General features: G+C 44.5%; 3 protein-coding genes across 4 annotated transcripts; 1 reads left to right on the top strand and 2 right to left on the bottom strand.

Moving 5' to 3' along the window:
• Positions 1–399: 399 nt before the first annotated feature.
• Positions 400–22,700, bottom strand: DHX33 (DEAH-box helicase 33). The gene is made up of 12 exons (XM_024207634.3): positions 22,459–22,700; positions 14,433–14,593; positions 12,622–12,849; positions 11,640–11,810; positions 10,203–10,388; positions 9,080–9,191; positions 8,182–8,341; positions 7,212–7,300; positions 6,441–6,568; positions 4,303–4,506; positions 3,384–3,470; positions 400–2,877 (listed from the first exon to the last, which is right to left on the bottom strand). The coding sequence occupies exons 1-12, from the start codon at positions 22,664–22,666 to the stop codon at positions 2,569–2,571; spliced, it is 2,043 nt and encodes a 680-aa protein (XP_024063402.2). The 5' UTR covers positions 22,667–22,700; the 3' UTR covers positions 400–2,568.
• Positions 22,701–28,981: 6,281 nt separating this feature from the next.
• Positions 28,982–39,948, bottom strand: DERL2 (derlin 2). Of its 2 annotated transcripts, XM_024207637.2 has the most exons (8): positions 39,856–39,948; positions 37,312–37,377; positions 37,169–37,192; positions 34,684–34,757; positions 34,062–34,155; positions 33,244–33,439; positions 31,641–31,731; positions 28,982–29,488 (listed from the first exon to the last, which is right to left on the bottom strand). In XM_024207637.2, the coding sequence occupies exons 1-8, from the start codon at positions 39,946–39,948 to the stop codon at positions 29,383–29,385; spliced, it is 744 nt and encodes a 247-aa protein (XP_024063405.1). In that variant the 3' UTR covers positions 28,982–29,382. The 2 variants fall into 2 exon arrangements, with proteins under 2 accessions (XP_024063405.1, XP_024063406.1); XM_024207638.2 differs by lacking the exon at positions 37,169–37,192.
• A 316-nt stretch (positions 39,949–40,264) lies between these two features.
• On the top strand, positions 40,265–44,883 carry MIS12 (MIS12 kinetochore complex component). Its single transcript, XM_024207709.3, has 2 exons — positions 40,265–40,335; positions 41,775–44,883. Exon 2 carries the CDS (start codon positions 41,813–41,815, stop codon positions 42,446–42,448), a length of 636 nt encoding a protein of 211 aa, XP_024063477.2. The 5' UTR covers positions 40,265–40,335; positions 41,775–41,812; the 3' UTR covers positions 42,449–44,883.
• The last annotated feature ends 19,267 nt before the right edge of the window (positions 44,884–64,150 follow it).

Genomic DNA, 64,150 nt, shown 5'->3' on the forward strand with positions numbered 1-64,150 from the left:
CTTCTTACAATTTTTCTCCATCCCCATTCAGACATAATAGAACAGTCCATTCCACTCATTCAAGACATTACTGGGCAAGTAATATTTGGACAATCAAGCAATGAGACTGGCTGAACCTGCCTTCGTCCCTGTATAAAACACAGGAGTAAAAAATAAGATTGGTTCTTATTGCATTTTCCTTCAGAGAAGAATCTGACCACTAGATGCTGGATGAAGCCCAAAATGCCGAAGACAGATGTAGCGTTCCTAGCCAACGTTGCCATGCTACAAATGTCTAATGAAGGACAAAAATAATCAAGAAAAGCAGAAAAATACTGGTGTAAAACTGTAATGGGGAAAATAAATATCTGATGATTAAAGAGCTTTTGAAGGAAGTCTGACTCCAAATTACATCTTCATTTTTTTTTTCTGGAAAGTTTGCCACGAAATAACCTGATGAGCTATTGCAAAGGATAAGACTTACAGTGATCTGCTATCTCCAAGCAGTGAACTTGGAAGTTTTAACCTGGCCAAGAAGGAAGGATGAACAAAGGTGTGGGGGGACAAGCATGGTGGAGGGCAATTTCTTTGCTGCCAGAGTTCTGGGTTGAGTCTGAAACAAAGTCTTTGCTTCTGCTTTGAAACCTTTGGCTGCCATGACAAAGAAAATCTCTTCAGGCAAAGACTGGCGCAAAAATTTCAGAGGGCAAAATACAGAAGTTAACAGTCCGAATTCCACCCCTCACACACATACTGAATAATAATAATAATAATGTGTCTTAATAGCAAAGCAGAGGAAAAGACTGTACTCAGAAGACAGCTGGTTATAAAGTCAAGTGGCATTTGGAGAGAGGGGATGCATAATAGACCACTGCCAAACTCAACAGTCTGATTGGATTCCTAAGTAAGAAGCAGAGATTTCTTTAAAGATCTGTGCTTTGTGGGAATGCTAAAAAACAAGTATGGAAGATATCAGTTTTTGCTAATTCGTTAGACTGTCTGCCATGTAAAGAGCCTGGGATCTTTATACTTAACTTCTTTTGCCATCTCAGTTGTAAATATCTGTTTTACCATCTGCACTTTTATGATTCTTCTATGGATTACATGGTTATAAATTGCTAGCAAAATATAACTAGCCACGCCTGCCCAAGCAAAACTTAGATCTCACAGACGATAGCTTGTTGCCAATTAACAGAAGCATCCAACTCACTGGGGAAATGTTACCCAACTTTAACAATACATACTACCTATAAGAGCTCTGCAGTGGCTGATCCTTTCCTTAGATTTAACTCTTTGGTGGTGGTGAGCCCAGCATTCCCTTATTTCTGCAGCATGTGTGCACGTTACATATTAATATCAGGTGACCACAACCACCAGGCAACGAACATCAACTTCTCTTGCTTGAGAGACAATGATTTTCAGCACTAGCTCTCGAATCCAGAGCCACAGATCACTGCTGTGAACAACGGAGAGCTACAGATAAACATAGACTTAGGAGGACCAAGTGCCAATCCATTGCTTTCCCTAGTTTGGCTTTGCAATGGCCAACTGGCTTAAGATTCTGCATCCGTATGCAAGAAAAACTGTGTGTACAAGGTTCAGAGACTGGCCTCCTACCAGCCTAGAACTAACCTCTTCAGTGCTGACATCGACTTCTGTGGTGAAGTGCCAGCGTTCCATAGGAATACTGGCACTTTGGTGTGGCCATACAGGGGCAGCCCTGGAAGCGTTTTACTTGCATGGCACCCGGTTCACTACACAGCTACATGAAAACCAACTGGATAATGGAGACGAATTTTGTTTAAAAAGACACAGCTGGGCTGGTGATGCAGCAATGAGAACTAACAAAGCATTTGAAAGACATGCCTGCAGTCTCTCTGCTAGCAGACGACATGGGTTAACTGATCATCGTCTCTTAATGGCACTTCACCTCTATCAGCCCCGCAAGGTTTGTCTAACAAACAGGCACAGGTGACGAAGAGCTGTCAATTCAGATAACTCTTTACTGGCTTTCAAATGGGTCAAACAAGGTGGTGAAAGTGACATCAGGCAGAAAGATGTCTGATGAGGTAAAATACATTAGCACCTCCCTCCGAAAAATGTACATTTAAAAAAGGTATTTTTGTCCTGTTAATATAATTATACATAAAGATTTAAAACTTTTTGCCGATAAAACCTGCAAGGGATACAAGGGCAATTGTCAAAAAATACCAGGTCTGCTCAGAAGAGTCCCCTTGGGACTCTCATTTCTTCATACACAACTCCATTATACTTCTGTTTTAAAAACTGGAATCCAAGACCATCACCTCCCGCCCCCAAACATATACATATATATATATATATATTTACAAACATACTATATACATGTATAATATTTCCCTCTTATCTATTAACTGTCATAAAAGATGATTGTTCTAAGCCAGTGCAGCAACAGTGCATGAAGTATGGCTCTTGTGGAGAAGCCATTTCCTGTACAGTCCTACCAGATTGGCAAGGCAAAGCTCTATTGTTCCTGTACATTTGTTACAAAAATCTGATCCCATGACCCTAGGAATCCCCCACAGTTAGCCTGGTGACACCAAGGGTGGGTCAGTTCTTGGCTGCTCTTAGCTTCCTGCGGAAGTAGTCGGGTGCAGCATCATACAGCCAATCTGCATCCACTACACACAGGTCCCTCATGTAGCACTTGTTGGTGTGAAGCAGCTCGTTGTACGTTACGCAGGCTGGCTTGCAGTGGAAGAGGACCGAGGAGGGATGGATTGCCACCAGCTGGTGGGAGTCTACGGTGGCATAGGTGCCATCCGGCTGCAACTCTGCAGTGTTCATGAAGAGGCTGTGAGCCAGGCAGCGGCGGATATTCCCCGTGTCCGATCGGGAGGACTCAATCGGTAATGATAGCTGGTTAGTAACGAGAGAGAAAGAGAGAGATGGCAATCCCTTGTGTTTGGTGCCCTGCAGCTCAAGATCAGACACCCTACTAACATTAAGTCTCATAAAACAAGCCTGGAAAAGTCTCACAATCACCACACGGTGGGAGTGAGACTGGAATCGGGGCTTCTAGCGCAACACAAAAGCCCACATCACCTATTGCTTTCTGGCATCCCTTCCAATAACTGTGGGTGCACATGTTTGAAAAGCAAATATGGTACAACCAAAAGCTCAAAAGGAATAGGAATTCCAATTCAAGCTTGGACAGCTGCCATTATTATGAGTTTGCGGGACGCTTGCCCAGAGACGGGTCCAAGCTGTCCGTTAGAGGAGTTAGTTTCAGTCCAACCATATTCAAACCAGGAACTGAAGGCACAGTGTTTCCCTCTGCTAGGATCTGGTACAGGGAAGCCATTCGGGAGTAGAGGGGAGGTAAAACAATAACAAGACAGAAGAATTTTACAGCAACTAGTTACCTTTAGGCAAATGTCCCTGAGCTGAGCTCTGACGTCTGACACCAGCATCATGTTCCTGTTGTTCACAAAGTTCTCTCTGCACCATTCCTGCAGCAGAGCAAGTGGAAGCCAGAACAATTCACTTCTTTATCAAGGATGTTAGGGACATTGTCTTTGGATCAGATGTAAACCAGAGTCCCTAAATCACATACCCATTCAACAGAGAGCTGCTACCCTTCTGGCCAGATTCGCAATATGGATAGTTACACTCAGTCTACCTAAATTCCCTCCTACAGTTCCAATTAGACACAGTATTCCTCACCCACAGTCCTAAACTGTTTTGTGGGTTTGCCATGTGCCATGAAACAGCTTCTGCGCTTCCTCCCCAGAGATGGTGAAAGCGATTCCTAGAAGCATCAAGTTTGTAAATCACACTGGGAGCCCTGAGGAAGAAAAACACGCTAGGAAGCCCAGGATGCGACTCTACATACTTAGAAATCAGACTGGAGAGTTTGATTTGTGGATTAAATCCAAATCACATCTACAAAACTTGCAGAAAGGCCCAATCTCTTTGTAAGGAGCTCTGAAATGATGAAGAGCATTGCCAGGCATTTCCTGGTGGTCAGCTGAAACACAATCCTACCCACCTGGAACAATACAAGGAGGAATGATGACCTTGAGGTTAAGGTGCTCACCAGGGCCTCGAAAGATGGGTTCGGTTCCCAGCTCTGCTGCAGAGTTCCTGTGTGACCTTCATTAAGTCACTTATTCAGCCTGTAAAATGAGGTTAGCCCTTTCCCATCTCACAGAAGCATAGTGAGGATAAATATATTGATTAGGAGGCACTCAGATGCAAAGCGAAGTGCAGGTACACGGAGAGAGGTCAGATCCCCAGCGGACGAGTTATTGTACCGTCTCCAGAGGCTCCATCCCCACCTACCTTATTACCGCTGACATTTTTAAAGGCTCTGTAGACGTTGAGCAGGGTGAGGTGATCCCCCTCGCTGGAAATGAACTTCTTCCGGACAGACTGCACTTCATCCCGCCGGGATGGGGGGTTGTAGAGAATGCTGTCCACCGAGAGCAGGGACACGATGGTCAGGATCTCCTCCGTGCAGTGGAACTTGGGGGACATGAGGATAGTCTGCAAAGCACAGAGCAAGAGCTGCTTTCATGGGTTTCACCAGCTAGAAAGCTGGCAGATTTCGACAGCACAGTAATCTTGGTGGGTAATGTAAACTTTAAAAGAGACCTTCTCTGTGTTAAACTAACTCCTGGCTCAATAGGATCAGATATAAAAGAGAGGGGAACTCTGGTTTATTCTTAAAATCATAGAAGACAGAGGGAAGAGACGTACTAGGGGACATAGCTTGTCCATCCTCATGCCAATGCAGTATCACGGAGGCACTGGTAATAATAACTATCATTAAGGATTATTCTTTTAAGTTGTCCTCATTTGAATGAGCTAAACTACTCACAAACCTTGAATTACACACTTTTGCTATTTAGGCACACAGATATACACATACACTCACACTATTGGGGAGAGCTGATCATTTTAAGGAAATTTCAACATAACACCGCTCATTCATATGAAAATTGTAAGTAAGACAAAGTCAGCTCTTTTGGAAACTTTGGTTTCAACTCTAACTTGCCTCATTAAAATCAACGAATGTGCTAGAGGAAAGGAGGGGAGCAAATGTCCTACCTATCAACAAGAGGCACTAAAGGTGAATTCCAAACCAGTGAGCCTCACTTCAGTACCAGAGGAAATGGCTGAAGTAAATAGGATTATAAAGCACCCATTAGATGAGCAGGGTATGACAGGACAAACCAGTACAGTTTCTGTAAAGGAAAACTGTGCCTCTCTAATCTACTAGGATTTTCAGCGCATGCGAGGCTACAGCTACTCAGGGCCAAGTTCCACATCTACTGAATAGCAGCAATGCTCACGGATATTAATAGGAACTGGATCCAAGCGTGGAGGGGCTTAGTATGGGGGGTCCAAGTGTGGGTTGACAGGGCTCTGTGTGGGGCAATCTGGGTGTGGGTGGCTCAGTGGGGGATCTGAGTGTGGGGGGGATCTTGATGCACAGGGACTTGTTGTGGGGTTCTGGGTGCAACAGTAATGGGACTCTGCAGGGAGGTCCAGGTGAAGGTGGTTGGGGCTTAGCAGGGGGGTCCAGATGCTGGGGGAGTGGGGCTCAGTGGGGTTGGGATCCAGGTGCAGCTGGTTGGGGCTCAGTAGGGTGGGGATCCAGGTATGGGTGGCTTGTTGGGGTGATCCAGGTGCAGGGGGAGTGTGGCTCATCATGGGGGTTCTGGGTGTGGGGGGGTGAGGCTCAGAAGGAGGGTCTGGGTATGAGGGGGTCTGGATGCACTGCGGTTGGGGGAAGGGGGAGCAGCTCCCTGAACAGGAACCCCTCCCCCTGCAGCTGAGGAGCGCTGGGTGCAAGAAGCACGGGGGGAGGGGGAAGTTTGCAGAGCTTCTTACAGCCAGGGGAGAAATCTGAGGGTGGGTCTGACACGGCTCTGGATGCCATGCATAGGAAGAGGAAGTCTCGTCCTCCCTAGCCCAGCCGGGACTAGCAGCTGAGCCCGGCACAGGGTAGGAGCCACCAGCCAGGTCTTCCCCAGTCCCACCTCCTGCCCCACCTCTCTGCCGGCTGCCTTGGGCACCTGAAACATGCTGCTGGGGAGGGTTGCATGACCGTTCTTGTGGTTTCCCTTTGCTTCCCCGTCAGAAAGTCATTTTTCTGCGGGGAAGCAAAGAAATCTGCGGGGGACATAAAGTCTGCGCATGTGCAGTGGTGCAGAATTCCCCCAGGAGTAACATGTGTATTGTTAGGAATGTATCATGGTAACAGCACCTGTATGGAAGGTACCTTGTCATTCTACCTTATGTGGACATCTTACATGGAATCAGAAGGTAAATGTGGGAAATTTTGTCAAAACAAACCTCTTAACTCATTATCAAGTCAAAAGGAAGTCGTTTAAGGAGCTTGAGAATAAGACACTGATAACTATGGAAAAATATATCCAGATAAAAATAAAAAGCTTATTGCCTATCATTTGTACTTTAGAAAATTTGGGTTCCAGAGGAAATGCTGCCATCTTCCTTCCCAGTGGGGTCAGAGTAACCTGATCCTCCTTCCGGTCCACAGCCCCCAGCAGATCCAGTTGCTCAATGGCTGCCTGAACGGCATCTATCAAGACAGAATGGTACAGCCAGTTGGCTTCATTGTTGGCAATATCAGCAGAGGTTAGGAGGACTCCCCCTGGCACCATCAGAGGCAGTGTCTCCGGATCAGAGTGAAAGACAACGACATGGCACTGCTGTGCCTAGTATGATTAAACTGCTCGAGCCTCCAGGGCTGTCCACCAGGCACGTTCCACTGACACAACACTCACAAATTATATTTTAAATAGAAGCAAAGGTAAGGTTGCCATGCCAAGCCTTTGGCAGCAGCCCTGTCAGGACCCCTGCAGGCTGCTCTCCTCTAGAAGCCTCCCACCAAGATTTCTTCAGATTCTTTGCACCTCCAGCCTACTTTTATCCCATGCTGCTCCTCACTCTGTTGAGCAGTTGTATTCCCCAGCTCCTGCTTTCACAACACTGACCACCATCAGTGAGCACTTAAGGGACTCCAGTCCACCCAGATGGCAGAAGATTCCGATGAGTTCACTTGTCAGCTGGGAGAGGTGGCAACAGTCCAGGAAGTGTTACGCTCCTTATGATACAGGCTCCCCCCGCTCTCCATTATCAGTTCAGCCAAAACATTTATTTTCAGATAAATTCTCAGTGACCGGTTACCCACTCCTTCCAACGCTGCCGTCACTCCCACTTACCTGGGGATGGCTTGGACATAAAGTCGAAGGTGAGAACGTTGGGAATTCTCAGAGCCAGGAGCTGTAGCATCACACTGGCCAGGTTACACCTACAAAGGGAAAGAAAAAAATAAGAACCACCTCCACCACCTGCCTCTGTTGAGGCAAGTCAGGCAGACCTGCCCGACTGGCACCTCTGAAATCCTGCACGCTGAGGAAGACCAGCCCAAGAGTGGCCTCCGCGCTCCCCTGGCTTCAGCACTCCTGCAGAGTGGCTGCTTCTTCCAGCAGCACCTCCAGTCACACAGCAGAGGGGAGGAAAGAGCAGCAGCAGCAGCAGAGGGATCCTTTACACACTCGTTTTGGTCAGGAATGGGGGAGAAGCATAATAAGGGAAAGGAGTATAATACAAAGGGCGGAGATCAAAGGGTAACAACCAAGGTGACACTGGAAGTTGGAATCTCCCCAGAACAGCTGATGGTATTTGGCACAGACCTTGTTGGATTCTGAGCCCCCTCCCTGAGGGCTGAGCAAGGACACAATGGGTAAACCAGTCACTTCAGCTATCCCTTGTAACCTCATCAGCCTGCTGCCAGTTATGTCACAGGAGATGGGACAGTACAAGCTTAAAAGGGATGGGGGAGAAAAAGCTACAAGTCCGAACGGATGGAGGAGGAGGAATAAAATACCCTGTTCTTCTCGTTTCTGACGCCTTTCTCCTGACAACGGGGCTGCTGGTGGAGATGGAGCCAAAGCCTGAGCTCTGACAGCTCCAGGCGCCCCCCGTCACAAAACACACCCAGGCTGTGAAAACGGAATTAACCACAACAGGAAGCCAGCAGAGACACCGTTCTGTCTCCAGGCTCTGAATGCCCATATCCATTCACAGCGCTCACAGGCCTCCCTTCAGAGTTGCAGATTCTGGCTACGTGGCAGGTCTGGCTAAGGGAAGGCAAGGCTGTGTGTTCGGGGAAGTGGATTCTGTTCTCACCTCTGTATCTCAGGTATTGTCATTTTATCAAACTTCTCGAACTCATCCTCTGTGTAGAGCCGGTAACAGATTCCACTGTCCTCTCGTCCCGCTCGCCCTGTACGCTGCCATGCCTGGGCCTTTGACACCCGCTGCACAGCCAACACTTCCAGGCCACTCTCTGGGAAAGGAAAAGAGTCCACATTCGTGAATATTCACATATGCGGGGCTTTGGAAACGCAGCTAGTGCAAATTCACACAGTGGCTGAGCACTGATCCTAGGGGAAGACAGAGCACCACCTACTGAAACACCACCACTTAAAGGTAGTCTCCCATCCAAACACTAACCAGGCCTATTCTTGCTTAGCATACAAGACCTGAAGACAGCTACATGGTGCTGCATCCACTGGGTGGCATTTCACAGCTCCAGGGGTATTTTTACACTGCACGTAGACACCCACGGCTGGCCCAGACCAACTGACTCGGGCTAAGAGGCTATTTAGGGTGTCCATGTTCTGGCTCAGGCTGCAGCCTGAACTCTGGGACCCTTCCACCTTGCTCGGACATCTACACTGCAATATACAGCCCCACAGCCTAAGTCAGCTGGCAGGGGCCAGCCACAGGTTTTTAATTGTAGTGTAGACATACCCCAGGAGGCCCGGTAGAATTCCACCCTTAGCTGACTCTCCCCACAAATGGACAGCCCTGTATACACCCTATCCCAGGATCAGATGAGCACTGGAGAAGAAAGCACATTCAGTTGACAGGACGAACACACACAAAAAACCCGCCTGAAATACGACGTGTTAAAGACTGGGGCAGAGGGGTGTTTTAAATCAGCTTCTATCAGGGTTTAGTGCCTCAACGTACGTATCAAGAATTAAAAATTATTTCCAAATCACTCATCTCAACTCCTCACCAGGGCTGAACTTCTTTGCTTTAACCATGCCTGTGTCCACAACGTATTTTATTCCCGCAATGGTGATGGAGGTTTCCGCAATGTTGGTTGAAAGGATCACTTTGCGATAGCCCTAGGAGGAAGAGCAAACAAAAGAATACCACCTAGCTCTTATCTAACACTTTGCAGCAATACAACTCAAAGAGCTTTACAAAGGAGGTCAGTATCATTATCCCCATTTGACAGATGGGGAAACTGAGGCAGCGGTGACTTTGCCCAAGGTCACCCAGCAGGCCAGCGGCAGAGCCAGGAATAGAACTCAGGCTCTCCCAAGTGCCAGTCCAGTAGGCCACACTTGCAGGAGTCCCAGCTCCCACTTTCCCACCTCAGAGTCCCAAGATTCACACATCCTTATTGGTGTACTTTGACTTGGTTACACTTTAGAGTATTGTATCAGTGTGACCAGTGTGTATGGCTACATTAAAACTCTAGCTACTGGACAGATTTCTAAAAGAAAGGAACTTTGCAATCAAAAACAATTAGTCAAATCAAATACAAGACCCCCAAAGGGCTGTTTGCAGTGTAGCCTTTAAATCTTTTTAGTTTTGCTTCTGGTGAAAGGCATGAGATTAGGATCCCTGAAGACCTGAGTTCCAATTTATCCACTGACTAGGAACAACACAGGCTGTAGCAATGTGCACATACACACAGTGCTGCCAAGTCTGCTACACCCTGGAGGTTAGTCTTCTTGGAATTTCAGTACGACCTGGAAACTGCCCAGTGAGGCTGGCCAGCTGGAATGGTGCTTTCTGTGACGAGGCTCTTCGTCCACAAGGATCCTTACAGAGCACGTTCCAAAGGCTCTGCATCTCATTACCAAGCCCTTGGGCCCTCATTCCGCTACCTTTTCTGTATCCAGGGCAATTATTCCCATATTGGGGCTAATGTTGAGGAGAGACTCATAGAGGTGACACCCCACATATCGCACTGAAAACATGTACCCTCCTGTCTCCAGACAGTAGTCAGCCAGAGTCATAAATGAGGATTGCTTTTAACTCACGAGACGTACAGCCCTTCCTGTGCAGGGAAATGGAGAGTGATGTGGATGCATCAGCTCCCCCAGGTGTCCCCCAGCCTGGCTTACCTTGGGTGCAGCCTGAAAGACTCGGAGCTGCTGTGTGTATGGTAGTGAAGCATAGAGGGGCATCACCACCATCTGGGGGCAGCCATCGGGAAGATGCTTGGCGATGTCTCGGCAGGTTTTGGTCATCGCTTCGATCTCTTCCTGACCAGTTAGAAACACCAGGATGTCCTGAGAAGAAGGTGCTTCCTTGGGGGTTGGGGAATTAGAAACGAGTGTAAGCTAGTGGGGGGAAGAAGACTCAAGCAGAAATAAAACAGCAGTTATCAGTGGCAGCAAATCTTCTGAGCTCTCCTACCAACAGCAGAAGAGATGGAGCCGCTGGGGAGCAAAGCTGAATGTGAGCATACGGAGCGAGGTGCTGCTCCCACTAGATTCACTGAGACGGAAGGGGGCTCAGCACTTTGTAGGACCACCAAGATGGAGAAAAAAAAAAAAACTAGAGAAACGGATGGTTCTGCTTTGTTCAACAACTTTCCAGTGCACCCGAACGAACAAGCTAGTCTGCCTTCCAGTGGCAGTACAGCTGGCCAGTAATCACATGAAAACCTGAAGAAGAATAGTTAGGAAAGCTAGGCTGCATACTTTGCTTAGCAGTCTCCTTTCACCTCCAGACTAGCGTTCAAGTCCTACAAGCACAGCAACAATAAGTATTTTAACAGCGGCAGATGCAGGATATTAATGGTTTATTTAACAGCTTTCCACCGGTCACTCCCCTTAAAAGCCACTGTATACATACAGCTCCGAAAGCACCATGTCACTGTATGCTCCAATGCAGAGGAGACGTGCTGGATATATTTCCAAAGACGAGAACCGCAGGCACCTCTTTCAAAAACTCAAGACTGGCAGTTTCTCGTTGAAACACTTAGTGCTAGTCATAAAATATTGATGAGCTTTTAATTCATTAGATTTCCATTTTCTCTATAGTTTCCCTTAACAACTACATCAGGGAGGCGATCTTAATGATAATCGAAGATTGGCATTTTTTCATTTTGGTGCTCTTTGTGGATTCCACAATTCTGTAAGTAATGGGGTGCAAATAAATTATTCCCTGGAGTGCAATATTTTCCAATATTTCCTCATCTAACTCAGTCACACCATCAGCATCATCTACCCGAGAAGTAGATTTTAAAAGAATATAGGGCCAGCTGGCCCACACTGAAGTATGAAAGCTAAAGATGAGACTACAACAGCATACAGAACAATCTCCGAGTTCTACTAACGATACAAGCTGCAATTTCAGGCCATGGGATATCTGAGATCATGAATCTAGCCAAAGTCTCTCATTAATATAGCTCATTCAGACTTCAGGAGTGACCCTAAAAGAATCCTCAATGCTTGTAACTACCACTTGGATCTGAACAGGCAGAATGATAACAGATGAAATATCCAACTGCAGCATCACGGGAGCAATGCTTGCTCTCAAAACGCCCATGGTACCTGATGGATTTGGAAGACCGACACCAGTGCTGCTTGGAGGTAATCACTCTGAGGCTGTTTGGTGTAAAAGATCTGGATTGGATGTTGCCGACCTTCTAGATAGAGAACTGGGGCTCCGTTGAAGTACTGAGAGAACAGGTCTACGTCCATAGTAGCTGACATGATCACCACCTACAAAATGGGAGCAAGGCAGGTGCTATCAATGGGACTCAAGCGTGAGACATTTGCCAACAGGCCTACAAAACCCAGCCTCCTTAGACTGCTAGGATGAACACCCAAACCAGCAAAAGGTAAGAAAGGCATGTAGTGCAGAAGAGAGCTACATTTTTTAATTCCGGGCCCTCAAGTCTACAGCCATCCACTCCCACTGTGTGACACCCCAACATGTGTTATACACATATCACCCCATACGCTACAGAAGGAGTGGAGAAGCGAGCTTAAAGGGTTCCAGACATTTACTAAAAACAGCTACGCCTGGTTAGAACATTCAGACTTAAGAGATGGCTTTCAAGAAAGGGAATGTGTTCAAGCTAGAAAAGTCAAACATGACGAGGACCCCGCCTTTAGGGTGGTTCTTCATAACACAGTTAGTTTGTGTGTTACACCAAACTCAACTCCTGTCCACACACGAAAAAAATCTCTAGCTCGCATTAAGTGGTGCTTTAAATTAGCTGGTGGGGATGGGTTGAAGCTCGAGTGCTGTTGAAGCTGCAGCTAGTAATGCAGTGTGGATGCAAAAGCTGGAATTAGAACACATCAGCAGCAAATCCAATCACTCTGCTGCTAACCAAACCACTCTGCGTCACTCCAGTGTTCTTCTGAAGTGACTGGAGCTAGGCTCTCTCTAGTGCACTAACTGGAGTGTATCTAACTCAAGCTAACCATTGCAGTGTAGACCTGCCCTTACAGGTGTGGAAGAACCCCCACTCTCCATCAGCATATTTCATTCTGCTTGGGGGCCAGGTGGGGAATCTGCACTCACTTTGAGTGGGAATTTGCCCAAATCCTTCCGTTTCTTTAGCGCCGCTTTCACCACCCCAAAGAGCACGTCTGTGTGTATTGTCCTCTCATGAGCTTCGTCTAGAATGACGACACTGTATTTGCGCAGCAGGGGATCGCCAATGGCTTCGCGGAGAAGCATCCCATCCGTTAGGAACTTGATTAGCGTCTCTTCGGAGGTGAAATCTTCAAAGCGCACCGTGTAGCCGACCTAAGGAAACAGTCATGCAGGACAAGGCACAGACACCAAATCACGTACATTTATAGCCGCTGTGATTCACACTAAAGGATCCCAAAGCGTCCAGACTATCCTTACAGCCATCCCTTCACCCATATCCAGTTAGAACCGCGAGTGCAATTTAAGGAGGCTGCATGTATTTTCATTCCGTGGGTCACAAGCCCCAAGATTCTAACCTATCCCAAAGAGAGCTGTCAAAATCTTAGCATAATCACTATTTTCTGGCACTGACAGAGGAAGTTCACCCCTAAGAAAACCTGAAGAATTCACTGTAAAATATAATAAACACAGAAGATATAACCCCCTTTCCCAGAAGCCAGTGAACTGGATCACAATTTGTTAGCATTCATACACACAAGAAATTAAAGTAGACCGAAGGTCATACACTGCCCACCGTTTACATGCACAACTCCCATCAACGTCAACTCCAGTTTCACCATGGAGTAAGTGCTGGATGTGGCCATTTGTACGTATCACAGGTGTAATGAGCCTAACCCAAACTAAAACCAGTTCCATAGGACACAGCAGGTGCAGAGGCTCTGACAGATGCCACGCACAATGATTTTTCTGTCCCGGAACACCTCCTCCAATGGGCTACGTGTGGATTATTATAAACGGCTACTCTCAAATTAACAGTGAATTAGCAGTGTGGAGCCCTCATTCCCCAAAGGCAGGAGGGCATATTGTAGAGGTGCCTCGTCCTAGGGAGGGTAAAGGCCGCCAGGTTTGTGCCGGGCTTCTCTGTCACCAGTGCAAAAAGCAAAGGGTCACATGCTCCCTAGCAAGATGGGTCGTAAGTGGAAAACGGCAGCACGAGGAGCCAAGCTGTGCTTCAAAACACAGTTGTGGAGGGGGTAGGAGGAGAGAGGGATCCTCCATTGAGGTGCAGACTATGATAACTTCACTGTGAACTGGAAACACACCGCTTCACTTTTAAAATACCGAACACGGTGATGCACTCCAACCCTAAGTGCATCCTATGAGAGAAACCAAAAGGATTTGATCAGTGCTAAAAAGCCACCCAAGCCCCCAACATTTGGCCCTCAGAATACTGAAAAGGCCGTGAGTACACGTCTGTTCATGTTTAAACATTCAGTAAACACAGACACCACCACCCTTGCTGGAAGCCGCTGTCTATTCCTTAAACACGTCTATATGTTTTTTTCCATTCTCCCTAAACCACACATAGCAACTGCAGCAAGTTCCCAAGAGTCACAGCTCTGCTTGGCACCCAAGCATGCCCTAGTTTGTTGCAATCATCAATAATCAGTGCTGGAACAGGGGGATATGAAGCTGATTTTTTACTCATTAGCCAGCATTTTTTTAAATAAAAGCAACATAGCTGGACCCACATGGCGAGAGAAAAGCCAAGCGGGGCTCAGCCATTGGGCTGGATGGAAGAGACAGTGTTTTTATTCTTGTACACTATTAAATGTAGACAGCACTTTATCCCTTGTGGTTCTAGGATCCATACAACTGCTCTGACCACCTGCTGTCCTCACCTACCCAACACCACTGTGCATCTCAACCACTTTATTTCAGGTCACCTCACATACCAGTTTTCCCAGCTCTGTTTTCTTCTCATCCGAGACTCTAGTAGCTAAGGATATAGCAGCTACTCTACGAGGCTGGGTCACCGCAATGATGCCTTGGCGGCCGATTCCTGCTTCATAGAGGTACTGTGGGATCTGAGTCGTCTTCCCTGAGCCTGTTTCCCCTATATAGCAACAAATGAACAAACAGCTGTTATTTCTGTAGCATCTCTAATGAGAGGCTCTCAAGCCATTTTGCAAACATTTGTTAATTAAGTCTCATCCCTCCGAGAGACAGGTGTTGTCCCCATTTTGCCAATGGGAAAGCTGAGGAAGAAAGAATTAGGGTGATTTAGCCTATGGGAACAGAACCCAAGTACCCCAGCTCTAACCACTAGATACACCACTTCACTTGATAACGCTCATCTCATTCCCCATGGTTGGTCCCTGGTACAGAATTTTAAAGGCAAACCGCAAGTAAATAGAAGCCGAGTTCTGTACGCTACAGAGGCGCTCCCAAGAACATTCAGCACAGCACAAGGCCTACGATTCTTCCTTTTTAGGTTCCCCCAGCATCACAGCAACCTACAGCACTCAGACCCCTGGATGGATCGCACCTGCCTAGGAAACCCCTGCTGGAGCATGGAGCTGGCTCGTGAGGCTCAGATAAGTGGTTTATTTTCAGTATATATGGCACTAACGTGTGGCCTGGGTTTCAAAGCTTTTGAAGTTATGCTCCCATAAAATCCTGGGAGCAAGAGACAGATGAGACCCATTCAGTCATCCAGTCTGCCTCCCTGCCACTGCAGGACTGGCTCCTACACTAGGCTTCTTAGTGTTTTGTGCAGTTTAGTCTTAAAAGTTCCAGGCAACAGAGCTTCCACAATTTGCCATGGGTGATTATTCGCAGCTGGAACTGTCAGTTTTCTCTGATATTCAGCCTAGGAATTTCCTGTCTTAATTTTATCCCCCTATTTCTAGGTATATGTCCACCTACCACACCAAATGATTCCTCTCCATTGGCTTATGCCCCCACTTAATCATTTGCTGGGCAAGTACGTCTGACGTAGATGGATTTTTGTTTGGCTTCAAATTAATCTTTAGCAAACAAGAACACTGGGCTGAGAAACAGACACACAGACAGGAGCTGTTCTTTCAGCACCACACAGAGGGCTACCCAAAAAACGCCATCCCGTTATCCCCACCCATGCTCCCAATTCTGCCACTACACAGTCAGCTGTAATGAAAGTGGCAACCATCGCTTACTACATAGGGCACTATCAGTCTTATGGACCAGTAACATAGGACAGTGATAAAAATAGGGCTTTGTACTAGCACTGAGTTACTGGATCTGCTTGGACCTATTACAGCACTGACGACAAAATCCTTCCATTGCTTGGGACAGATACAAGTTGGAACCAGGCACAACTCTTCAGAGAACATGAATTTGGAACTATTTCAAGTCTCAAGAGCAACAAAGAGCAGGAAACTGACATTAATGCCAATTTCATTCCCCTTCAATTTTACTGGTTCTTATGAGTCTGTTTTTAGTACCTTTAGTGGGAGAAAAATACTTTTAAATTCAAACAAAGAATAATAAGGCAATTTGTAGCGCTTCAGCTTTCTCGTGGCCAACAATAGGGATTCCTCCTCACAAAGGTCTCTGAACATGTTAGAGGTGCATGGAAAGGGGGGCGGGGGCTGTATTCTTCTTGACTCTTGTAAAACACTGACAGTAGAGAACAGGACACCTTTCACTAAAACCAAGTAGCTTCCAATACAGCAGATCCTGAGCCAAATATATCCCTTCTTTAGGTAGTGGAACAAACTGGAAGAGACACCCCCAGCTCTGCAACCTCCTCGCCTATTAGGTCTTGTCCGCCGTTGAGTCTGGTATGGTTGCGACCAGTACACAGTGCTAGCTTGTGCTGTACCCCTATGTTCACCCCTTTTACAAGACTATGATAAATTTCGTATAAAAGTATGCCTTGTGAGGTATCATTTGAAAACTCATAATTTACTGATCATTATTATCCTGATAAAATGTGTGTGGCAACATTGTATGTAAAGATACAAGATTCTAATGTATGATGTTACTGGGGCTGTATCTACACTGCCAATTGTAGTTCACAGGTGCTTAAAAAAGCCTCCCCTCCACCCCGAAAGACAAAAGTTTTGCAGCAGCAAGTGGCAGTGTAAACGGCTCGTTGTCAGCAGGAGCGCTCTCCTGTCCACAACGTAAACTCCGCTCGTAGGGGGTGGAAGTATTTTGTCGGCAAAAGTGCCGACAAACAGCGTTTACACTGCCCGACTTTTACCGACACGGCTGTATCGCTAAAAGCTGTGTAGTGTAGATAAAGCCTAAGAGAGATTCAACACCTGGAGAGCAGTCCACAAACGAGTTCTCCAGAGACAAAGGACTAGCCAACACCTCAGCCAGGTGTCAACAAGTTCACATAGGCCATCACCTGGTTAAGTGGTCATTCTTTGGCATGAAAGAGGGCGTGGGGAAAAAAAATCTACATCTTGACACAATCATCTTAGGGTTTCTTTCCATCCACACAGACTTTCTGTCTCCTGAACCTTAGCTGGAGATGACTCACAAAGAAGAGAAGAAACTACAAGAAAGTAGACTAGATGTCCCATGTTCTCTCTTCCTTTCTCTCTATCCACATCACCTCAAGAACAAAGAAAGAAACACTGGACTTGGGGAGAGATCCTGATTGAAAGGAATTCAGCCAATAAGACGGTGGTGAGAGAGACCTTTGTTTTGAATTCACTTAACTTATTAAGTTAGGCATTAGTTGTGTTTTACTTTTACTTTTTTTTTCTTGTAACCAATTCTGACATTTAAGCTTTCTGTAGTTAATAAACTTGTTTTACTGTTTTATCTAAACTAGTGTGTTTGGATGGAAGTGTTTGGGAAACTCCATTTGAGATAACAGAATCTGTGCATATCATTGTCTATCAATAAAATGACGGACTATGTATGAGCTTTGTATCATCTGGTGAGACAGGAGAGTAGATTGTGTCTATGCTGTGTACATTTTTGTGATGATTTTGCAAGGACTTCTATCTAAGATGACAGAACCACCAAAACAGATTTTTAAAAACACATTTGCAAATATTTACTACTTGCCCCTGACATAAGTAGGACATTCTGATTATTATTTGTATTGCAGTAGCATCTAGGAGCCCCAGTCATAGTCCAGGACCCCGCTGTGCTAGGCACTGTACAAACACACACCGAACAGAGATGGTCCTTGCCCCAAAGAGCTTCCAGCTAACTAACGACTTCCACCTCCTGCCCCTTTCCCAAGATACTCACGGAGGAGGATGGTGTCACTTCAATCAAGTCACCATTAGATCTTTTTTGTTCAGCCATGCTACTGCCAGCAGTATTACTATCCTAATGAAGGCTGGTTGACATGAAAAGCCCACATCCACTAACTATGTAATTAGTGGCCATAAAGAATATGATGCCGTGCTGTCAGAGAAAACTCCAGTGCAACATAATTCTTCATGAAGAGCAGTGACTAGAAATGCACATATTGAGGGGCTCGCATCATGTGTATTTTGCACTAAAACCACATTTCCGCAGAGGTACGTCTTCTATTTTCTTTTTCACGGTTACACTTTGACACATGCAACAGGGCTCAGAAGTCAGCAGGGTGAGGGCAATGTGGGAGCAGAGGAAAGGAAGAAGGAATCAGAAGAATGATAAGAAGTTCAGAAGTAACATTATTGTGTGATACAATTGTGATTCCTAGACAGATGGGAAGCAGAAAACCAAATGTAAGCCGCCCAGCTGCAGACTGGGGCAGAGGGAGGAACTATTTACCGCACTCCTCAGCTGCAGAACCTTCAAGTGGCATATTGTAGGACATATTTAGCACGTGATAATGCAAACCATACAACTATAAAAGGGAAATGAGAAAAGTACTGTGCATTCCTTGACTAGAAAATTATTGTGGTCAACATTTTTTTGAAGTGTTCGCTGATTGCATGTGTGAAATTTGAGGCACTTCATGCCTAATTTTAACAAATGCTGAGCCCCTATGTTTCCAGCTGGAGTCAATGGGATCTGCGACTCTTCAGCTCTTAAAAGTCACACATAAGGTGTCTCAAGCTGGGCTCATAAAAACAGAGGAATCATTAGTGAACACTTCAGAAAATTCAACTAAGAAGGTGTTTTTACCTAGGGAACAGAGGGTTTTTCCGGTTTGGGATTTTTTTGGCTGGGGGGGGAGAAGGAAGGAACTATAGGATCATAGAAATGCAGGTCTGGAAGGAACCTCATGAGGCCACCGAGGTCAGTTCTCTGCACTGAGGTAGGATTAAGTATTATCTACCATCCTGACAGTTGTTTGTTTAACCCGTTCTTAAAAACCTCCAATGACAGATTCCACAACCTCCCTAGGTAATTTGTTCCAGTGTTTAACTACCTTTACAGTTACGAAGTTTTTCCTAATGTCTAATTAAAGATCTACCTGGATGCAATTTAAACCTATCACTTCTTGTCCAGTCCTCAGTGGTTAAGGAGAACAATTAATTACCCTTCTCTATATAACAACCCTTTACATACTTAAAGGCTTATCAGGTCCCCTCTCAGTCTTCTCTTCCCCAGACTAAACAAACCCAATTTTTTCAGTCTTTCCTCATAAGTCATGTTTTCTAGACCTTTAATCATTTTTGTTGCTCCCCTCTGGACTTTCTCCAGTTTGTCCGTATCTTTCCCTAAGTATGGTGCCCAGAACTGGACACACTACTCCAGTTGAGGCCTTATCAGTGCAGAGTAGAGAAGAACTGCCTCTTATCAACATTCCTGCTAATACATCCCAGAATGAAGTTTGTTTGTTTTTTGGCAACAGTATTACACTGTTGATTCATATTTAGTTTGTGATCCACTATTGCTCCCACATCCTTTTTCTGCAGTATTCCTTCCCAGGCAGTCATTTCCCATTATGTATTTGTGCAGTTGATTATTCCTAAGTGTAGTACTTTGCATTTCTCTTTATTGAAATTTCATCCTATTTATTTTAGACTATTTCTCCAGTTTGTCGACATCATTTTGAATTCTAATCCTGTGGTTCAAAGCACTTGCAACCCCTTCCAGCTTGGTATTGCCCGCAAACTTTGTAAGTGTCATCTCTATGCCACTATCCAAATCATTTTATGAAGATACTGAATAGAACCAGACCTAGGACAGATCCCTGTCCACCCAATATGCCCTTCCAGCTTGACTGTGAACCATTAGGGGTGGCCGGCCTGAGAAGGAGCCAGAATTTACCAATGTACATTGCCAAAGACCCACAGTAATACGTCAGCAGCCCCCAATCAACTTCCCCACCACCACCACGCTCCCACCACCTCCCACCCACCGGCAGCCCCGCTCATCAGCGCCTCCCGCTCCCTCCCCGCACCTCCCGATCAGCTGTTTCATGGCATGCAGGAGGCTCTGGGAGGGAGGGGGAGGAGCGAGGGCACAGCAGGCTCAGGAGAGGGGGCAGGAAGGGGTGGAGTGGGGGCAGAGCCTGTGGCAGAGCCAGGGGGTGAGCAGTGAGCACCCCCCGGCACATTGGAAAGTTGGCACCTGTAGCTCCAGCCCCAGAGTCGGTGCCTATACAAGGAGCCACATATTAACTTCTGAAGAGCAGAGCCACAGGTTGGCCACCCCGCATTATAATAATTACTCTCTGAGTAGTAGGAAAGGGATTAAGGGAGGGATAGAAAGCAGCAATAAACTTTCTGGCTTTCCCCATACAATTAAGTCACTGCAAGTCTTAACTGAGAACTTTGCAACTCAAAGTCAGACACCATATAGTATGAACAAACAATTTGTATCTAACTACTGAAAAAAGCTAATGCGGTTTTGGGATGCATCAGGCAAGGTATTTCCAGTAGAGATAAGGAAGTGTTGGTACCGTTATACAAGGCACTGGTGAGACCTCATCTGGAATAGTGTGTGCAGTTGGTCTCCCATGTTTAAGAAGGATGAATTCAAACTGGAACAGGTTCAGAGAAGGGCTACTAGGATGATCCAAGAAATGGAAAATCTGTCATATGAAAGGAGACTCAAAGAGCTTGGCTTGTTTAGCCTAACCAAAAGAAGGCTGAGGGGGGATATGATTGCTCTCTATAAATATATCAGAGGAATAAATACCATGGAGGGAGAGGAATTATTTAAACTCACTACCAATGTGGACACAAGAACAAATGGAAACTGGCCACCAGGAAGTTTAGACTTGAAATTAGAAGAAGGTTTCTAACCATCACAGGAGTGAAGTTCGGGAACATCCTTCCAAGGGGAGCAGTGGGGGCAAAAGACATATCTGGCTTAAAGACTAAGCTTGATAAGTTTATGGAGAGGATGGTATGATGGAATAGCCTAATTTTGGCAATTAATTTGTCTTTGACTATTAGCGGTAAATATGTCCAATGGCCTGTGATGGGATGTTAGATGGGGTGGGATCTGAGTTACTACAAATAATTTTTTCCTGGGTGTCTGGCTGGTGAGTCTTGCCCACATGCTCAGGGTTTAGCTGATCGCCATATTTGGGGTCGGGAAGGAATTTTCCTCCAGGGCAGATTGGCAGAGGCCCTGGGAGGTTTTCGCCTTCCTCTGAAGCGTGGGGCACGGGTCACTTGCTGGAGGATTCTCTGCACCTTGAAGTCTTTAAACCACGATTTGAGGACTTCAATAACTCAGACATAGGTTAGGGGGTTGATACAGGAGTGAGTGGGTGAGATTCCGTGGCCTGCGTTATGCAGGAGGTCAGACTAGATGATCATAATGGTCCCTTCTGACCTTAAAGTCTATGATTCTATACTAAGGGCACATTGTACCTAATTACTAACAGCACTTTACACTATTAACACTCAAACAGTTTGAGAAAAAGCTTTTCACTGTATGTCATACATTCATGTGGTTCTCCATTTGAAAAATGAATAAGACTGTAAACTCTCTGGGACAAGGACTGTCTTTTACTCTGTACAGTACAATGGGGCTTTGTACCTACTGGAGACATTAGCAGAGATATACCTATACCTACCTTATAGAACTGGAAGGGACCTTGAAGGTCATCAAGTCCAGTCCCCTGCCTTTACTAGCAGGACCAAGTACTATCCCTGACAGTTTTTGTTTGTTTTCCCAGATCCCTAAATGGCCCCCTCAAGGACTGAACTCACAACCCTGGGTTTAGCAGGCCAATGCTCAAATCACTGAGCTATGCCTCTGGGCATTCCCATGACACAATCAGCTTCACTTCCCAGCACAGAAGGTTTGGGTTATGAACACTGTAGGAAAATGTTTGTTTGGACAGAGCAGTTTCTTTTGGAATTGAAGAAAGAATCCACATAGACTTTGCAAATACTTAATTATATCTATCTAAAGTACTTATATGACCCCCATCACCACCGTATCTGAGGCACCTCACAATCTCCAGTGTATTTATCCCTGAAGCATTCCCATGAGCCTGGGCAGTGCTATTTACTCCATCTTTACAGAGGGGGAAACTGAGGCACGGAGCATAAATGATTAACCCAAGGTCACATAGGAAGTCTGGGAAATTGAACCCAGAACTCTCAAGTCCTAGGCTAGTGCCCTCACTACTGCCCTGCTCTGCGATACAAAGCTAAACGATGGGCCAAGCCCGAGTCGCCCACATCCCTTTTCGCTAACCCAATGTCTCAGCAATAGCTGGGGGACCAGACTCCCGGGCAGAGGAGGAATAAGTTACTTCTCTGGCCTGGCAGGAAGAGGACGGGCTGCCCCGTCTGGGTGGGGTGATGCGGGGGACTAGGGCTGTTCCATGGGGCTCCTTAGCCCACGAGAGCCCCTGGCAGGCGAGGGGGGCACGAAGGGCTCCTGCCAGGGGACTGGGAGGCTGAGTGCGCCCTGGGAGACCGCGGGGGGTAGGCAGAGCCCCCTGGCCGAGTGGGGGCTGCGGGGGGCTCCAGGGTGGCGCGGAGAAGGGGGCACTCCCGGGCCCGGGGGGGTGTCTCTCCCAGTCCTGCCCCGCCGGGAAGGGCGCTCCCGGCCCGCGCTCACCGATGAGGATGGCGCTGTCCAGGCTCCGGAGCTGGCTGAGCAGCGGCCCCCGCGCCTGGAAGATGGGCAGGCTCCTGCGCTGCGTCTCCCCGGCGCTGGGAGCCAGCGGCTGGCGCTTGGCTCCGGGCGGCCCCAGCAGCATGGCTCTGCGGGGAGGGGGCGCCAGCTTCAGTCGCTTGGCCGGGGGCAGCTCGCCGTCCTGAGGCATCGCCCCCGGGCCGCGGCCGGGCCGGGATCAGCGCCCGCAGGGGGACACGCGGCCGCCCCGCCCCGCGCACGTGTTCCCGCTGCCGGCCGCGCACGGGGATTACCGCCCGGCTCCGCGACACCCCTCCCGGGACTACAACTCCCAGCCTGCCCCGCTCCCGCTGTCCCACTAGCCCAGAGCGGGGCAGGCTGGGAGCTGTAGTCCCCACAGCCCAGGCGTGGCGCTGGTCTGCGTCCCACCTGAGCAGGCTACAGGGTGGGCCGGGGCTGCGGACCTTACCCTGGCCACGCTGCGTAGGGGCCGTCCATAAGGTATTAGGGGGTGGATCCTTCATTATGGTGGTTGTGTCACTGTTACAAGGAGGGGGTCTTGAAAAAATCCCCCCAAAATGTTATGTAATTTATGGACGACCCCTTACTCTACCCCCTTTTCCCCCCAGGCTGCCAGCTACTTGTTAATAAAAGTGTGAGAACGTGTATAAAGTGCACCGACACAAGTAAAGAGTCACCTGTGTGCACCCCACCTTTGCTATCTCAACTTTATACGGATAAAACCCTATGTGTAGGGATGGTTTTAAGGCTTCTAACATATCCCATCGTGAGGCATCCACTTACCCGGCCTATTGCCATAGGCATATTCACATGGTTTTCTGCATCTTGTCTTCAATCACCTGAGGAGTGCGAAAAGGAAAAGTGCATGGAGACACAGCACCTGGGAGTGTGTGCTCAAGCCTTCGACCATACAAAGGATGATGGAAAAGAGGACAACAGAGAGGGGCACTGGGGAAGTCAGAGCCTTCCAGCACAAAAGAAAGGGGGTGGGGTAGGTCAAAAGAGGACAAAGATCTAAGTTTAGGCGTCAAAATGAAGAGGATCTGAAATCTTGGATTAGAAAAGAAAGAACAGAAGAGGGATATACAGATGAAAGAAATGCGCCAAGCAGTTCCAAATGGCTCCCAAGCCTAGAATTTCTGCTGGTGTCCCTCCACCGAGGGCATTTGACAGTCCATGATCACCACATTCAAAAATACACTGAAAAGTGGATTAAACACACAAACATTTACCACAGAAACAGGCTTAAAACATCCCTTTTAAATACTGTTTCTGGCCTTTTTTGCTAAAGACATCCACTACCCCACTGTTATGCTGAGAGATACTGGTGACAATCACAAACCTCTGAGACTGGGTATGAATGTACCCTGCGATTAACGTAACTGTCAGGATGAGTTAATCAAAAAAACCCAGCAAAACCTCTCCCCCCCCCCCAGACAAAGGAAGGGCTGTGAACCCACACAAGAGGTTTTGGGGGGGGGGTTGGCTGAGTATTGTTTGGCTATTGTTTGGGGTACAACAGAACAGAGAGGCACAGGCAAAAAGTAAGGAAGCCAAGCAGTAGCTTGTGAGCACAGTGTGACCATGGAAAAAGCTAGAGAGAGCTTTTGGGTCTGGTGCTGGCTAAAGAGGCTCCAAGCTGTAAGCTAAGAAACTGCCCCTTTTTGTTTCTGGTTCCTCCTGCATTTGGAGAAGCAGGACTTTGTACCTTTCCTTATAAATAAACAAGACTGCAAAGAAAATAGCAGACTCCATCAATTTCTGCTTCCAACTGGAACATCCCCAGAGCCCTGAAATTTGACTTCCCGCTTTTCAACCTGAATGGCTACTGTACCATTCTTTGGGAACATTTCTACCAGAAGTCCTCATGGGAGACTGGGCCTAGGTCTAACACTTCTTTTCTCTGTTCTGATGGAAGGTCCAACTGAAATGTGGAAATTATCTATCTCCTTTCTCCAGAGAGGGAAGAAGGCAAAAGATAGTGTATTTAACGGTGAGGACAGAGTCACCTAGCCTAATGGAAATAAGGTCACCCTGTTAAATATCTCAATACTAGCAGTATCATCTTCTGCAGTTCACTTCCCCTTGGAATTAACTAATTACACCTCTACCTCAATATAACGCTGTCCTCGGGAGCCAAAAAATCTTACCGCGTTATAGGAGAAACCGCGTTATATTGAACTTGCTTTGATCCGCCGGAGTGCGCAGCCCCCCGGAGCACTGCTTCACCGCGTTATATCCAAATTCGTGTTATATCGGGTCGCGTTCTATCGAGGTAGAGGTGTACTTTCTTAAAGATTAGTGTCACGGGGCATGGGGGAATGGGCAGTTTATTTTTATTTTTAAAAGTGTACAAGCAGCAGCTTAAGCACAAGAATTCGGGAGTCCTGCTTCTGAATTTTAGGCCCAAATATGACACAACATATGGGTAAATTACTTGTCCCCTCTCCATTATTTCACCAGTATTGGGCAGTCACCATAGAATCATAGGACTGGAAGGGAATTCGAGAGATCTTCTAATCCAGTCCCCTGCACTCAAGGCAGGACTAGGTATTATTTAGACAATCCCTGACAGGTGTTTGTCTAACCTGCTCTTAAAAATCTCCAGTGACAGAGATTCCACAGGCAATTTATTCCAGTGCTTAACTACCCTAGTAGATAGGAATCTTTTCCTAATGTCCATCCTAAACCCCCCTTCCTGCAATTACAGCCCATTGCTTCTTGGCCTAGCCTGAGCGGTTAATAAGAACAATTTTTCTCTCTCTTCCTTGCAAAAAACTTTTATGTACTTATGTTATCATGTCCCCCCAAAGTCTTCTCTCCTCCAGACTAAACCAACTCAGTTTTTTCACTCTTCCCTCATAGGTCATGTTTTCTAGCCCTTGAATCATGTGTGTTGCTCTTCTGTGGACTCTCTCCAATTTGTCTACATCTTTCCTGAAATGTGGCACCCAGAACTGGACACAATACTCCAGCTGAGGCCTAATCAGTGTGGCGTAGAACAGAAAAATTACTTCTTGTGTCTTGCTTCGTTGCTTCCTACCATGCTTCCCAGCACACTGCAGCACATAAGCTTACCTAGCTGCACTGAAAGAATACAAAATTAACTCGCTGCTTTAGAAAAATACTCCAACTTCAGTTTGGGACAATGTTGACTTTGGAATCTGAAGGTGGGAGAGTCTCAACCAAAGCTACCATTTTAGAATCACAAATGAAACACCTGAAAATAACTATGGCTGGTTCCTTATCAGTAGCCACGACACCATCTCCTACACCATTTGTGTAACGAATATTTACTTCAATAAAGTGTGAGTGCCTGAGGTTTCAAAGAGATGAAGCTTAAGAGAGTTCGAGAGACAGCTTTCCAAACTAAAGTATAATACAAAGGCTCTGATGTGGAAAAATCACTGCCACGTATTGGGAATCTAATTTGGCTAAGCAAGTGTTTTCTTCAGTGGTTCTTGCTACTGTTAAATATTTTATGCATGCAATTTATGAAGTACAATACTGTTCTTCATTTAAACTTTGACAAGCGGTTCAGAGGATGAGCAGCTTTGTTTTTAGACTATGACCAAAATTCTTCACACATTTGTTAAGCACTTAGCTGGCCTACAAAATGTCTTATGAACATGGAGTCTGTCCCATCACCTAGCCACCTACCCTCCTTGAATGATCTCCAAGGAAAGAAGAATGCCGTAGAAAGTGCTGTTGGCAATTTGACACACAGCACTCTCACCAATAGTACAGGATGGTGTTTGGGGAAGCAGTGTTCACTTATAGTCATTAAAGACTGTTTGGCATTTTTCCACAAGAATAAGGTTATTACATATTTGGATAACTGCATTCCACCTCCATAAAATTTTACTGCCACTTAAAGTGGCTGTATGTCCTGTCAAACTGTTGTTTACAATTTCTCAACACTATTATTAGTGGCTATAACTTATGGAAGTGGTAGAGGTAGTTCAGCTTTTGGTGAAATTTAAAAGAATAACAGTCGTTTAAAGCCATATAAGTACCTAAGACAGACACAAAAAAGGTGGCTTCTTCCTATTTTAAGTTCAACACTGAGTTATTATAGGACTACAATGGGGAATACTGACCATTTGAGGTCAGAGAGGGAAGTCTGGGAAGCCAGGCTACCCTGTTCCAGGAGTCCCAGAGCAGTCAAAGGCCTAGGGAACAGCAGAGGCAGATGCTGGAAGAAACAGATGGTCCCAGAATAATAGTGTCTGGAAGAAACCAGGACCAGGAGCCTTGTAGTGTAGAGTGGGATGGGGCATAGCTTCCTTACCCCCCAATCCCCCGGCCATCCAGGACAAATTCTGGGAAGGAGAGCAGCATATAATCTATGTCTTCCCTCACATGGGTGTAAAAAAGCTTAAAGAAATGTAAAAGAAATGCCAGAAAAGAGCGCAACAAGTAAACAGAGCTAGGAAACAACAGGCCATGAAAAGCCATTTTATACTATAACAAGCCAGCAGCTGTCTCTCTAGCTGCATAACTCAGGCAAGCAGTCTCCTCCTATACTTCCTATTTCTTTATGATAGGCACCTCTCAATATCCCAAGCAGATTTACTTCAACATCTTCTTTAATGGAGCAGTAGCCCCGTCAGCCACTAACCTGGACTGCAGCTTGCTGGTACTTCGCCTGACAAGCCTGCCTCCCCTTTATGTTAAGTGAAGGCAGGGGTCTGGGAGACAGGAGATAGAACTCACTGCCCTGAAACAACGTCAGCTGCATAAAATTCTATGGTCTGGAGATTAAGGAACTGGTGTTGCTCCCCAGCGACATAAGTGGCTTCAATTGCAAACAGTACAAGTTTCTGAAAGTATTAAAATATGGGAAGATGCAAGGCATAAAGACTAGACAGCATCTGAAGACAACTACATCATGAGGTATTTCAGGATAGCCTATACGTCATTCCCTCATCTTATTTTTTGAGGATGCCTCTAGCACCACACTTCTATTAATATGCTCTTTAAAACTTGACTTTGAGTACAAATTAACAATAAATATACTGCAAAAAGTAGCAAGTAGTTTCAGTAGATGAGCCTGGGTCTTGATCCTTATGAATATATGCATACGCTTCTTGTTACAGCAGTGAGAAACAGACCTCCCTTTTACAGATAGATTTTGGTCCTAGCTATGGAATTGTCCTTTAGCACCAACCCCTGCCTGCTAACAGTCCACCTGCAGATTAACAAGAGTCTCTATAAAAAAAATTGGAACCCCCCCCCCCCACAAAGTTAGACCCCAATGTGTTCTTACCTCTCAAAAGGATAAAAGTAGGATTTAAAACACAGGCCAAGCCATTTTCTAGACCAAGAGATTTCTGTAAGTCTCAAACTCTTATTTTTAGTGATACGCTGCCATCTGTACTAGCTTCCTGTTATACTGAGATGAAGCTTTACTGGCAGACGGAAGACTACGGAAAACCACTCGGCTGAGACATTTGAGGCGTACAACTCACCATCAGCCCCCACCAAAACATCAGAGTACACACATCCCACTCAATTTTTGAAATTCATGATTACGATGGATGGATACCTTCAGTGATCAAAAGTGGGATACAAAACCTCTCAGACAAGTCACTAGTTCAAATCCAATCCAGGTTAGCTGGTCCATTCTGTAATAGCTGTTCAGTGGCCTATGTGAAATGAGTTGATGTCACTCCAGTTCTTGTTGGCTAGATGTCCATATCACTCACAGCCCTCTCGTTAGCAGTCTCTGCAGAGTTCAGGGACTGAATTTAGCACACAACATTAACAACCCTCTTCTCTACAGGGCGTGGCTGAGGCATGTTGGTGAGGAAACCTAGGATTTTTGCCACGTCTCCAGGGCTGTCACTGGAACCTTTTATTAACACCAAAATACCACATCAGGGAGCTTTCATGTTTGCAGCAAGCATCTGTTAAACTTTCTCTAGCCTTGTCTTCTTTTCTACCATTTCCCTCAAATCAACAGATTATGCAAGAAGGTAACAAGCAGTCACAAGACATTTTATTTTATTCACTCGCTATCTCAGAGCTATGAGTATCCCAGTCTAAGAGCTACTAGTCTAAATTATATGGGAAAATCTTTCACAGCATTCTGAATAATTTGCTGACCACTTTGGAAAAAAAAGAGCTAGATTTTTCAGAACTATACATGCATATTTGCATTTTCTACTGCATGTATAGGCATGTCAGTGAGATTCATTCCTGGCCATTTGCATATATGTAGTTCAAAATAATCTGGATCAAGATGTATTCTCAGCCTGCAAGCTAGGTTCATAATAGGGCTCGTACTGGAACTATAGCAGTCTACTTTCATAGAATTAGCAAGGTAAAATTTGCACCATTCAAAATTAAAATCCTGTCTGACTCAAAAGAAAACAGGCTTGGAAATTTATTGTATTTTGCTTCATACCAGCCTTCGACAACAAGAATAGGGAATCACTTTAAAAGATCTCACACGTCTCCTTTTTATCCAATGAGAAAAAAGTTAAAGCCAAAGTTTTATTTTGTCCCTCAAAGTTTCCCATACACAGTTTCCTGTATCAAATAACTTGGAAAAAATGCCTTAGAAACATTTTTAAATGAGTACGCATGGTCTTGTTAACTGAAGTTAACAGGAAATGGTTTCCAGTTGGGTTGGGGTTTTTTTTGGCTCCACTAGATTATGCTTTCAGTACCAATACAACAAAACCCCTAGTGTAGAAAGACACTGGTAGTCTCCTGGAAATGTCTTGGATTAGTTAGACTGCCATATCATAAAGTGCTTCTTGTATTCAGAACCATAAAGCTGTAAAATGTCCTTTCTGCAACAAGGAGAAAGAGAATTCCCAATATGGTACTTCAGTTTAGTTCCTTCCAGTTATGTCTGGGTATTGGCACAGCCATTTATTAGCCTCCGAGGCGCTGACCTTCACCCCATGCAAATCCTCCTGGTCGCTCTTCGGGCAGCGGATTGTAATTGGGATCATCTTCTGGTGTATCAAACATTGCTTTCCTGAAAAGCAGAAGTTATATGTAAATACACAGTTCAACTTGAGGCAAGCAGTCAATGTAACATTCTCACTACAAGATACAGTATGCAATAGTGTCAGTCATTTAAATCCAAGTCACATTTGTCCTCTAGTTGAGATCCAGTCAGCTCATATAGGGCAGATCCTATGATGCAAGCCCTTCAAAATTAAAAGTTTAAATAAGAAGATCATATAAGACTCAAGTTCAAATATACCTTACTCCTGACAACAGGGTCAGTGAAGTTGAATCGGTAGCCTTGTCTACAGCAGCTACAGAAGCCACATTAGCACATCTCTAGCAAAATATATCTAAACATACTTAAAAGAACAACATTAAAAGTTTTCTTAGCCGGTGGAGACATGACCCAACTTAAAACAATTTACAGGAACATGCTACAGACTAGGTGGGACCAAGATATTGGGTGAAGTATTTTAAAGACCACCAATGAGGCTGGAATAATTAGTCAAGTCCTTGATTTACCTCAAAAACCTTCAGTATCCTTTCACTAGCAGCCTCTATAAATATAGTTTTGTAACCTAGTTAATAGCACAGTTCAGCCACGGCAATTCTAGTCACTGAGCCATATTATCACCTTTTGGCAAGAATCCTATAAAGAGAAAATGTAAAATTTTCTGACTAATGAGTCTAAGGCTTGGTCTACATTACAGAGTTAGGTCGCCGCAAGGCAGTTTATGTCAACCTAATTATGTCAGTGTACACGCTACAGCCTTGCTCCCACCTATGTAAGTACCCGACTACACTGACATAACTCCACCTCCAGGAGAGGTGAAGGGCTTATGTCGGTGCAGTTAGGGTGATGCAGTGTCCCGGTAGACACTGCATTACTATCATCGGCTGTTGGCTGTCATTCTTGTCAATTTCTCGGCCCCCGCTGGCTGCCCTGAGGCTCCTGGCTCCCCCGCCGGGACACAGAACTCCCTGCTGGGAGCCTGAGGGGCTGAGGGGGGCACCCAGGCGCCTGGCGGTGGGGAGCCAAGAGCCCAAGGGGTAGGGAGGGGGAGCTGGGCTCCCGGCGGGAAGCTGCATGTGGAGCTGAGAGCCCGGGCTCTCAGCCCTCCATACTGCCCCTCTTATGTCAGTGGAAGTGCTTCTCATGAGGACATGCATCTATACGGGGGGAACTGACCATATCTATTGCAGAATAACTATTCCATTATAGCTATTGCAGAATAACTATTCCATTACAGCTATTCCAGTATAATTTAGTTATCCTGCAATAACTCCTTCGTGTGAGCACTCTATTCTGGAATGAGTGATTTTATTCCAAAATAATTACTCATCTATCAAAGCAAAGTAATTAGTCCAGAATAAAAATCACTTTTATTCCAGAAGAGTGTCCACATGGGAGACTTATTCTCAACAGCTATGCCAGTCAATTTTCCCGTGTACACAAGGCCTTACTTGTTTAAAATATCAGGTTTAGAAATCAGATCTAGACAGGATCAACTCAGCAATACATCATTCTGAAGGCAAGAATGCCAGACAGTTTGCGGTCTTAAAAAATGAGGTCTTGTCTGCTCTACACAGAGAATTTTCAAGAGGTTTACCCCGTCCTTCAGGAAAGTTCCCCATATCCATTCTAGTGTGCAGTGTTCCAGTTGGTTACTATTCTCTGCCCAAGAGATGAAAGAATATGAATGGCACTGTGTGAACAGCACATAGTCTATCATGTGTTTTATGATCCTTTTGGATGGTGGGGAGGGAAGGGAGTAGCTACCCAAGTGTAAGATATTAGCCACATTAAGCTTCTCACTCATTTTGTGTATTTTGCACTCTGAACTCATACTGACACTTTGTCTTAAAACGGGTTTCTTTTAACAGATTCAGATATATTTGGTGCCACCAACAGGCAAACTGTATTACGGATTTTAGTTAGCATAGGAGTTCTTGGACCTTTTCAGAAGTTAGACCATGTCTTAAGAGTGTCTCTTGGATCCTCTCCCCCTCTGGCAACTGTAACACCCATGTGACAACTACAGCAAATGGAACAGTATGATGAACTCAGTGCCATTTATCTCAAATTTCCAAATTTACTTGTATTTGAATTAGTTTAAAAAAAACATTGTGTACAAACACATTTGTCCATGTGCTCCAAATTAGAAGGTAACACTTACAAAATAGATGGTGTTTTCAGAAGCCGTCCACCACCAGGCTGATTAGGAAAGATATCCTCTAGGAAAAAATATATGTGTCCAACTGCGATCCCTAGAATCAATAAAAAAGAAAGCTGAAGTTGAACTGGTGACTTTCAATATTGCCATTATACCACCTTTAAAATGTTTCACTAGATTTTTCATAAAATAAAAAAAAGACAAGTTGTGTTTGATACCCTGTGTAAATAGCATGATGTTAAAAGGAACTGAAGTAGCATGGTACATACTCACCGCAATATAAAATACTAGAATTAAATGCCATACTAGAAGAGATCTATAGCATAGTGAGTCATATAAATACAAGGAAAAGTCTGTCACAACTGTCTAAACACTTTGGTGGTATGGTTTCATTTGTACTGACAAAAAGGTCAGAATGCAAGCTGCCATACACAATTAAGTCTCATGTCCATAGTTAGCCATGGATATCTGGCTCTCTCCAAGTAATGGAGAAGCAAAACACTGCACTACTTGGAGACGTTACAACACAGAGTATGCCACCATGTACAAGAACAATGAAAACTGGTAGAACACAGTACTCTGTACATCAGAGCATGTAAACAATTAGGTCACAACAAAATATAACCATGTGGCCTCCTTGCTGCTTTTAATTTTTTTCCCTATATGAAAGAGATTAATAGACACTACCAATTGAATGAACTGACTCCTTTAGTTAAAGGTTTGTCACCTTAATCCCTCAGAGTATAAAACTCACTATTCAGCTAAGGTCCCATTTCAGAACGAAAAACTTTTTCAGAAGTCTTTAATGTGGAGGACTGTTTCCTCTTCCAAAAGAAATATAGAATGTATCAGACAATAAGTTGTTCAAAACACTTTGGAAAACAAGTCTTTTTTAAAAAAAGTTGAAATATCAGAAATACCAAAGTTACAAATATTTGTCAGATGTGTACCAAGATAAACTGAGCAAGACAGGTAGAGGTAGCCTTTGGAACAGGGTTATGCAGTAAAACCTCTCAGATCCCAGGAAGAGTATTCGATCTGATACAATCACTCATGCAATAAGCCAATCCCAGACCATCGCTCCAGCTCTGAAGACTTCCCCAACCCAGTTTCTTCTCTAGAAGGGTGGCCCGATTTCTGCTCAGCTGTGTGCAGTGAGCGCTTCTGGATCTGAGATAATTCCGAAAATCCTTGTCCTGGCAGTCACAGCACTTTCTTTTGAAATACCAGTGGGGCCAGTACAAAGGATTATTGATGTGTGTGGAAACTAAAGATTTCCAATACGCACACCTGATTAGAAGAAGTGACTCTCAGAGGAAGCACCACAAAGGGGGAACTGTTCATGAGAGAGAAAAGATTAAGAGATCCATCACCTAAACCATCCAGGCTAATCCTGAAACCATAATCAACCCTGTCATTGGAAGTTTATGGATATCTACTTACCTCTCTAGTAGTGCATCAAAGCATAAATAGCCAACATGGCTTGATAACCTCTTTCTCTTTGCAGGAAGAGGTACTAAGTAGGGGGAGAAGAGACTTTACCTACCAGTAGTTTATGATGGAGTGGCCAAAAAGTCTAAGGATTTCATTTTTCATAGCTTCTTACCCAAAAGATCCACAATGATGGAGTTCCCCAATAGCAATGAAAAGCCCATGAGTACCCAGGGCAGAAATGGGGCCTGGAAGATGAGAAGACCAAAAAAGTTCATACGGACGTAGGGATTCCTGCGGCTCCACACATACACGAGCATTATTGTAAAGGCCTGACCCAGGAAAACCAAGTTCACAAACAAGCCAAAAAGCTGACACAAACAGTTAAAGAAAATATCAGTGCACATGACCAACTTGTAGAAAACTGAAATATGAATATGCGGGAGACGGGAACCTATAGGCTGCAGGAAAAAAAAATCGTTTTGGAGGCCAATCATGGCATCAACAAAAATAGACACACCTGACCTTTGAGTCTATGGTTTTCCAAACAAACTTAATTATTTCCTCAGTCAAACAAGACACCTATAGTTTAATCCCCCTTAAATACTCCACGCTGCAAATACACTATGAGGGGTTTATTATTACAGAAGCTATTTTACACACAGCATCTATATTGTGTGTGTGGGGGGGGTGTAAATTCACCTGGACAATAACATTTCCTTCAATCTTCATGATAATACTTGTACAGTTAAATAGCATCTTTCAATCTAGGATCTCATCTTTATAGCCTTAACTCAAATATTTAAGTTCAAAAGATCAATTCCACATTTAATAGTAACCACAAGATCTGGAAAGTTTTGAAGCCCACTTAAAATAGAGTCATTCAGACCTCATTATACAAAAAAAGTATTTCTCTATTCATTGACTTTCAAAGCACACAGTTTGTGTTCTCCGTGTTAATGGTAGCTGTATTAAAACAGTAAAAAAGGATACAGTCATTAAAAGTCCACCAAAAAGGAACATAAATACAAAGTCTGCCGTCCGACCTCGGAAAGACCCCTCCTCAAGCATTCGGCAGTAACGATATCTGAAGGTGTAGGTCAGGAAAGTGTGATATTAATCACATTCAGCAGAAAGATTAAGAAAAAAAACAGCTTTTTACATACCTTCACATAGGTTTTATATACAGAATTCCCAAACATCCTTCACAATCGAAGGATTTTTATAGTAGATTATCAAGCAAGTATTGAAACTGCATGAAGTAAATTTGATGGTCTCAGTCCAGTTCTGAGTTAGTGGACAAGTATTCACACCACAGAAAAAATACCTGCCCAATTAGCAGTCTTACTGGCTATTTAGCAGAAAAGTCTGGTACTACAGAATGAATTCTCACTCCTAGTAGTGTGCATTCCAAATCAAGATCGAAACAATGAAAGCTCACTGAAAAAGAATTACTAAATTAGGTATTTAGGATGAAATCCTGGCTCCACTGAAGTCAGTGGCACAGAACTCCGACTGAGGTCACAATGTGGTGCAGAACTGGAGCCTTGTACAGTAACACAGACACACAGTTTTGCATTCCAAAGAGGTGAGATACACTTTTTATAAAGGATACAAAAAAATCATATTAAATAAAAAATTAAATCCAACTGGCCCAAAGAATAAGTAGTTTGTAATCAACCGCCATACCTGTCAGAATAAGAGGAAAACAGATAAGACAACTTAAATATAAATGGTACCCATCTCAAGTATTTAAATTCTCTACATAGAGAATACAGAAAGAAGTTTCTGTTTGATCCACACAAGCTAAAAGAACTTTATGAAAATGGTTTTTGAACATTGTAATAAGCCAATTTAATGATCTTTTTCAATAGTCTGAGAGACTAAAATTCAGTAAACCGTACTACTCTGCATTAAAGACTTGGGAATACATTGCTATACTCAAATTTTCCAAGTAAACAAAGGCATATTTAAAAACAAAAATATATTTTGCTCATCTTGGCAGTTTAGTTTTAATTATATGCAATACTTAATAGTATATTAGTAAATATAAGGTAACATATTTTGTAAAAATAGCAAAGTCTTGGTCTTATAAGACTTCATGACAGCACTTCCTTTTAATTTTTTGCAGAGAAGAAAATTGAAACCCTAAATTTTGTATGACAATTACTGGGTTTGCAGGCTAGGTGAGTGATGCATCATATCAAAATTCCTCTCCACAATGAAATATAGACTTGGATTGAAGCAAGATTAGTTCATCTTTAGGAAAGCTAAAGCAATGTTTCACTACCGTAAGTAAAATGTGTGGTCAGATTAATTTTTTTGAATTCTGTCAGAGGTCAGTATGATTACTTAGAAACATAATTCTGCATGAAGTAGGAGTAAGGACATCTTGTCAGTTTAACAATTCAGCTGTATTTCAGAACCAACAAGCTTTCATTGTAAGCAATTTTTTGGCTTTGTTATTGTGTTAACAGTTGAGCTGAATCAGTCAGACACATCTTGGCCCCTTGAAACAATCTTTCAGAAGAATCTTTAGTTTGATAGTAGGTGTTGCTCCTTCGGATGCCTGGTCACTTGAGAAGAGCTGGCAGGCAGAAAGAGTGGCTAAGCACCTGACTAACTAACTTTTAATCCATGCGAAGACTGCCCAAAGTTTTATCAAGTTTATTTGACTTTTAACACTGCTTTAGTATGAGCATTCTGAGTAATACGACAATATTACCTAGACTACTGCATCTGAAATTATGTCCCCAAAATAAGACAGAAGAGCACCATCACACAAAACATACACATTGCAAAATGGAAGGAAATTACTCTGCAAGTTAGACTGAAAACATGTAAAAAGAAAGATTACTCCTGGGGGAATTCTGTGCCACCGCACATGCGCAGAATTGATGTCCCCGGCAGATTTCTTTGCTTCTCTGCAGAAAAATGACTTTCTGACGGGGAAGCAAAGGGAAGCCACAAGAGCGGTCATGTGACCCTCCCCAACAGTATTTTTCAAGTGCCCAGGGCAGCCAGCAGAAAGGTAAATCACTGTGGGGCAGGGGGCGGGACTGAGGAAGACCTGGCTGGTGGCTCCTACCCTGTGCCGGGCTCAGCTGCTAGTCCCGGCTGGGCTGGGGAGGTTGGGACTTCCTCTTCCCCGGCACGGCTTCTGGGGTCGGGTCAGACCCACCCCCAGATTTCTCCCCTGGCTGTAGGAAGCTCTGCAAACTCCCCACACACACAGTTCCTCAATCCATTGCTCCTCAGCTGCAGGGGGAGGGATTCCTGTACAGGGAGCTGCTCCCCCATCTACCCAACCCTGGTGCATCCAGACCCACTCATACCCAGACCCTCCCACCAAGCCTCACACCCCCTCCCGATGAGCCCCATTCCCACTGCATTTGGACCACCGAGATGAACCACACGCACCAGGATCCCATCCCCACCGCCTACACCAGAATCCCCACCCCACTGATCCCCACTCCCCCAGCATCTGAACCCCCCCACACCTAGACACCCTGCCGAGCTCTATCCCCCCCACTCCCAGACCCCCCACTGCTGAGCCCCAACCACCTTCATCTGGACCCCCTGCAGAGTCCCCCAACAGGCCCCTGTGCATCCAGGTCCCCTCCACACCCAGATCTCCTACTGAGCTGCCTGCACCCAGATTGCCCCACACAGAACCCTCTCAACCCACACCTGGATCCCCCCACACTTGGATCCTGCCTTGCTGAGCCTGCCTGCCTACACAGAGGGGCAGGGCCCTGGGGTGTTTCTGGGGGCAGGTCGGGTCCTTGTGCTGTGTCAGGGTTGGGTGCAGCCTCACCGCTGAGCCCATGTCCCGGCGGGGAGCTGCACAGCCATCTCCCACCTCTGTGCAGCCCAGTGGCCTGTGCTCCCCAGTGCCATGCTGGAGCCTCCATATTTATTTGACAAATAAAATTTGCAGAATTTTAAAATATTGTGCACAGAATTTTAATTTTTTTGGTGCAGAATGCCCTCAGGAGTAAAAGATAGCTCCACAAATGTGTGTGCAAGCAAATACAGTTTCTTAGCTACTGTTTGAACAATGTGACCTATCAAAGCAATGAGTTTTTACCCCTACTTACCTTCACTTGAATGTTATTAGAAACCTTCCAGGGAAAAAAAGATATTCCAATATTCTCAATGTGCAGTTGTGAAAACAAGTGTTGCAAGTTTAATAATTTTCTTACAAGGATGACAACATTTAACATTCAGAAAAAATACTTACTTGAAAGTGTTTAAATATTAATTCGGGGTTAAAATACAGTTGAAATGGTGTGATTAGTTCTAATTGCTGAAATACAAGAGAAAATATGTGACAGGATCAATCCATTAAAGTCCACTTCACTTACTGTAGAGACACAAATAACCTGTCAGTGGTACATTAATATTTCATGTTCTCTTATTTTAAAAATTATGTGCAAAGCCTAAATTCAGCCAACATATTCAACCTTATGTTCCTTTTACAGTCATGCTTGCCCTCCTCCTCTGCCTCCCCCATTTTGTCCTGTGCCTACTTATCACAACTTAGTCCTGTTTAGATTTCAAGCTAAACATCTACCCCGATATAACGCGACCTGATATACTACGAATTTGGATATAACGCAGTAAAGCAGTGCTCCGGGGGGCGGGGGGGGCTGTGCACTCCGACGGATCAAAGCAAGTTCGATATAACGCGGTTTCACCTATAACGCAGTAAGATTTTTTGGCTCCCAAGGACAGCGTTATATCGAGGTAGAGGTGTATTTGGTTTAGTGGCTTCCATTTTATATTTGTAAAGCACAAAAGACAGTAAGGCTTTGGTCCAGAGATCTGGATTTGGCTCATTTTACATCTGTAAAAGTTTCATTTCACATGCAGGGCTCTATAGAGCTATGAAACAGAATAGTCTTGACGGGCTTCTGACCACTACTATGACTATATCATTATTCATTATATAAGGCAAAAACTAATGATCTTTCTGCTTTAAGGAATGTCATCATCTTATATTTTTTCCACCACATAAAAGCATATCCTCCCTTTAATCTGAGAAATAACTACTGGAAGCTCACCCTAGTTTCACCCAAAAACACTGAGTTTTCAGAAGAATTTCTTGGCAAAGTTTTTCCTTCTCTACATTCCTTTCAAAATAAAAGAGGTTTCACAGAGTTCCCAGGACACAAATACTTCTTCAAAGACTACATGCAACGTATATATATGGTGCCAATAATGGTATGTTTATGTTGCACATTATGCATATGTGTCTAGAACATAAGAACGGCCACACTGGGCCAGACCAAGGATCCATCTAGCCCAGTCTCCTGTCTTCCAACAGTGGCCAATGCCAGGTGCCCCAGAGGGAATGAACAAACAAGTCATCATCAAGTGATCCATCCCGTCGCCCATTCCCAGCTTCTGGCAAACAGAGGCTAGGGACAACATCCCTGCCATCTTGGCTAATAGCCATTGATGGACCTATCCTCCATGAATTTATCTACTTTTATGTACCCCAAAGGCTCACATAGCTTCAAAAAGTGATATTATATTACATTATATTTTTTAAACTGACACATTCATCTTAAATAAGCATGTTTTTAGATTCCTTGTGTCCAGTCACTTGAACGTGGGAAACACTAGCAACCAGCAACCAATTTTCCATATATTTGCTTGGCCATCACTTTAGTAGCTACATTACTATAATAACCATTTTATGAAAGGGTTTTCCACACTTCTCTAGCGGCCTCATTAATAAGAAATTTTATAACTCTAGCAAAAGGCCGGCAAGGAATGGGACACCATTGGGCTGGGTGCTTAATGATTCTGCAGAGGCACAACGGTGAAACACCCTACATCTCAGGGTACAGCGGCTCTGTAATATAACTACCAGAAAATGAGTCTTGGAGAACTAATTCTCCCCTCTCCCCCCCAAAAAAAACCACAAACACACACACCATCTCATGTGGGTACCTGATTCCTTTTGAGGCCCTGTCCTTATCTGTGGTGCAACTGTTAAATGTCTTGCTCCTCTCACCCATTTCAAGTGCTGGTGGGTTTGGATTTTGTTTGTGCCTTCAGCACAGGCTGTGTATACACCTCCAAGAGGGTCCTACAGAAATGGTTCTCAACTAGGGGTATGTGTACCCCTGGGGGTATGCAGAGGTCTTCCAGGGGGTGCATCAACTCATCTAGATATTTGCCTAGTTTTACAACTACATAAAAAGCACTAGAGCAGTAGTACAAAGTACATTTCATAAAGACAACACGAGAAAGTCAGCAATTTTTCTGTGGTAGTGTAGTGACATTTTTGTATTTTTATGTCTGATTTTGTAAGCAAGTAGTTTTTAAAGTGAGGAGAAACTTGGCGGTCCACAAGACAAATCAGAGTACGGAAAGGGGTACAATAGTCTAGGAAAGTGGAGCACCACAGCCCTACAGGGTAAGGGAGAGACAGAACCACCAGGGCCCAATCCAGCAGGGAACTTAACCCCCAGGCTGCAGGGCCGTTCGGCGTCTCTGCACTGGACCGAACCCAGCCGCCCGGATTCAGAACCAGCAGAAACGCGGAGAGGGGGGGGGGTTTGGGGAGAGTGAGGCTGGACTCGGAGACCTAACCGGAACCGAGCCTGGCCCGGTCTCCGCGCGGCCACGCCTCACAAGCGGGGGCGAACCAGGACGCAGCCTCATCCCTCCCCCCCAGGGCGGCGCTCCAGCCCATACACAGCGAAGGGACGAGAACGAGGCCGCCGGCCCTGCCCTCAGGCCCACCCCGCTGCCCCACACCCTCCTGGCTCACCACGGCGGCGGTGGTGAGGACGCAGGCGGTGGTGTAGGCCCGGGTAACGGGCGGCACCTGCAGGTACTCCTGCCGGAAGGTCTGGTACGCCATTTTAAGGCTCCGCTTCCGCTTCCGCCTGCGCGACGGCTCGCCTCATTTCCCCCTCCCCCCCTCCGCACGCTACACAACCAATCAGCGCTGCCTCCGGCATCCAAAGCCAGCCAATCCTTCGCTTTCTTTTATCTCAGAGGTTTGAAGGGGGGGAAAGCCTTTCTTCCCGGACTCTCCGACGTCCCCAGTCAGACGTGCTTTGTGATTGGGCGGGGTATTTTCTCCCCACCCCCCCCCACCCCGGCGCTCCGATTGGTCTGGGAGGTGGGCGCTGAGCGCGCGGGAGGCGCTGAGTGGTGGCGCTCCTCCCGGGGGCGGGCGTTCGAATGAGGCGGGAAGCGGCGGCTGGGGTCCAGGCTAGCTCGAGTGAGAGCTGCCGTCCGCCCGGTGAGAGACCAAAGGGAGTGGGCGGGGAGGCTTCCCTACGCCAGCGGCCCCCTCTCACTTGGGAGCCGGGCAAGGTGGCGCCCCAATCCCAAAGGCCGCGGGAGCCTGGGCCCAGGCGACGGTTCCTACCGAGCCAAGAGGGAGCCAGGGCCTGAGGGCCCAAGCAGCCCCCACCCATTGGGCCCGGGGAGTGGTAGGGCCCTGGGGATAGAGCACCAGGGTGAGGGTTGGCGCTGTGCCTGCTGGGGGATCTAGGGCAAGTCATTGCCCTTCCCCGTGCCTCAGTTTCCCCATCTGTCCAATGGGGCTAAAGAGCCTGACCTGCTTTGTAAAGCGCTTTGAGATCTGCTGAGGAAAAGCTCCCAGTGAGAACTGCCTGCTGTTGTCTGCTCTCACCCTGTGCTGAATTTTCTCAGAGCCTAATGCTGTGGCTTAATTATCCCGGGGGATCTCCCCTCCCCCTTAATTATGACCAATGTCAGTCACTTAAAAACCTTCCCAAGGTGCCGGTCCGGTCCTTGGTCTGATTTGAAAAGGCTTGTACACAGTAGGGGTCTGTGACTGTTAGTGGGATAGAGGCTGGTAAACTGCTTAAAGGGGGAGCTCATCCTATTATAATGGACTAATCGGGGTCTTGGTCCTACCCTGTCAACACAAATGCCGGAGAAGACTTCTGTTGGAATACCTGCAGCACAGAGCCTTCACCTCCAGTGTGACAGGGAAACTGCTTTCATACACAGTGTGACAGTGTATTGATAATTATGTCTGCAGGGCTTTTCCAACCAGTTACGATATTGACATATTTATCTATAACAGTGGTCTCCAAAGTGGGGTGCGCAAGAGGATCATTGGGGGTGCGCAGCAGGAGGAGCGGGTTTTTTCTTTGTTTGTTTGTTTTTTGCTTCCGGAGTCTGAGTGGTTTTTTTTTTTTTTTTTTTTTTTTGGCTTTGGCAAAAATGGTAGAGCCGGTGCGGCAGGAGGTGCGTGCTCAAAAAATTTTTACTGATAGGGTTGCGCAATCAAAAAAGTTTGGAAACCACTGATCTATAACACAATGTAATATGTTCAGAGAGGTCTACAACTGTTGACACAATGCATCACTTGTGCATTCAAACACTACAAAAGAAGGTTCTATTTACATTCTACAGAATCCCTCCTTGGGCCTAATAACAATAGAATTTAGATTTTAATGTAAGGTTCTAGTCATGGTTAGCACTGGTAATAGAATAGGATGTAGTTTCCTCTGAGTCAAAGACTGGCAAATTATGTCCTGCTGGGCAGAGAAAGGACTAGATTAAGAACCAAATTCTTTAAATTCCCCTAAATTCAAACTTGAACTCTGCTCTTCATAAGTGAGGTTAATGCTGTAATAGACTGCTAATACAACTCACCCTTTCCAAAATACAGATTTGTACTTATGTTCCTTTTTTCCTTTACAGATTTCCACATTGTCTATGGTTGACTTCTTTTAGCCAAGATGTCAGTGAATCCTATGGCATATGAAGCCCAGTTCTTTGGTTTTACCCCTCAGACATGTATGCTTAGGGTCTACATTGCATTTCAAGACTACCTGTTTGAAATGATGCTGGTTGTGGAAAGAGTCATTCTGAAGAAACTAGAAGGCTTTCCTGACTCTAAGATCAGTCCATTCCAAATCCGTAAGAGCACAGAGAAATTTCTTCTCTTCATGAAGGAGCGCTTTGATCACCTCTTCAGCAAAATGGAACAAATGCTTTTGCAGTTGGTGTTAAACATCCCTAAAAATGTTTTACTTCCTGAAGACAAGGTCCACGAGCAGTACCCCTACAGTAAGGAACAGTTTCAAACTCTTCAAGGTGAAATTGATCAACTACAGAAACAATACAAGGTCGAAGTGTCTGCTGGACAGGCCCTTTTAGCAGAATTAGAAGAACAGAAAATGGTTCAGGCAGAACTTGAGAAGACCCTCCAGTGGTTTGATGGGCTTGAGAACATATGCAGAGAGCACGGGACTAGCAATTTAAAGGAAAGCTTTGCATTCTTGACGCAAACTTCTAAGAAACTGCAAGATATACTAAAGGAAGTTGAAAAGAAAAACAAAAGATTGCAAAAAAGTAGTCTCCATGTAGTGTAAAGGAAGTACTGAAAGGGCATTAGAGAAACCAATAAGACAATACTTTTGTTACAATACATTTTTTGAGGATCTCTCCAGAAGCATTTGTATATAAGGTTTTGGGGGTTTTGCCTCCTCTTCCTTGCCATACCAGTTTTTGACTGAAAGCTGGTGAGTGCAATATTCTGGCAAACCATCATTTTCCCCTCCTGAATTCTATAAATACTGCATCAACATTTCTTTAAGTAAATAACCATATCCCCCTAAGAATGTCTAAATGAATTGTCTGAATGGTAGAGGTGCAGATGCAAAATAAGTGCATTGTAATAAAGACTTCAATTCTCTGCACTAGTTCATTTAAGCAACCTTAGTAGATAGGAAGCTTTTTCTTTAATGTAGAATAGGTTAGAAGCATCTTAATCTTAAACTATTTTTTGGAAGTCAAGACTTGTCAGTATTGAAATGTTCCATTTAGAAATGTAAGAATGTGACATCATAGTAAAACTTAGGCCTTGAGGAGAAATACATTTAATAAATGTTGGAGTTGGAATTAATCTAGACACTGGTGAGTGGTTTCTAAAACAGAGGGGTTAGTTATTACTTCCAGTATTTAAAAAAAAAAGGGGGGGTGAGGGGGAGTTGATATTCTGAAGGAGTTAACAAAGACAGGACAGAGGGCCTGGATCTTTCCTGTTTCTTGTGGGAGCATTTCACAAATATTAATCAGTAGTCACAAACCTATGTACAGTAGGTGATTATACCAATTTTGCAAATGGATAGAGTTAGTTTTGCTTTGAGCAGGAGGCGCACACTGTACAGTGCTGTGTGTGATAAGAGACGGATATGAGCTAAAGCGGAATAACTCAGACTCTGGACTGCTTTGAAAGTTTTCTCGCACCATAGTATATGTCGTAGTGTCAGCACAGCATTATACATTGTGTGACTCTTGCTAAAAGCAAAACTTAGTTTGCCTATTTATACAATGGGTATATTCACCTACCTTACATGGGTGTTGTGAGGACATTAATATTTGTGAAGTCCTTTGAGGTCCTTTAATTAAGCTTACTTTATATGGACTTGTTCCACAATCCATCAAAGTAAATGTGAATCTTTCCATTGACTTCAGTGGCTTTTGGATCAGCCCTTATTTGCATATTAGTATAGTAAAAAGAAGCTTAATTTTACAGAGGCAAAACTTCCTTACTTTTTAAAAGATACTTGCTTGAACAATGTTTAACTTCTGTATAACTTGAGAGCTACTAAAATAAAAATTATACATAAAGTGACAAAATATATTTTTTCAATGCATTCTGAAACTATACTATGAAATATTCTATGAAATTTGTCAAATACCTGAAGATTTCTGGATCAGCTCAATATGCTCAAAGAACAGGTCAACAAATTTCAAGTGTCCACTGATTTTGTGAGCCCAGTGTGACATTGTGACTCACCTTGGGCACCCGAAGTCAGTGTCCACATCTGAAAATTTGGCCAAAGACGTTAACATTTAACACTAGTCTTTGTGTGAACTAACGTGCATTAAATAATACCTAAAGATTTTCTAATGGAAATCATTCTAAAGTATCTTATTTAGAGACTCATTTTGTATGTATCACTTAAAACAATGTTTATTTTTCTGCATTTTTTGATCAGTAAAATCTAAGTGTTTATTTCCCCACCACTCATTCTTACATGTAGTAAGCTTCTGTGCTACTGTATGGCTGCAGCTAAAACTATAGTTAGAGGATTAGGAATAGATACTGAATAAGCAGATTAATTTTTAAGATGCAGCTTAGCCTGTCTTTTATAAATAAAGTACATAGTTGTGTTTAACTTTTTCTTCCCCCAAATTGCAAAGACTACTGCCCATACTTTGAACTAAACATGCCAGTTTATGAAAAGTCATTCATCTGTCACTTTGTAGAACTTGCATCCTTTTATCATATTCTTCTATTAAGAGTGTGATTTAAGTGAAAAGTAAATAAACATTCCAATAACTCATAAGATAGTGTGATACATTTTTCTGTTACTGCGCTAGAAAAATATCATTCAAAAATCTTCATTGCTAATGCAATTTTTTTTTTTTCTGCGATATGACTGCAACAAACCTGTGGATATTGTTTTGTCAGACAGCCACAAGGGAGTTAGTTTTCATTCTGAACAACAGTGAATGTTAATTGTAAATCTACAGCAGGACAAAAAAAATAAATTGGTAATTTTAATGTAAAATTAAGTAAACATTTGGATGTCAATAGTAAGAGTACAGTAATAGACATTTGGCAAGGCAGGAGATGAAGAATACAGATACCATCTTTTCTTTAAGGTACAATTAAAAGCTCCTTTCTGAGCCTTACAAATCTACTGTGTGCTTATTTAAATAGGTCCATAAAATGAGCTATAGCACAAGAATTATGTTGATTTTTTTATAGTAAGGAATAAAAAAAGTCCATGTGGGGACAGGGAGTGGTAGGTGAAGACACCCTCCCACCCCCAATGATACTGATAGTGTTTATCATTCATTGCCAGTGATGTCAGCATTTTCCCAAGGAGTGGCTCCTTCCTTAAATATCCCATGGACTAAGGAGGGATTACTTTAAAAAAACAAAAAACAAGGATGATGTTTTGAGTAATATAATGATGAATAGGGTTGAGGATAGGGACTGGCTTGGGATAAAATGAGTACCTTTTATAGGTACTCTATAATGGTGGGGTTTAAATCTATTCACCAAATACATATTCTCCAAGTTGGATAAGAAAAGCAAAACACTCTAACTGCACTTTACTATGATTTTAAGCTCACGAACAATGGGTATTTTGAATTTTGGGCACAAACACTGATTCAAATAGATTTAAAAAAAAAATCATTGGGTTTAACCCTGCTAAAGATGGTTGGTTTACTGGGTCATCCAAACTCCTTACTAATATAAAGTTGTGTCCTCAGATAGACCTGAGAAGTTTGTTGTCCATCTATTTTATAAGGTTATAGAATGTTCTCTTCTTTTAAGTGAAACAATGTTAAAAAACCCAGCCAGAATGTTAAAGCTTTTGGGAAGTTTGCAGGAGATACATTTCTACATGCACCCTTATGCAGACTGTATATATTTTACCTTTCTCTGCAATAAAGATACTAAGTAGTGAAGTGTTTCAAATGTATCAGATGTAATCGGCAATGTGGATTCTCAGACTACAATAGGCACAGTATGCAGAAGGAGTGTTGTACATGTTGGCATGAATATGCAAAGTACTGAGGACCATCATATGGTCACCAAACGCATCAAAGCCTACAGCTTTATTTCCATTATTAATGAAATTGGGTTGATGTAGTTCCTTGCATAGAGAGAAGTCTTGTATGCTATTACACTATAGACAAATTGTATTTCTTTTATACATTCATAATTCACTAGTGGAATGGTGGAATTCCTCAAGGGCTTCTTTTCCACCATGATTTCAACAATTTCCATCCCACTATCAACCTCTGCCTAGACCAATCCACACAAGCGGTCCATTTCCTGGACACCACTGTGCTAATAAGCGATGGTCACATAAATACCTCCCTACACCGGAAACCTACTGACCACTATACTTATCTACATGCCTCCAGCGTCCATCCAGGACACACCACACGATCCATTGTCTACAGCCAGCCTCTAAGATACCACCGCATTTGCTTCAATCCCTCAGACAGAGACAAGCACCTACAAGATCTCTATCAAGCATTCTTAAAACTACAATACCCACCTGCTGAAGTGAAAATAACAGATTGACAGAGCCAGAAGAGTACCCAGAAGTCACCTACTACAGGACAGGCCCAACAAAGAAAATAACAGAATGGCACTAGCCATCACCTTCAGCCCCCAACTAAAACCTCTCCAGCGCATCATCGAAGATCTACAAGCTATCCTGAAAGATGATCCTTTACTCTCACAGATCTTGGGAGACAGACCTGTCCTCGCTTACAGATAGCCCCCCAACCTGAAGCAAATACTCACCAGCAACCCCACACCACAGAACAAAAACACTATCCCAGGAACCTATCCTTGCAACAAAGCCCGATGCCAACTCTGTCCACATATCTATTCAAGTGACATCATCATAGGACGTAATCACATCAGCCACGCCATCAGGGGCTCGTTCACCTGCACATCTACCAATGTGATATATGCCATCATGTGCCAGCAATGCCCCTCTGCCATGTACATTGGCCAAACCGGACAGTCTCTAGGCAAAAGAATAAATGGATACAAATCTGACATCAGGAATCATAACATTCAAAAACCAGTAGGAGAACACTTCAACCTCTCTGGCCACTCAGTAACAGACTTAAAGATGGCAATTTCGCAACAGAAAAGCTTCAAAAACAGACTCCAACGAGAAACTGCTGAATTTGAATTAATATGCAAATTAGACACCATCAATTTAGGCTTGAATAGAGAATGGGAATGGCTGAACCATTACACACATTGAATCTATTTCCCCATGTTAAGTATTCTCACACCTCTTGTCAAACTGTCTGTAATGGGCTATCTTGATTATCACTAACAAGTTTTTTTCTCTTAATTAATTAGCCTCTTAGAGTTGGTAGGACAACTCCCACTTTTTCATGTTCTCTGTATGTGTGTATATATATATCTCCTTACTATATGCTCCATTCTATGCATCCGATGAAGTGGGCTGTAGCCCAAGAAAGCTTATGCTCAAATAAATGTGTTAGTCTCTAAGGCTATGTCTACACTACAGAATTAGGTCGGATTTATAGAAGCCGGTTTTATAGAAACCGGTTGTATGCAGCCGATTGTGTGTGTCCCCACCTAAAATGCTCTAAGTGCATGAAGTCGGCGGACCGCGTCCACAGTACCGAGGCTAGCGTCGACTTCCGGCGCATTGCACTATGGTACCTATCCCACAGTTCCCGGAGCCTCCGGCGCCCATTGGAATTATGGGTTGAGATCGCAATGCCCGGATGATGCAAAGCAGTGCCGCGAGGGGTTCTGGGTACATTGCGTCAGGCCCCTCCCCCGCCGTCACAGCAACGGCAGACAATAGATTCGCGCCTTTTTACCTGGGTTACCTGTGCAGACAACATACCACGCCAAGCATTGAGCCCGCTCAGCTCAGCTCACCGTCACCATATCTCTTCCGGGTGCCGGCAAACGTGGGACTGCATTGCTAAACAGCAGCAGCAGCTTACTGCCTTTTGGCGGTAGACGGTGCAGCATGACTGGTAGCCTTCATTGGCGATCTGGGTGCTGGCAGCTGTGGGGCTGGCAGCCGTAGGGCTGCATTGCACCAGCCCCTTGCCTTTTGGTAGAAGATGGTATATTACAACTGGTAACCGTCGTCATCGTACTGCAGTGGCTGTCGATCATGGGCACCCGGGCAGACAATGATGGTTATCAGTCGTAGTATGCTATTTTCTGCCAAGTGCCCAATATTGTCTGCTAAGCACCCAGAAGAGGCCGAGGGCTATCTGGGTGCTGGCAGACATGGGGCTGGCAGCCGTGGGGCTGCATTGCACCAGCCCCCTTGCCTTGATGATGATGGTTATCAGATGTATTATTCGCAGGATGGGGCAACATTGCTATACAGCAGCAACCCCTTGCCTTTTGGGCAGAAGATAGTATATTACGACTGGTATCCATCGTTGTCATACTGCAGTGGGCATCAGATCGTGCAATAGACCTGAAGGCTTACTGCCAAGCGCCCAGTATTTGCTGCCAAGCACCCAGAAAATGCCAAGGGCTATCAGTCATGCTGCGCCGTCGTCTTAAGATGTAAAAAATAGATTTATTCTCCATTCATTTGCTTCCCCCCTCCCTCCTGCTAAACCCAGGCTTTTGAGTTCAATCTTTGGGGGGGGGGCATTCTGTGTGACAGTTGTTTGTGTTTCTCCCTGATGCAAAGCCACCTTTCTTGATTTTAATTCCCTGTACCTGTACGCGGTGTCACTCGCCCCTCCCTCCCTCTCTCCCTCCCTCCCTTCTTCCCCTGGTCCGTCAGATACTACTTTCGCGCCTTTTTTCAGACCAGACGCCATAGCCAGCACTGGGATCATGGAGCCCGCTCAGATCACCGCGGCAATTCTGAGCACTATGAACACCACGCGCATTGTCCTGGAAAACATGCAGAGCCTCCTGGACATGCCAAAGCCAAACCAGGACCAGCTGAGGAGGAGGCGATTGCAGCGCGGCGACGATAGTGATGAGGAAATTGACATGGACCTCTCACAAGGCACAGGCCCCAGCAATGTGGAAATCTTGGTGTTACTGGGGCAGGTTCATGCCGTGGACCGCCGATTCTGGGCCCGGGAAACAAGCACAGAGTGGTGGGACCGCATCGTGTTGCAGGTCTGGGACGATGCCCAGTGGCTGCGAAACTTTCGCATGCGTAAGGGCACTTTCATGGAACTTTGTGACTTGCTTTCCCCTGCCCTGAAGCGCCAGAATACCAGGATGAGAGCAGCCCTCACAGTGGAGAAGCGAGTGGCGATAGCCCTGTGGAAGCTTGCAACGCCAGACAGCTACCGGTCAGTCGGGAATCAATTTGGAGTGGGCAAATCTACTGTGGGGGCTGCTGTGATCCAAGTTGCCAGGGCAATGAGAGACCTGGTGATATCAAGGGTAGTGACTCTGGGAAACGTGCAGACCATAGTGGATGGCTTTGCTGCAATGGGATTCCCAAACTGTGGTGGGGCGATAGACGGAACCCATATCCCTATCTTGGCACCGGCGCACCAAGCCACCGACTACATAAACCGCAAGGGGTACTTTTCAATGCTGCTGCAAGCCCTGGTGGATCACAAGGGACGTTTCACCGACATCAACGTGGGCTGGCCGGGAAGAGTACATGATGCTCGCGTCTTCAGGCAGTCTCTTCTGTTTCGAAAGCTGGAGGAAGGGACTTTCTTCCCAGACCAGAAAATAACAGTTGGGGATGTTGAAATGCCTATCGTGATCCTTGGGGACCCAGCCTACCCCTTAATGCCATGGCTCATGAAGCCATACACAGGCAGCCTGGACAGCAGTCAGGACCTGTTCAACTACAGGCTGAGCAAGTGCCGAATGGTGGTGGAATGTGCATTTGGCCGTTTAAAAGCGCGCTGGCGCAGCTTACTGACTCGCTCAGACCTTAACGAAAAGAATCTCCCCATTGTTATTGCTACTTGCTGTGCGCTCCACAATATATGTGAAAGTAAGGGGGAGACATTTATGGCGGGGTGGGAGGTTGAGGCAAATCGCCTGGCCGCTGATTACGCGCAGCCAGACACCAGGGCGGTTAGAGGAGCACAGCAGGGCGCGGTGCGCATCAGAGAAGCGTTGAAAACCAGTTTTGTGACTGGCCAGGCTACGGAGTGAAACTTCTGTTTGTTGCTCCTTGATGAACCCTCTGCCCCTCCCCCACCACCCTGTTAACTCTACTTCCCTGCAAACCAACCACCCCACCCTCCCCCACTACCCTCCCCCCTTCGAGCACCACTTGCAGAGGCAATAAAGTCATTGTTGCTTCACATTCATGCATTCTTTATTAATTCAGCACACAACTAGGGGGATAATTGGAAAGGTAGCCCGGGATGGGTGGGGGAGGAGGGAAGGAAAAGGACACACTCCAATTTAAAACTTTAAAACTTATTGCTATGGAAATCATCTAGGGTGGAGTGAGTGGGTGGCCGAAGGCCCCCCCACCGTGTTCTTGGGCGTCTGGGTGAGGAGGCAATGGGACTTGGGGAGGATGGCTGCTGGTTACAGAGGGGCTGTAGCGGCGGTCTCTGCTCCTGCTGCCTTTCCTGCAGCTCAACCATACGCAGGAGCATATCACTTTGATGCTCCAGCAGCCGGAGCATCGACTCTTGCTTTCTGATTACAAGTTGACGCCACCTCTCCTCTTCAGCCCGCGTTTCAGCACGCAACTTCTCCTCTTCAGCCCGCGATTCAGCACGCCACCTCTCCTCTCGCTCATATTGGGCTTTTTTAAAATCAGTCATTGACTGCCTCCACGCATTCAGCTGTGCTCTGTCAGCGTGGGAGGCAGTCTGAAGTTCAGTAAACATTTCGTCACGCGTCCTTCGCTTCCTTCTTCGAATATTCACTAGCCTCTGCGAAGGAGTAAGATTTGCAGCTGGTGGAGAAGGGAGAGGTTGTTAAAAAAGATACATTTTAGAGAACAATGGGTAGACTCTTTCACGTTAGATTTTGCTGTTCACAACATCACACAGCACATGTGCTTTCGTTACAAGGTCGCATTTTTCCTCTTATATTGAGAGTCTCCTGGTTTGGTGTGAGAGATCACTCACGCAGTGCCAGGACACAGATTTCAGCTTGCAGGCAGCCATGGTAAGACATATAGTCTTTGGGCTTTTTTAACCTTCTTAACATGTGGGGATGGTTTCAAACAGTTCTGCCCTCATTTCCCATACCAAGCACCCGTGCCATTTAAAATGGGTTTGCAATGTAAAAGGAGGGGCTGCGATTTCAGGTTTAACATGCAGCACAAACCCAACTAACTCCCCTCCCCCTCACACCCAATTCTCTGGGATGGTCACTTCAACCCTCCCCCCCACCGCGTGGTTAACAGCGGGGAATATTTCTGTTCAGCAGACCAGGAAGGGGCACCTCTGAATGTCCCCTTAATAAAATTGCCCCATTTTAACCAGGTGACCGTGAATGATATCACTCTCCTGAGGATAACAAAGAGTGATAAGGAATGGATGTTGTCTGCATGCCAGCAAACACCGGGACCATACGCTGCCATGCTTTGTTATGCAATGATTCCAGACTACGTGCTACTGGCCTGGCGTGGTAAAGTGTCCTACCATGGCGGACGGGATAAGGCAGCCCTCCCCAGAAACCTTTTGCAAAGGCTTTGGGATTACATGAAGGAGAGCTTTCTAGAGATGTCCCTGGAGGATTTCCGCTCCATCCCCATACACGTTAACAGACTTTTCCAGTAGCTGTACTGGCCGCGATTGCCAGGGCAAATTAATCATTAATCATTAAACACGCTTGTTTTTAAGCCATGTGTAATATTTACAAAGGTACACTCACCAGAGGTCCCCTGTGTGCCCTCAGGGTCTTGGGTCAGTTCGGGGGTTACTGTTTCCAGGTCCAGGGTGACAAACATATCCTGGCTGTTGGGGTAACTGGTTTCTCCGCTTCCTTGCTGCTGTGAGCTATCTATGTTCTCTCCATCCTCATCTTCCTCGTCCGCCGAACCCGCTTCCCCGTTTGCAGAGAGGGACTCATAGAACACGCTTGGGCTAGTGGTGGCTGCACGCCCTAGAATGGCATGCAGCTCCGCGTAGTAGCGGCATGTTTGCGGCTCTGCCCCGGACCTTCCGTTTGCGTCTCTGACTTTGTGGTAGGCTTGCCTTAGCTCCTTAATTTTCACGCGGCACTGCCGCGCGTCCCTGTTATGGCCTCTGTCCTTCATGGCCTTGGAGATCTTTTCTAATGTTTTGCCGTTTCTTTTACTGTTTCGGAGTTCGGCGAGCACTGCTTCATCTCCCCAGATGGCGATCAGATCCTGTACCTCCCGTTCGGTCCAGGCTGGAGCTCTTCTGCGATCCTGGGACTGGGACTGGGACTCCATCACGGTTACCTGTGCTGATGGGCTCTGCATGGTCACCTGTGCTCTCCACGCTGAGCAAACAGGAAATGAAATTCAAACGTTCGCGGGGCTTTTCCTGTCTACCTGGCCAGTGCATCTGAGATGAGAGTGCTGTCCAGAGCGGTCACAATGAAGCACTGTGGGATAGCTCCCGGAGGCCAGTAATGTCGAATTCCGTCCACACTAGCCCAATTCCGACCCCCTAAGGTCGATTTTATCGCTAATCCCCTTGTCGAGGTGGTGTTAGGAAACCGGTTTAAAGGGCCCTTTAAGTCGACAGAAAGGGCTTCGTAGTGTAAACGTGTCCAGGCTTAAGTCGATTTAACGCTGCTAAAGTCGACCTAAACTCGTAGTGTAGACCAGGCCTAAGGTGCCACAAGTACTCCTGTTCTTATTTCAAACAGAGTACTATACATTCTTTCAAAACCATCATGTCCTTTTTGGACTTTTCCCTGCTAAATTGCCATGTTCTAAACTCCAGTTTATCTAATATGTGGTGTGCATCAATGGAATGTGGATTTAATATGCTGCTAGTGTCACATTAGACCAGTGATGTGTAATTATAATGGTGTCTAGTCATTGAAGAGTGGGACAAACCGGGATAGTACCCTGTTGCCTGGCCTGCAGAACAAGGAGCACAACAAACCACTATACCTGTTCTTTCATGTACACAGCATTTTGGCCAGTAGAGGGCATCAAGAGACTTTGATGGCATTTTGACATCCACAGACTGAGTATTTAATTTGTTTTCATATACACCAAGAATTGTTGAATATCTCCCAAGACAAATCAGTTCTTTTGTAATCAGCCAAAGGAAAATATTCACCTACTGATTACAAAAGATTGTTCAGTGTTAGAAGAAAATTATTCTTTACCATTGTCACATGGCAACTGCATCACCAAATAAAACTCCTGCATGATCGTATTGCTGCTGCTCTTGCCCTTCATTCTCCATCCACCAACAACATATATTTACCACTTATCCTAGAAAGTGTAAGCTAAGTCCAAATCCTGTAAAGGGATATACATGGGCAGACACTTATGCCTGCATAGAGTTCTTTTGTAATCAAGGGGGAAATCTGTGTTGGGTATAAGGGTCCATCTCTGTGGATCCCTTTGAAGGATCAGCGTTTACATTCTTTGGGTCTTTAATGTGTCTGTAAAATACCATACACATTTCTGATTCTATATACAATATAAATAATAGATGGGCTTTTAGACTGTAAGCCCTTAGGGATAGTGATCTGGTAGTCTACATCATTATGTACATGAACATTAAGCATGAAGCCTCATTTATTTGACCTTCTACAAACACATGGTGAGGCTAAAAGAATAACGTGATAAAAGGATGGAATATTTGACTTTTCACAGTTTTGTATTTGTCAATTTAAATCCTTAACAATATAGTTTTTCTTCCTTTATTTAATTTCACAATCTATGAGAGAGAGAGAATAATGTAACTGGGACCATCAGAGCTCTTCCTTCGGAGCTATTATGATGCAATATGGTGTAGCATTCTTCTCATGCTTGGGCAGGCTGCAGCATTCCATTTGCTGGCCTCTGGCCTAGTGTTCTCACTACATAAAATGCTAGGAAAAGGTTGACAACATTAACTTCATCATTCAAAGTGCTATTTTGAACAGCAGGCCTTGTGCTCAGAATACACATTAGTCTAACTGAAAAAGTCAGGTGCACACTATTGTGTGTGGTGTAGTTCTTGCAGCATGGGTCTAGGAGCACAGACACCTGGGTTCTATTTCCAGCTCTGGCACTGACTGATTCATGGTAGCACTTTGGGAATGTCACTTAACCCCTCTGCTCCCTCAATTTCCCTATTTGTAAAACAAGGACAATAAACTCCCAATTCACAGGTGGTGGGAGGCTTCTCTCAGGAGCTCTTAAACTTTTTCACAGCAGGGACATCACACAGAGGTCATCTCATGGGCACCTATTGTCGCATCTGCAATCATATTACGTGTTTGTGGCAGCTACAGCAACTGCTTACATGGAAAATTAGCATTAAGAACATATTTGATATATTATTTCTAACTGTTTAATGCATTAAAAGCAAATGAGCCACAGGTATTGACATGGCCACCCAGCTCTCCACTGCCTGACAGAAGTACTGTGTGGACCTCTCTTTGGGAACCTCTGGTTTATCTTATTAAAGTAGGCAAAGGACTGTGACAGAGTAAATTTTTATTGGGGGGAGGAGGAAGACACCTATACTCTAAGAAGCAGGACTTATTCTCCTCCAATATAGTTAAGGCTAGAGCTCCAGGAAGAAAGGACTGGGGGAGCAGAAAGAAAGAACACATCTGCAGATTCCCCCCCACACCCTCAACATTACCTGACTTTTCTGTCAAGAATAGGGTGACCAGATGTCCCGATTTTATAGGGATAGTCCCGATTTTGGGGTCTTTTTCTTATATAGGCTCCTATTACCCCCCACCCCGTCCCGATTTTTCACATTTGCTGTCTGGTCACCCTAGTCAGGAAAAACACGGACATGGGCCCTAAAGGTGTCTCTCTCCCTCAGAGATAGCTTCAGGCAATGGAAGGAACAGCCCTGTCTCACGGGAAGAGTTGGGGAAGGGTTCGGAGGGTCATCTCTTAATTTCCTTTTAGGAGGGCATATTGGGAAAGGCCTGGGGATCATCTCTCTCTCAGTACTGAAGAATGACTACAGGCAAAGAGGAACTGAGATGGTACCCTATTGTCTATGACAGACATACAGGTAGGGGCTTTCCTGTTTGAAAAAGCCTATTGGTTCTTTTAAAGTAAAAAACTTTGATCATTAAGTACTGATGGCAGACTGGCTTCTTGAGACTACTTGTGTGTAAAGAATGCTTCTGTGGCTTCTTGCATTCAGTTGCACCACAAGACAGATGGTTGCAGCATCGCAGTCATCCACTTGCGATGGAACTCTGAGCTATACCTTCCAACAATCAGTTCCCACACCATTATCACCTAGTCAGCAAATCCTGGGAGGCGGACACTCTTCAGCTGTCCCAGTAGCAAGCTATTACCAGGACCCTATTGAGTATGACCCCTTTTTTAACTGCCTTTCCTAACTAAAAAAAGAACAGGAGTACTTGTGGCACTTTAGTAGTCCTGTTCTTTTTGTGGATACAGACTAACACGGCTGCTACTCTGAAACCTTTCCTAACTAAGAAGCAGGTAATTAAATAGCCACTTGACTTCTCTCTGTGTATATGCCAGTTCCTTTTATTAAGGTTGGTGGTGTGCAAATTATTCTAAAAGTGTATAAAAATACTCCTTTTGCCCTAAAAGCATGTGCCAAATCATATGTGGCTCAATTATTTTATAAATACAAGCTTTTATAAAATTTTAAAGATCAATAGCCATGTTTCCACACACTTATTTTTAATTAAAAAGATTGTTTTTTTTTTTAAATAAAACATTGCCTAGCAGTGTTTGAAACCCAAACATTGTATCGCTGCCAAAAAAAATTCACAAAATCAAAGGGAAACACTTTGAGTTGCATTGTTTGAGCAGAGAAATGTAAAAAGTCAGCAGAGTGTAAATAGCTGCAAGTAAATTGGTTTTTTAAAACTCTTATAATTGAAGGAGTTAACAGCAGGATAGATTAATTTGTTTACAAAAGACTAAAAGGAAACTTTCAACTTCTAAAAGTGTTCTTTTGCCAGGGATCAAACTGGTTCTATCCAGCAAATCCTTGTTGTCATCAAACCATCTGAGATTTTAATATAGGGAATACAAAAATAAAAAAGTAAAATCTATATTTAAATTTTTCTTCTATAGCTATCAAATCAGGATATCCTACTAATAGCACACTTGTCATCTAAGCTGGCTGCTATTCTAGGTTCAACTAAAATCTCTTTATAAGCTATGGTTGAAATTCTACCACTTGAGATGTGGTTTTCAAACTGGGGCCTGTGGACCACTTCCAGGTGGTGAATAGAGCTGCTTCTAATCACAATAACGAAGTCTGTCTGAAATCAGTGGTGTTGCTTGCAAGTTGTAACCTAAGTCAAGACTCTTAGGGGCTTGTGCATGGGGTTTTGACTAGCTAATCTCAAATTTAACTTCTCTGAAGCCTATGTGGCTGATAAACATAAAGAAATTAATCTGCCATCTAGATGCAGACCCCTTGGCATTGACAAATGTTGGCGTCCATGGGAATGCCTTTTTATATTTTATATTATTTCATCCTCTTGTGATCAAGATGTTTGTAATTTTTTTTATTTAGTTGGGGATCGGTCCTGCTTTGAGCAGGGAGTTGGACTAGATGATCTCCTGAGGTCCCTTCCAACCCTGATATTCTATGATTCTATGACAGTATAAACGTATTGGGCCAGATCCCCAGCTGGTGTAAATTGGCATAGCTATAACATTCTATTGTTAGAGCTCTCCTGGACAAGAACCTAACAGCTTATACAAACTGACCCCAATATGTTTCTGCCTTAAGAGAACAACTGTATTGGTCACAGGTCACCAAAAAGGTTGAAAAAGCTTTACAGGAAAAAAAAAAAAAAAAAAAAAAGCACGCATTTGCATGGATTCCAAAACTTGCTTACTCCAATCTTTAGACAGAGTTAGAAAGATTTGAAATGACGTTTGCGTGCATCTTACAAGTAAAAGGCAGAGCAGTGTTCCTCTGGAAAGAAGTCATCTCTCACTTGCCTAGTTGTGGAAAGAATCCCACTGGGAAAAGCTTGTTATGACAACTAGAGAATATTAAGACTGATTTACTTTGATACCTGTTCTTGAATTATTGAACCCACCCATAAGAACCCATTCTGTGCTATCTAGATTAGGTCTGGTATATTATATTCAGCACATAAGACTTCTAAAATGTAATTCATTCTCAGGGTTCTGAGAACATATAACCACTCCACTGAAGCTTTGCAGTAATGTATAATTACATTATCAGAACCCCTCAGCTGAATTACAGTTTTGCAACTGTGACCTGGCCAAAAGACACTCTGTATTAAACACATCAATACAAATGCAATTTAAACGGCTCTTCCAGGTCTGTACGAGGTCTGTTAAATGCTGTGACCTATTCACTGAAAAAATGAGCCCAGAAGAAGGGGATTTTTCCCAATTTATCTGCACCTTAACTGGAATGTATGAGAGTGGTTTGTGCCACTGCCCTAAAATCTACTGCAGAAATAGAATCTTTCCCTCTTTAAAAGGCCAAACTCTATATAATTAAACAGCTGTTCCTTAAGAACTATGCCAGAAAGTTTCTTCCATATGAAAGCTTTCCTTTCTGCAAATGTACATCCATATCTCAAATGGTACAATCCAATTAATTGTCTTTGACTACTCCAGAACAAAATATTAAACAGTCTTTACTGGGCACCTGTATAAAGAAGGTTTAGCAAACTATAGTAAATGCCAGAGATGCAGTCAACCATCAGCTAACTTGTCCCATGTTAGCTTTCCTATCACAAAATCAGAAGTAGTGGAGCAATATATATAAAGCTCAGCCCCTTTCCCAAAGTCGGTAATACTGAAATTATACTAACTAAGGTTTCCAGCTAACACCAAGACATGTGTGTCCAGTTTGTCTCTTTTAGCAACAAAACCTGTAAGTATAACTAACTAGTTTGCAGTAATGCTATGGTTGTGTGCCAGGTCAAAACTAAAAGAAAAAGGAAATAGACGTGTAAAGCAATAGAGCTGAATATTTGCATTCCTTTAAATGTCTTGCTCATTGCATCTTTTTGTACTCATGAAAAAAAGACAGAATAATCTTCCACCTCCAATACTGAAATTAAGCAGCCTGTCCTGTCCTCCTGGGCTATACAAAGTGCAACACAATCCTGAATCAGCATTGCAAGTGTTCCTCTACCAGCCAAATACAATGAAGAAAAATCCTCAGGTTAGCTTTAAGCTTGTTTCTGTTGCCATCCTCCCACCAAACGGTGTTTTCTCATCTCTTGCTCTGTAATAATTCAGACTCCACGATTGTTGGGGGCAGAGACCTTGTTGCCTTATTTGCATGCAAAAGCATCATGCATGTCTATGGTATTTGTATAAAGAATAGTAAAGGGTTTGAACAAATGTAGTTCTTAATGCAACGCATTCCGAAGTGTGAGGCCCCATTCTGGCTTCCAGTGAATGAATGGTAGTTCAGACTTCAATGGGAGCAGGATTGGACCCCACTTTTGTATTGTATATGGCTTTAAAGGAATGGAAGGGAGAAGCCATCAGTGATCTAACCTTCATTTTAAAAGCTTAGCTCCTCAAAGTGATCATGTAGGAGCTGGGATGTAAGTTAGAAAAGCAAAAGGCTGAGACCAGGAGGTTAAGCGTCAAATTAAAGTCTAACCAATGGCAGCAAAACAATTCAGAGAAGATTTGCAGAAAGAATATTGCTCTGGTGTATTTTGTCAACTAATGCAGTTATGTCAGCACCAAAGTGAACATCTGTGGATTATCTGAACCTCCCTTTATTAGTTTCACCGACTGAGGCAATAAATGTTAAAGGAACATCACTAATTTGTACGATCTAGTCTAGGATTCACCAGGAGCAGCTTCCACAACCGCCAGTTACAATATCTGTTGTCTCTTAGGCGAGATTGACCTCTGACCCCTATCTGGAACATCAGTGATGGACAGAAGACCAACTCAAAAAGTATATCATATTTGATCTGCATAGTACACTTAGTAACTGTGGTTCCAATAACACTGCAGAGCAGTATCTTTGGTGCAAGGTACTGAGGGCTTGTCTTGAAGAAAATGGGGTTCAGTGTGGAGTAGGAGGGAAAGGGTGTTTGCTAGAGGATGCTCTCTCAAGGGCTAAATACACTTTTTTTTTTAAGTATCTTTATTTAGGATTGCTCTGTCAGCTCAGCTATAAGAAACCAAATCATAGATCACAAATTCTTGTGTCCTAGAGGTTAGTGGTGATCATGGGAAGTTTCTTTTCCACACAGATTACATGATCCAGTTATCACAATAACAGTGAATCAAGAAAAGAGACCCAGTCTCTATCAATGACACAGTTAAGTCACTGTATATTGAGGCAAGCGGCAGGCCAGTAAGTGACTCACAATCCCAAGTTCAATTCAGACCCCCAGCTCCAACTTTTGAGTTGCTGAAGCACTTTGTTGAGACCAATTAAAAAGCAATACCTTGATAAATATGATTGCGTCACTATGCTTCAGCTGATACTAATATATTCAGTCAAATAAGACCTCTGTGTAAATGAGAGTCTTGGGGAAACTGCACTTCTAAACCTCAACAGCTCTTGTTACCATGGTAGTTGGTATTCAATACTTGGGCTTTATTAAATAAGGTTAACCCTTTATCTCCTACCTATTTTCGATGGGATCCATTACTAGCTGAGTGCCTACAGGCTAGGTGTGTATAAAACAAACATGGGAGTATCAGGACAAGAGTTGAACTATATGTGATGGGACCCCTGGGGTGCAGCCTGGGACTGTGGGACTGCTGTGCCCTCTTAACTCTCCAGCTGGGGCTGTCTCTCACAATGCTTTTCTAGTGACAAGCAGCAAGCCCCTCCGGGCACTGTTATCACTCAGCACAACCACATGTGGAGCCCCACACCCAGCTAGATTGCATGAATGCTCCCAGAGCCACTCATGAATCACACAGAGAAATGCCCCAGCCAAATCTCCCCCAGCTCCAAGCACTGTACCTTGGGAATATACCGTATTGCACTGCTCAAGATGAGCAATGCAAATGTATTAATTGGTTCCCCACTTCATCAATAGAAAGTGGATATACACCAGCCTTTGCAGACCTGAGCAGATTCATCAGACACTTCAGGTAAACTGACTGGTAAAGATACACAGTTAAATAAATGTATTGACTATAAAAGATAGATTTTAAGTGATTATAAGTGATAGGCAAAAAGTCAGAGTTAGTTACCAAAATAAAATAAAATATAAGCATGCAGTCTAAACTCTCAACCCTATTAGACTGGGCAACATCTAGATTAAGCAGTTTTTTTCACCCCACTGGACATAGATGCCGACTCCGTGGGTGCTCAGGGGCTGGAGCACCCATGGGGAAAAATTGGTGGGTGCTCTGCACCCATCGGCAGCTCCCCGCCCCACCCCAGCTCACCTCTGTCTCCGCCTCTTCCCCTGAGTGTGCTGCCGCATCCTGCTTCTCCCCTTCTCTCCCTCCCTCCCACCGCTTGCGCCGCGAAACAGTTGTTTCGTGCAGCAAGCGCTGGGAGGGAGGGGGAAGGAGGAGGAACACGGCGCACCTGGAGAAGAGGCGGGGCCAGGGCGGGGATTTGGGGAGGGGTCCAATAGGGGCAGGGAGGGGGCGGGGTCAGGGGGGTGCGAGCACTCACCGGTGCCAAGGGAAGTTGGCGCCTGTGCCACTGGATATTGCAGTCCTTAATTTACAGGTTTGTTCCTTAAACCTGGGCCAGTCTCCTCTGTTGGAGTCTTCCATCTTCTGAGTGTCTTTGTTGCTTGCAGCATAGATGGGGGCAGGAGAAAGGCCAACATGGGGCCCCTGTGTTCTGTTTTATACCCTCAGTCCCATGTGCTTGGAGAACACAAGTCCAGGCATGTCTGGCGGGTATTGCTGAGTTCCCAAGCAAGGTTGAGCAATTCCCCTGGTGTGGCTTTATGCAGGTGAGTCATTGCATTGTAGCTTCCTTGCTGGACAATGGCTGTTAATGGTTGTTTGACACCCGCCTGGGCGTTGGTTTCTTTCCTTGGCATTGTCTCTGGAGAGCTAGTATCTGGGTGCTTCCCAAACCCACAGCATACTTTAGTGATAACCATACAACACAATCCTTATAACTTCATATGCATTAATGATATACATATTTAGATAGAACAGTGACTTTCAGCAGATCATAACCTTTCCAATGATACCTCATACAACCTGCTTCATATGCCATATCACAATTATATATAAATGAAGGATATGGGGGTTACAGGATGTTCCCCCAAGGTACAGAATATCACACTATATACCATATTATAACAGAAGGAAACACTTTCATGGAATCACAGGACTGGAAGGGACCTTGAGAGGTCTTCTAGTCCAGTCCCCTGCACTCAAGGCAGGATTAAGTATTATCCCGATCATCCCTTACAGGTGTTTGCTAACCTGCTCTTAAAAATCCCCAATGATGGATATTCTACAACCTCCCTAGGCAATTTATTCCAGTGCTTAATTACCCTGACAATTAGGACGTTTTTCCTAATGTCCACCCTAAACCGCCCTTCCTGCAATTTAATCCCACTGCTTCTTGGCCTAACCTCAGAGATTAACGAGAACAATTTTTCTCCCTCCTTCTTGCAGCAACCTTTTATGTATTTATGTTATGTTCCCCCTCAGTCTTCTCTTCTCCAGACTAAACAACCCCAATTTTTTTCAATCTTCCCTCATAGGTCATGTTTTCTAGCCCTTGAATCATTTTTGTTGCTCTTCTCTGGACTTTCTCCAATTTGTCCACATCTTTCCTGAAATGTGACACCCAGAACTGGACACAATATTCCAGTTGAAGCCTAATCAGCATGGAATAGAACAAAATAATTACTTCTTGTGTCTTGCTTACAACACTCCTGCTAATACATCCCAGAATGATTTTTTTGTCTGTTTGCGCAATGCTGTTTCACTGTTGACTCATATTTAGCTTGCGATCCACCATGGCCTCCAGATCCTTTTCCGCAGTCCTCCTTCCCAGGCAGTCGTTTCCCATTTTGTAGGCATGCAACAGATTGTTCCTTCATAAGTGGAGTACTTTGCATTTGTCCTTATTGAATTTCATCGTATTTACTTCAGACCATTTCTCCAGTTTGTCCAGATCATTTTGAATTTTAATCATATCCTCCAAAGCACTTGCAACCCCTCCCAATTTGGGATTAGAACCGGAGTTCTGCTTTAACTCTGGGTGGCACCCACCCACTTTACAGCGAGGATCCAGGCTAAAACACTTGAGTGCCGATAGTCCTCTAATGCTGTTCCCATAATTCTGTCCAAAGGACATAGAAATCCTCCCACCATTGACTTGGAAAGAATTCTAAAGCGCCTCAGCACAAAAAGCTGTGGGCTATGCCCCCAGAGACACAGGCAATTGCAGAAATCATGAGGACACAGTAACACTGTATGTAAGGTTTTGCAGTGGGGATGCTCACACCAGGGCTTGGCTAACACAAGTGCCAGTCACCTGAGTTAACTGTGCACTGTAGACATAGCCTTGTTTTTGTTGTGTTTTATTTTGGCAGAGGGGCGGGGCAGGCCAGGATGGTAAGAATAGCAGCAGGGGGAATCCAGGCAGGGAGACTAAGGTATTGATGGTTAGCTGGCTGGCTATTCATAAGCAGCTAGAGCTAGACAAGCCTAGTTCAGGTTGTAACTGCAACTATGGGGAACTGTGAGAGGTTTAGCATGCTGGCCAAAGAGCATTAACCCGTTTGATAATAAAAAAGGGGGTGGGTGCTGCATCTCTTTGATCTGTTGGTACAGCAGAACTAAAGAGTAAAAAAAATCTGGGTGGGGGAGGGAAGGGGCCTGCATAGGACTGTGAAGCAGAGGCTCACTGGGGCAACCTGACCTTGGCACAGAGGCTATTTGTAACTCATCCTACATAAGGCAGGCATAGCAGAAGGTGGTGAATAGTCACTGATGAGGAGTGATCAGTTAAGGGTGCAATTGGATTTGAAGTGTAAGCGTTCAGCCCAAATATTTTGGTTGCAAGATGTGATGAGGTAAAGTGAATGGAATCAACTAGGAGTCTAAAATAAACTATTGTGGAAAAGAAGCGGGCAAGGGATATGGGAGTTACTGTGTAGTGGATTTTGTGCAGGAAGACTGTCACTCTTACCGTGTCTCCACATCACTCAGCTGTAAGGTTAGACAGTTGCTGTGAAGCCATTGTATGGCCAGGCAGTATTCTGGCTCTTTGGGATTCATGGAAAATTACTTTGGGACTTTTTGCTTTGCCCTGTGCAGTACTATCCCTCTTCCCACCACTATAATAAATTAAACACCGAAAGTGTCCATTCAGATAGCATTCGTGCCAAGACATTAATTTACATGAGCAAAGAAATCCAGTCAGGGCTGCTATCGCCAAGGGCCCTTGGTCACATTTACTGCTCTGCTGCTAGTCAGCACTGGAAATTGGTTTTTTAAAAGAAAGTGATAAATGAAATAACGTCACACAGTGCTACTCAAGTAGCATTAAGTACAAGAAACTTAAACACATCATTAGATGTTTACATGTAATATTTAATACATATGAATACAGTGAATCCTGTTTGTTGTGGTCATTCAAGAGATTCGCAAAAGTTGGTTGTCTGACTAATGTGGCAGTTTAATAAAGGTGGGGCAGGTTTGTCCTTGACACATCTGGAGATACTCCGTGGTAGCCTTTTAAAATAGTTTGCCTAATGAGATCTTTTGTACAGTTTTCACCATGTAAACAGTCGCAGCTAAATATGTATCATAGCTGAAATCTCTGAAAAGGGTCTAACCAAGCTGAAAATAACAGAGCCATTCATTATGTGAAGGAACACGATGGCAGCTGCCTGATTGAAATAGAAGAGTGCCATGGTAATAAAACCAGCCCAGTAGAAAGCACTAAAAGCTGTTAGTGTTGTCAGCGCTTGCAATATTTAGTGTTTTTTTTTAAAACAAAGTACTGGAGTCACTGTGACTACAACAGAAACTAAGCGGTCATTAAAAATAAATCAATCAATTCTGAGCCCTTATTACGGAGAAAAAGCTTGAAAACATGAACCCTAAAGACTCAAAAGCTAGCAGGCAAATGAAAAGAACTCAAAATATTTTTAAAATCACGTTTTTGTGGTTGTTGCTTTTTTTTTTTTTTAGGCCTGACTCATGATTGTTGACTGTTTGGCACTGGCAACACTAATTTAATTAAACTTCAAGAGCGTAGTACTCTTCACTAGTGATCACTTGCGGTAAATAATAATTAAGGCTTGAGAGGCACTGGAGCCTGTATTTAGCTAACCAAGTAACATGTATTGGGATTTAAAGGTTTGCTAGAATTATAATGTCCAATAACTGCCTAGATCAAGCAGCAGAAATATCTGAGACAAGAAATATGGGAGACTGCTTGTATGCCTATGTGGTGTATGTAAAGTGTGCAATTCCCTCCCTGCCTTTTGC

This window comes from Terrapene carolina, unplaced genomic scaffold (assembly GCF_002925995.2).
Source record: "Terrapene carolina triunguis isolate 2854851 unplaced genomic scaffold, T_m_triunguis-2.0 Scaffold231, whole genome shotgun sequence".
Lineage (NCBI taxonomy): Eukaryota > Metazoa > Chordata > Testudines > Emydidae > Terrapene > Terrapene triunguis.

Bases quoted from the DNA above. Each gene is read 5' to 3' on its own strand.
- DHX33 (XM_024207634.3), bottom strand. From the start codon at position 22,666: ATGCCTCAGGACGGCGAGCTGCCCCCGGCCAAGCGACTGAAGCTGGCG. The intron at 12,850-14,432 runs GTATGTGAGGTG...CTGTTTCCTTAG, and splicing joins AAACAGAGCTGGGAAAACTG to GTCGGCTACACGGTGCGCTT. The intron at 4,507-6,440 runs GTACAAATGATA...TGTGCTTTGCAG, and splicing joins TGGAACCCAAATTTTCTAAA to ACTATCCTCATGTCCCCCAA.
- DERL2 (XM_024207637.2), bottom strand. From the start codon at position 39,948: ATGGCGTACCAGACCTTCCGGCAGGAGTACCTGCAGGTGCCGCCCGTT. The intron at 37,193-37,311 runs GTAAGTATTTTT...TTTCCCTGGAAG, and splicing joins TAATATTTAAACACTTTCAA to GTTTCTAATAACATTCAAGT. The intron at 33,440-34,061 runs GTATCCTTTTTT...TGTTTGTGTCAG, and splicing joins TTGGTGGACTTTTAATGACT to CTTTTTGGCTTGTTTGTGAA.
- MIS12 (XM_024207709.3), top strand. From the start codon at position 41,813: ATGTCAGTGAATCCTATGGCATATGAAGCCCAGTTCTTTGGTTTTACC.